The following is a 67,545-nucleotide window of genomic DNA, read 5'->3' as shown; positions in this document are numbered from 1 at the left end:
AGTTTTTACATACTTCCAAGCTACTACTGGACGTTTCCAAATTCTTCTCACATAATGAGAGAGAGAATCCATTACTTCAAGGGACTTCAAATATACCTTTGTAAGACTAGAATAAGTCCAATCATACAAATTTAGATTTTGTGTTGATCTAAAGACCAAAAATCTACACAGAAAATAAAAGAGAAAATGAAAGAGAAGAAAAAAGAGGTAAACAAAAACTTTTATGAAAAACAAAAGGAAGACATACTTAGCAAGCAATGCAACACTTATGTCGTCATCAGTGCCCAAGCATAAGCAGCTATACTGGGTTTATAAGGACCTGCAGAGTCTCTTGGGGAAACGTAGTGCTTACTAAGATACACCAAAGAAACAAAAGAGAAAGAAAACAAGAAATAAAGAAGAAAGGAAGAAGGTGACTAAGCAAAAATAAACAAGCAGGTTAAGAAACAAAATCTTTCAAAAAACTGGAATAATCTCTCTCTCTCTCTCTCTCTCTCTCTCTCTCTCTCTATGTCACACACACACACACACACACACACACACACACATATAGATTCCTAACTTAGAAAGCACATGCATGCTCAATCAAACTCTCTTTTGAAACTAAAAGAAAAACAGGCTATTCAGCTCCCCGCGTTTTGTTTTCAACTTATGTTCAATGATTCTAAACATACCTAAGGCTGATATACCATAAATAAAAGACTTCATATCTAAGATTGTGCGTACTTTTTTCATTATTTTCCTTGGATTATACCTCTTGTGTAATAGTAAAGTGATCAAATTACTATATTGAGTGATTAAAAACTCCTTAGTTGTACAAAGGCGGGAAAATCTATGGAATTGGGAAGAAATGACTCCATATTTTGCCAAATCAGAAATGACTTCAAAATTGAGTTCAAGCCTACCTCGTCAAGAAAAGGACAAGTAAAAATAGAAATCAAGAGTTGTTTATTTAGATAGAGTTTTTTGCATTGAAAGGAAGCTTTTAATTTTAAGAAGCGATCCAACGAAGTTTTGAGTTGTATATAATGGAGCTTATTTAGATTCAAATCCTCAAAAGAGAAGTTTTCCAAGGTGTGTTGAAGTTTGAAAAGAACTCTGACATTATATTTTTCAAAAACTTGTATTGAAAAAAGACCCAGAGACATTAGTCTATCTAGGTAAAGTCGTCTTCTTTTATAGTCTCAAGAAGCAAAAACTCTTGGAGCTGAGGAAGTTAAAGGATATGAAAGAGAAGGAAGAGAAGGAAGAGGAAGTGAGGGACGATCAACATGTGAGATTGCAAGAGAGCTAGGACAATCCCATAAATAACTTTAGGTTTCCATACAAGGGTAGGCGTATGACTATGTTGATAAAGAGGAATGTTAAAGGGCTTGATATGAGTTCTCCACATCATAGGGTTCATTTTAGACGTTCTTATATTCTTATGATGAGTTGATTTTCCTTCCAAATTAAAACCTCTTGGGAAGAAAGTGTGTAAAGTTCTCATCCAAAACAATTCACGAGGTCGGGCAGCCTTGTAAAAATCCCTAGCATTATTAAAATGGCCCTCTATATGCTCAATAGCAAAGTAACGAAAGAATCGAAACCAGATTTTGCCATTGCTACACATAAGAGTTCGAATTCTCAATCAAGGAATTCTTCTTGTGAACTTTTCTAGCTTCCCTAACATGTTCTTGAAAACGAATAAAAGCCGTTCAATAGGTTTGTCCTACATAAAGCATATTACTACTATGTATGTTATAGACAACATAAATTACTTGTGTGGCATGAATAGGACTAACAGGACAAACAACCAGTAATGTCTCACCCACACACAAAATCCCCAGTCTCTTTCTTGAAACCACCATTCCGTTTATTTGAAATCCACGGTTCCATTTACCAAATCATGAGACACAATCCATCACACCTAGCATATACCACACAGACACAACCCACAAAAGCCATCGTCTGTGGCACAGACATCCGTCAAACAACCGGCACTGCCAGTCTAGTCTCCCAACCTTTAGTCAAGATGTCCACAAAGCTCTTAGATGCCCTCATATTTTAAAAGACAAGAATAATCCTACTTCATCTAATAATAACAACCTAATAATGACACCAACCATCCATAAGACTAAGAAGGTCTTTTTATACAAGAGTAAGGGGATTCCTCTCTAGCTTGTGCATCCTCTAGAAGAATGTTCAAAATATCTTCTAATGGTTGCTAGAAACCCTTTCAACTACTTTGATTTCAGTTGATAATTTTCTTTAACCTTTTGTATGAGGTGCGATCCATCTTCAGGAGTTATTCTTGACCTATATACTTAGGAAAATTATATTTCACCCCAAAGAGGCACCAACATGAAACTAGGGTCTTTTATCTTTCACCTCAATGGGGCACAAACATGAAACTATGGTCATATTGAACCCCCTGCCAAAGGGCCTCAACAAGGCATGAAGCTGAGCAAAGGGCACTAGCAAAATGATGCACTGTAATGAAGCACTAGTCTTGGAAAAACAAGAATTGACCCCATTTGCTAAAGTCAACATAATATGGACTGAATTGGAGTAAGACATTGAAGCTAGCCAAGCTAAATGATGGGTCTACCTCATCATAAGGAGAAATCAATACACAAATAAAAGGTGTCATCCTTCTTTTTTTTAAATATTATTGGTGAAGTAAAAAGCCGAGAAACTAGTTTGAATCTACTCCAACTTGAGATACCCTTCTTGTTAACTGTCTTTATAACTTCACCTCTTCTATGAAACTCAACCTATATGATGGCTATTTATAGATTTTACCCTTGGAGTAAGTTCAATCTTGTGTTGAACATTTTCTTTTTGGAGGTAAGCCATTGTGTAATTCATCTCTAAATTAATCAAGAAAATAATTGAAGATTGAATCAACTAATAAGGACATCTCCCCATCCTTGGTAACAAAAGAGTCATCCAATGCATCCTCCTAGGACTCAACTAAGATATTTAAAAGATTCAAAATTTATTCTAATGGTTGCTAGAATTCCTTGTAAATCCTTTGACTTCCCTTAGAGTGTTGTCCAACATTTTGCATGAGGTCATACCCATCTTTCAAAGTTATTCTTGACATGTCTACTTGGGAAAATTATCTTTCACCGCAAAGGGGGCACCAACATGAAGCTAGGGTCTTCTATCTTTCACCCCAAGGGGGCACCAACATGAAACTAGGATATTATGAACCCTCTGGACAAAGGGCCTCAACAAGACATGAAGTTGAGCGAAGGGAACTAGCAAAATGATGCACTGTAATGAAGCACAAGTATGTGTAAAATAAAGTAATCCATTTGTTGAAGTTAGCATAATATGGACCGAATTGGAATAAGCCATTGAAGCTAGAAGAATATGCCAAGATAAATGATGGGGCTGCCTTGTCAGAAGGAGTTTTAACACCGACCTTAAAGGCACCGATCCCCCTACTATAATGGGTAGATGGAACTAAATGTAAATGCTTTGTGGTTGGTACTTGCCAAGCCTTGTCAAAGGGAGATTTAGAAAAGAAAGAAGAGAAGATTAATAAAGGTTCTTCTCATGTTTCTATTGTGATTACTGGGGGTGTTGGGTGTGGTCAAAATATGGTTATAGTGCCTTGATTAGAAATTCAACATAACACAAAGAGGACTTCTCTCTCAATACATTCATCCTCATCAATTTTCTTTCCTTTCCATTTTAGTTGCATTCCTCCATTCATTAAAAATTTCCACCATTCTTCCATTGAATGAATGCTTCATTAGGCTCTCTAAAAAGGGCACTTTGCCTTCACAAGCTATTTGGGCATTTGACTCGACCTACAAGAAAAGTCATATTTTCTTGTGTATCATTCTAGCTTAATCGAAAGCACCTCAACTCTAGGACTCTATTCCACTTTTACATCACATTCTAAGAGAACCATGCTTTTCTTTATGATTGAATGATGTTCCGGTAAGAATATGTTGTGGTGGTTGTCCATATTCCCCCAACCAATTAGCTAAATCCTACTAGCTGAATTTGTTACATGTTCCTAACAGCTAAATCTAAAGCACCTTAAGTCTAGGACTCTATTCTTTTTTTACAATTTGAGATAACCAAGCTTTTCTCTATTATTGAGTGATGTTGTGAATTATGTTTAAAGGACATGTTACGGTGGTTCTACGTAGTCTCCCAACCTTTAGTCAAGATATCCACAAAGCTCTTAGACACCCTTCATATTTTAAAAGGCAAGAATAAGCCTACTTCATCTAATAATGACCACCTATAGTGACACTGACCATCCATGGAACTAAGCATGTCTTTTTATGCAATAGTAAGGGGATTCCTCTCCAACTTGTGCATCCTCTAGAAAAATTTCAACATATCTTTTAATGCTTGCTAGAAACCCTTTCAAGTACTTTGACTTGAATTGATAATTTTGTTCACCCTTTTGCATGAGGTGAGATCCATCTTCTCGAGTTATTCTCAACATGTATACTTGGGAAAATTATCTTTTACCTCAAAGGGGCACCAAGATGAAACTAGGGTCTTCTATCTTTCACACCAAGGGGGCACGAACATGAAACTAGGGTCTTATTGAACCCCTTGACAGAGGGCCTCAACAAGACATGAAGTCGAGTGAGGGCACTAGCGAAATGACGCACCGTAATGATGAAGCACCAGTTAAGGAAAAGCGTAAAGTGACCCATTTTCTAATGTTGACATAATATGGACCAAATTGGAATAATCCATTGAAGTTAGCCAAGTTGAATGATGGGGCGGCTTGTTAGAAGGAGTTTGACACCGACCATAAAGTCACCTACCTTTGATAGTGATAGGTAGATGCAACTAAATGTAAATTCTTGGCGGGTAGTACTCGCCAAGCCTTGTCAAAGGGAGATGTATAAAAAGAAGACAAGAGGAATAAAGGGTATCTTAATGTTGCTATTGTGATTACTGGGTGCATTAGGTGTGGTGAAAAGCTGGTTGTATTGTCTTGAGTAGAAATTGCAAGTAATACAAAGACCAAAACTCTCTCAATAGATTCATCTTGAGCAATTGCCTCTCCTTTCTATTAATTACAAATTTCTACCATTGGCATGCACGTTTCCTCAAAGGAATGCTTCATAAGGCCCTCTAGAATGGGCACTTTGCCTTCACAAGTATTTGGGCATACAACTTGACCTACAATAAAGGTACTCAATATACCCGATATTTTCTTGTGTATCCTACTATGTGAATCTAAAGCACCTCAACTCTAGGACTCTATTCCTTTTTTACATCACATTATGTGATAACCATGCTTTTCCTTATGATCGAGTTATGTTCTATGTATGTTATGGTGGTTATTGATTTTCCCCTAACCTATTGTTGAATCAATATCTTATCCTGTATCCTACTAGCTAAATATGTTATCTTATCGTGTATCCTACTAGCCAAATCAAAAGCACCTCAACTCTAGGACTCTATTCTATTTTTACATTACAACCATGCTTGTCTTTATGATTGAGTGAGGTTCTATGCTACCTTCCAATAGGAATATGTTGTGGTGGTTTCCCATAGTCTCCCAACATTTAATCCAATTGTCACCATGGTACAATAAATCTTTAACGGTAAGCTACACATAAGAGTTAAGCGCACATAAGAGTTAAGCGCCACTATGACAATTCGCAACTCATCCATGACAGCTTTTGATATTTGGATGACCATATCTTCACTAGTTAGTTATAGATTGTTGAATGAGCACTCACTTGCATTTGTACATGTAGAAACTATAGGTAACTACCAAAATATTTGAACTTGGAACCTTGATGTAAAAGAATTTTTCAAACAATCAGCTTATAGGTAGTCCCTACCTATGGGATAGGTTCAATGCACTCACACGATTTCATGTACACACATTAAAATTTGCATAAATAAAACCCCCTGCACCATTCTTTCATTTTCCCATATAAAAGCATGAAATGAGTTTACATATTTCACACCACACACATTATCCTCATGCACTATTGTCACACTTGTATGCAAACTAATCCACGAGTTCCATGGACAAGATACATTGTTTTCAACAATGGATGCTCTGATGAAATTCTCTAGCGGGCACAAAACTTTGGACTTTGCATGCATGGTAATGCATATGAAGTTCTCTTGCTAGCACATGAACATCACAACCATACATTCAACTCTCAATTTACTTATCCATATTATGAACGTCACATCAACATTGGTGAGAAGCATTGTACATTAAGTTCTATTGAATTTCTGTGATAAAATTTATTGTGGGTGCAAAATATTTTGACTTTATAGACATGAGAATGCATACATCTAATTGAATTGCATGGAATTTCAAGAGATGTATATGCCATTTCCTATGGAAATTTATACAGTGCAAAACTAGTCATGAACTCTTGGGCATTACCAAGCAAAACTATTAATGGACTCTTGGGCATTATAATAAGAACAAGAAATGTTAGAACCTATAGCAATACTTATTTGGTATCTCTAGTGGGTTGGACTTTGCATGCATGATAATGCATATTGATGCATATGATGTTCTCTTGCTAGCACATAAACATCACAACCATACATTCAACTCTCAATTTACTTATCCATATTATGAACGTCACATCAGGATTGGTGAGAAGCATTGCACATTAAGTTCTATTGATTTTCTTTGATAAAATTTCTCTAGTGGGTGCAAAATCTTTGGACTTTGTAGATAAGAGAATGCACACAACTAATTGAATTGCATGGATTTTAAGAGATGTATGTCATTTCCTATGGAAATTTCTATAGTGCAAAACTAGTCATGAACTCTTGGGCATTACCAAGTGGAACTATTAATGGACCCTTGGGCATTACAATAAGAACAAGAAATGCTAGAACCTATAGCAATACTTATTTGATATAACACTCCAATTTGTTATGAAATGACAACTACTGTGAGACAAAAAAAACTAGGAGCTTGTAAGAGCTTTAAATTCCTATAGATCATCCATGCATACGCAACTCAACATATATTACTTAAACAATAATCACTTGTGTCCACTGCCTCTCTCAATCACACCTCTAAATTTGTTCTTTACAAACCATCAAATTAGCATTCATGATGAATGCATTCTAAATAGCAAATGGCAAAGGGTATCACATACAAGCAATAGACCACTACAAAGGTAGACTTGCTCCTCTTTAAAACTTTAGAAGGTCCTCAACAATTTACTGTACTCTTAACCACATTATAAAACTACTAAAAAATAGCCCAACACGAGGGCATGAAGTAATAAAGCAAGATCAATCATATACTACAATCATCATTTATCGATTAGCTAGGGGGGTTTTGTGTGGTCCTTGTTGAAAGTGTACTGTATAAAAGAGTATGGTCTCAAAAGTGATTTAGAATCACTGTTATGCCATGCAGCAAAACCGTTGAAACGCCAGTCATCGAGTGCAACTACTCAAACCAACGTGAACTCCCTAACTCATAGCCAAGCCCGTAGTCATAGCCAAGTGAAAAGGAATCCAAAATCGACGTAGTCATTATAGCCACACAATGTCATCTATTGGTCCACTTGGCTTCCTCTCAAGCCCTTGGTGTTTGCCACTGCATAGCGTGTGAGCCATTTGTTCATTTACGGGGACGTCAACTTGAGTTTGTTGCATGGTTTGTCTCTATCTCTATCTCTATTACTTCTCTTCTCTATCTCTTCTCTTATCTATATCTATACCTCTATCTCTTCTATATCTCTATCTCTTCTCATCTCTATCTCTATCTCTATCTCTGTTTTCTGATAGAGAAGGGTGCCATGTGGCGAGCAATGGCACCACTCTTCCTTGCAAGGTGTGGCCCTCCACGTGGAATGACCTCCCTCTGATTACAAAATCACCAACCTCAATTCCCTGGGGCATTTAATGCCTGTGCAAAGAACAGGTACAGAACTAGTCAACACTAAATAAGACCTTTCCTACCCAAAACAAGGTGACAAACCATAGCCACTATGGCCCTCCTTTATACGAAAGCAAGATTTGGTAACAACATGATTGCCATCAAGAAAACTCCTGGCTATCTTGCTCTCTGGCATCTTATGTAGCTTTTTCTAGCTTAATAGACTCTTCTACATTTCTGTCACTATAATCTCCTTCGTGCCCAGCAATCTTTTCTACTTCTTTTGTAGCTTATTTCCTTTCTTCTCATCTGTCATACTAATCCTCACTTGTTTTTCTACCTCAAACTTGCTCACCATTCCATGTCCAATTTGGCTACAATGCTTTGCCTATCTTCCATTCTTGCTCGATGCATTTGCAATTTCGCATGTAGCTTGTGAAGTATGGAAACCCACCCTTGGTTGAACCCTTGCAAGTCGAATTCTAGCCACTATGCATGAAGAATCCTCCCATTGAAGGATGCGCTAGAACATGTAGCTGAGGTGTCCACTTAATGATAAGTATGCATTTCTCTATCCTCTACTAGAAACCATAAGGTGGGATAGAAGAGCTACTGTCACTCACAACCACTCAAAGGAAGATAGTCCAGTCTTTTCAAGGCTGAATGCAAACTCAGCAATCACTTCTATGTTAGGACCATGATGCTTCTAAAAGCTACATATACAATGGATGAAGGTAGATGCTTATCCAGACTATTCAAGCAATCATAGTCCTTTTGCCACAAGGGAGTTCCAATCTTGGCTTTGAGGGAGCTAGTGAAGAAATCAGAAGGGAAAAAGTGTCATTTCTCTCTTAATCTTTTTGCCATTGACTAGGATATCTTGGGACTCTTTAAGCTGTGTATGATGAAGCTGTCCGTCGACACAAGGGACTCGCTAATGTGTGTATCACAAAGCTGTCTGTGCATTGTGTCAACAAACCAACTCTGGGGATCCCATACTTGTTGGCAAAGTCTTGAGTATAGAATATGAACATGTATGAGATAACAAGGGTGACGAGCGTGGGCCCTTTCATGAGATCTCAACTGATTGTGATGGCTTTCCAAATTAAGCCATACAGCCAGTCACATTACAAATACAAATTACACATGACTTCAAGAAAATCATAGGCTATGGTGGTATAACCACTTGTAGTGTCGTCAAAAGACAACTTACAAAGAGCAGCTCAATCAAGCACACGCTAGTATCAAGAGTAGCTCAATCGATGGTTACAAAGATGGTGATGCAATGAGTTTTAGTGAAGGAGAAATGTGGAAGTTGCACCATGCAAAGCCCTAGATTTGAAATTGCAAATCTATGAAACAAACAGTGGATCTTGTGAGAGCACTCCAACGAGAGAGAGAGAGAGAGAGAGAGAGAGAGAGAGAGAGAATAAAGTTGCAAGGGTACAAAACGAAAGGACAATAGGTATGCTCGTCCTTCAAATGTAGACAAGCAAAGCTGAAGAAACTAGATCTGGGCAGGTAGCTATATTGATGGAGAATATGTTTATTTATATTTTGTAGTTTAGCATATAACCACACGTGTTGTTTTTAGGAAATTGTATTTTGCACATAGCAATTTAAATATAGCACATAGCACCTTGCGTTCAATGCATCTTTGCATTTTGCACATAGTCCTTTGCTTTTGGCACATAACCACACATTTGTGTGGGGGGAGAGATGGCACACTTCCTCTCTAAAAACTATAATACCAAGGAAAGTGCCCTTCCTTGAGTTCATTTCAATTTGCATTTAGCATAAAGCAATTTGGAATTTTCCCATAGTAATTTGAATTTAGCACACACCACTTTGCATTTTGTTTATAGTACCTTACATTTAGCACATGGCACACCCATTTCATAGGCCCCTTGCAGGGCCAATAAGCTGACTAAAGCTGAAATATAGCACCAGCACCAGCACCAGCTATGGCGGCTTCGGACAGGTCCGTCCCTCCCCCTCAATCCAGGAAGCACAGACAAACCCCGCACCAAGACCACATCTCCTCTCAAGCATGGGTTTACATGATCTTGCTCACCTTGCAATACGCTGTTCAGCCTCTCCTTTCCAAACGCTTTACCGGGTAGGTACCCGTTTCTTATAACTCGTGCAGCAATTGCGAAGTAGCGCGATGCAAATAATGCTTGGAGAGAGAGAGAGAGAGAGAGAGAGAGAGTAGGAACAATCCCAAAGCAGCAGTCCGTGCAGCAATTGAAAAGTAGCGCGATGGCAAATAATGCTTGGAGAGAGAGAGAGAGAGAGAAGAGAGAGAGGATCGTAGGAACAATCGCAAGCAGCAGTCCTTGTATTGATTGATTTTGGTCGATTTCGGTTGGGCAAATTCACTCCTATCTTGCTGAGAATCGCATTGGCTAAAGGCACATGGGACGTTTCGACTGCAGGCGAAATGAGCTTTGCCATGCCCTTATGCAAACACAGTACATGTTCTCCCTGATGATTGACTTGGGAACAATCCACAGAGAGAGAGAGAGAGAGAGAGAGAGAGAGAGCTAGTCTCGTCATATCTGTGCCCATCTTGCTTTATGCTGCGACGCCTTCTATTGCTGGTAAGGGTATACAGCAGTTTTTAAGTCATCTCCAGATTAGCTCCGTGCGTCATGTCAGGTACAATTCACCACAATGGAAATCTCTCTTTTAAATCCCTTGGCTATGTATATTCTAGAAATCGAGATCATGAAGTTGTTCTCCAGAGAGGCTAGGTCGTCTTATGGTCTGCTGAAACGTATACCTTAGAATTTTCATATTTTGCAAGGCTCTATCCGGCACGAGCAGAGATACATATGGATCATCGACATCACGATACCGCATTTACGTCATGAAACATCACACCTTTGCCTTTCCTGGGCAAAAGTTCGGAGGCTGATTGGTCCAAGCATGCAAACCTCGAGGTCTTTCTATGGAGACCTTTCTTTCTTCTTGAAGTGGTTGCCTTAAGGAGGACTAGTATTTTTATGAAAATGGCAGCCTATTCTTGCTTTCTTAAGCTCAAGGATATCAACAGTGAAAGTTTATTGATGTCTGATCACACACATAACATAATAACAAAGAAAAATCATAAACTTATTTCATTGATTGTTTCACATATTGAATGAGGAAACAGCAAATCTGGAAATACATAGCAAGTAATACAGCTAAAATATCATACTATTGCTTCACCTGTGGACACAACAAATAAATAACAATGAAAGAGGCATGAATAGCCCATACTAGATAATACATGATCTGCAATATACAACCAGCAATGATCTAGGAGAGCGCGCGATTCCATCCATATATCAATGCATCATCTGTGTGGAGTGACTAGAATACTCATCATAGAAGTCCCATGACAGAAATACTGTCAGGGTCCATCCTGACTTCATCTTTGGATATTATGTGTCCCAAAAATTGGATCTCGTGCATGAAGAATTCACTCTTCTTGGCATTGATAAGCAACTTATGCTTCTTGAGCCATGCAAAGACAACTGCCAAGTGTTCTTTATGCTCAGCCTTGTTCTTAGAGAACACTATGATGTTGTGAAAGAATGTACTGACAAAGGCTCTATGCTCTCTAAAGATTCTGTCCATCATCCGATTGAAGGTGGCAGGTGCATTTGTCAACCCAAATGGCATCACAAGGAATTCATACAAGCCAAATGTGCTCTTGAAAGTTGTCTTATGCACATCTTCAGGCCGTATCCTGATCTGGTGGTAGCTACTCTTCAAATCTATCTGGCTGAACATAGCAGACCCCTCTAACCTATCCGAGATATCATCAATCTTGGGTACATGGAATTGTGATCTTATTCAGAGCTCTGTAATCTATGCACATCCTCCAGGATCCATCTTTCTTTTGGACCAACAAAATGGGCGAATGGTAGGAGGAAGTGCTGGGCTGAATCGGCCCCTTTTCCAAGAGTTCTTTGACCTAGTTCATGATCTCCTCCTAGGGCTGCATCAACCCTGTAAGGAGGCTTGTTTGGCGGGCTGCTTCCTGGAATTACATCTATGGCATGGTCCTTAGGGCATTCTGGAGGTAATTTCGGGGAGGGAGTCAGAAAGAAAATCTGTCCGCTCTTTTCCCAGCTTAGAGAAATTAGAACTTTCCTCAGGTGGCTGTTTTCCTGTGTAAAAATTAAATACACTGAAAGATGCTTTTTCATACATTAGAAATGGCCAGGGCTGATACAACTGGGATAGACTCCCCTTTGAGTTTTGTATCCAATTTCCCTCCATCAGTCAAAGTTAGCGTTTTGTTTCTAGCATCCAAAAAAGCTCCCCTCGTGTGGTGCCAAGGTATACCTAGCAAAACATCGCATCCATTGAGTGGCATAATATAGAACTCTTCAGTGTCCATGTAACTCTGAATGTGCATACGTAGCTTCCCAATTATCGGAGTGATTGATGTCACTGTGCCGAGGACAAGCCAAGTGCATCACAAAGTGGCCCCATCTGTTTTGCTTTTATGCCCAATTTTCCAGCCAGCTTTGGAGAAATGAAATTGGCTTGGGCCGCTGAATCAAAGAAGAACAAAGCTGTTTGGTCACGGATTTTGCCCCATGCTTTGCATAGCTCCGTGGCATCCACATCCTATATGGCTCCAATCACATCCGGCATAAGACTAGTAGTAAGCTTGCGCTTCTTACCCTTCTATCCTTCTTTTCTGCCCTTTTCTCACCCTTCTCCAACGAGGAAACGTCCTCTTTCTATTTGGGCAATTAAATGCTATGTGGCCCTCTTCTCTGCATAGGTAACACTTATTGGCATCATAAAGGGCTTGCTTCTCTTCAGCTGTCATCTTTGGCTGATGTTACGCTCAAGTCGAGGTAACATGACCTCGGAAGGGTCAGTGGACATTTTCCTTTAAAGGATCAATGTTTGTATTATATTTGTTTGGGCTTCACATAAATGATAAAAAAGGAATCAAGGTCAAGGTCCTTGGTGAGGGTGACATGGCACAAGACTAGGTGGATCTAAGGCTAAGGGGTCTAAATGCATTAAATGTGCCAAGGGGCAAATGATTTCAATGATATCCCAAGAGAGGGGTAAATGATGCATTTAGGAGATGCCCTCAAATGATGACATTTGGCGGACTAGATCCATCTAGGGATATGTGGGCTCTATGTGTAGCATGCAGGTTTTTCTACTTAGGTATCATTTGGAGCTTGCTACAGTAGGGGTTGCCTGGGTGGAACATAGTCGTGCTTATGCCTGTGATTTGTAGGAAAAGTTTGACGTTAATGGTTTAGTCATATCATTGGGTATCAGAGCGGTCAAGGTGATCGTCGATCCAAGATTGTGGTGAAGCGTTCTTGCTGCTGTTATAGTTATATTGGAGAAGTGCACAGAGCTATTACATATAGGGAAGGGGGGTAAGACCCAGTGAATTTACGTACGTGGTTGATATAGGCCATCTTCTCCCGGTTCTAGTGATGCCCTATGGGCCCTGGTATGTGCCTTGTAGGCATAGTTATAGGCACTCTAGTGTTTTAGTGCCTTTTATGCCACATAGGACATTTAGTCCTATGTGACACCTAGGACAGTTAGTCCTAGGGTCTACCTTCAAGTACCTTGTACTTTCTTTTCTCTAGTACAGTTGATGTGACGGCTTATCACTCTTAAATCTTGTGCTTGCTCCCACGCTCACCGCACCTACAGTGGTATCAGAGCGGGCATTACTCACTCCCCCAGCCTTTTCCAGCCTCCCCGAGCCCCTCCATTGCTCTTTGGGTGCTAGTCACTTGCTGGTCGACTGTTTCAACAGCTCGTTTTTGGGATTGTGAGCAGTTCTAGGGACTTCCAGGAGCTTTTCATCACGGTAACTTGGCTTCACTTGCTGGTCGACTGTTTCAACAGCTCGTTTTTGGGATTGTGAGCAGTTCTAGGGACTTCCAGGAGCTTTTTCATCACGGTAACTTGGCTTCTCCAGCTTTCTCTAGATAGGCGACTGTTTACAGCACTTCGAAGATCTCCATCAGCTGGCTTAGGCCTTGTACGGCTGTCCTTTCACCTCGGGTCACTTCTACAGCAAGCGTATGCAGATCATGACCTGTCTAGTGCACTCTCCAGGGACCTCCAGCGGCTACATCTTCAGTTCGAAGCCTTTTGAGGCAGTTCCAACCACCCTGTAGCTGCTCCTTCACCTCGACTTGCTGCTGCTGCCCTGCTGGAGACTCTATCTCCATCCTAGGTACCTCTACTAGCTAGGCGACCAGCTGGATACACTTTTCCAGCTCGCAATCTGCACAAGGCTCTAATTTGAGGCACCTCCAAGTGGCGAATGCTCATCTACAGCAGGCGCCTACTTCACGCGAGTTATCTAGGAGCCTCTCTCGGGTTGTCCAGCCTGTTCTCAACAGGATCCGCTCAGTTTCAGCCCCCCCTTTGCTGAACCTACTGCATTTTGACAGTATTTGACTGTCAAACCCTAATTTCCAACAAGAAAATTCAGGGCTTTTGACATTTGGACCTTCAACTTGTCAATACAACACTTTGGACAAGGTTGACAACTGAAATCCTTCCAAAAATTGAAGTTTTCAGTCAAATTCAGGTTCAGGACTGTCACATTGTGCCACGTCATCACTCAGGCCTTCGAAATTTGGGGCTTTTGTGTTGGGAGCTCAATTGCAGCTGGTAACTCTGTTCCTATACCTTGCTGCACATATTTTCGGTCTATTTGCTCTCTCTATTTTATCATCTGAGCATTGAGCAAGAAAAGGCACCGTGTTGCCTTGAGGCCTAGTGCAGCCTCCTGGAAATATCTGTTGTTGGCTCACAGGTATTTGGGACAGTAAGACATTTTTTTGCAGTTTAAAGCCTTGAGGCTATTCTTTGGTCACTTCGTCAGTGCATTTCTATTTGTACTATTTACAATGGCTAGGAACAATCACGACTTATTTGGCATTCTTCGTGAAGATGATAAGTTGGATGGGACCAACTATCCGATGTGGTCTTATCTCATGAAATATATTCTTGTTTTAAGGCACTTTTGGAATATTGTTTCTGGGGTTGATCTGAGGCCAGCCAATGCTACAGTGGCTGCCCCTACTGCTGGTCCCTCTGTAGAGGGTACTCCTCCTGATGCCTTATCCTCTAGCACCCCTGTTGCTGCTCCCCCAACTTAGGAACAATCAAGATGGGATGCAAGAGATGCAAATGCACATTCCTGTATTGCTTTATCATGCAAGAGAATCATTATTCCACACCTCCGGTCTTGCAGGACAGCAAAGGATGCTTGGGACAAATTGGCTTCTCTTTATCAGATTCGCAATGGGGCACGTGTTGCAGATTTAAGAAGGCAATTGCAGGAAGTCAGTATGAATGAAGGTGACTCTATGGATGCATACCTGACAAAGGTCAAGGACCTCATGGAACAACTTGCCAATATTGATGAGGTGGTGCCAAATTCTCAGCTGGTCAGTACCACATTGAGTGGACTGCTAGATACATATCAAGGGTTTGCTACAACCCTTGATTAGTGGCCATGGGGAATCCAGACCACTACTCTTTTGATCAGCTAGTCACTTTGCTTTTGCAGGAAGAGCAAAGTCGTTCTAATAGACAAGCTATTATTCTTGATCATGGATTTGCTTCACAGCAGACAGTAAGAGGCAAGGCTTCCAAGCCTATGGGCAAGCCTAAATATGCGCCTAACAGTGGCAATTCCTCCAATGCATCTAAAAATACAGTAGATAAGTCAAAGAAGAAAAGATGCAACTACTGTCGCAAGCCTGGGCATGAAATTTCAGAATGCGGGAAGCGCATTGCTTCGGAGAAAAAGAAAGCAAGATTGACAGTTAATGCCTCACATGCAATTGAATCCCACGAGCCAGCAGATGCCTCACATGCACATGCTCTCCAGGATGATTGGGCATGGGCTGTCCATTGCTCCTTTGATCCCTCCCAAGTTGATGCATTCTTCACTGCTAATGATGCTCAGTCTTGGTATTTTGATAGTGGTGCTTCCAAGCACGTCACATCTTGTAGACAGTTGTTTCATTCCTTAGCTAATGCACCTCGTGGGGGAATTGTCACATGTGCTAATAATGCCTCCTATGCTGTAAAAGGAATTGGAGATGTGCAGCTCACATCCATTTCAAGTAATCTTGTCACTCTGACTAATGTTCTTTTCGTGCCTGGAATTGAAGCAAACTTGATTTCAATTTCACCAATTGCCACTTTAGGTTTCAGAGTGATTTTTGATGGATATAGATGCCTAGTATATGATCTTCGTGATGACAATGCCATAGTTCTCACTGGCACTTTGAAAAAGGGGCTTTACACCTTGATGATCACTCAGCTGCACTCTCTATTGAAGCATTTGCTATTTCAGATTAACAGCTTGCTGAAACTCATCTTTGGCATGAGAGAATGGGTCATCTCAATTATAGAGCTCTTGCCAAGTTACATTCACAGGACATGGCAAATGATGTACCTCAAATTTACACAGTTTCCAAACATGTGTGTGAGGGTTGTCTTTTGGGTAAGATGCATCGGTTTCCTTTTCAAAAGAATTGTCCAAAACTCTCACAAAGGAAATTGCAGCTAGTGCACAGTGATGTCTGTGGCCCAATGAGGACAAATGCCATTGGGGGGTAACAAATATTTCATGACTCTCATTGATGACTTCACAAGATATTGCTGGGTATATGCTTTAAAAGCCAAATCTGAAGTGTTCTCATGCTTTTAGAGGTGGCTGAATATGGTTGAGAATGAATCAGGATGCAAGCTTGTCACCCTCAACATAGATAGGGGGGGAGAGTATATGTCAAAGGAGTTTGATGCATTTTTGTCTTCACGGGGCATTGTTCACTCATGCAATACTCCTTACACTCCTCAGCATAATCCTGTTCCTGAAAGGAAGAACAGGTCCATTATGGAGATTGCCAGATGCATGCTTAAGGCCAAGTCCTTGCCCAATAAATTTTGGCTTGATGCAGTGATGTGTGCCAACTATGTGCTGAATAGATCACCTACAAGGGCATTGAGGACTGTTACACCTTATGAAGCATGGAAAGGCAGGAAGCCTTCACTTTCACACATGAGAGTTTTTGGGTCTCTTGCATATGTTCATGTACCATCTCAGCTGAGACATAAGCTTGATGACAAGGCAATCAAATGCATATTTATTGGTTACAACCAGGAGAGCAGAGGGTATCGGTTATACCAATCAAATATTGGGAAGATTATTGTCAGTAGAGATGTAATCTTTGCTGAACATTCGGCTTCTCCTCTTGTGGACTGCAAAGCTAAGCCAGAAGTTGAAATGTTTGATGCCTTTGACTCTTGGTTACCTTTGCCTTCCTCAGAGGGGGACTTTGACCAGCAACATGAGCCTCTTGTAGGCCCTCCAATCAGCAATGATCAACCAGTACCCCATGCTGATTTGCAGGTTTCTCTTCTAGCACAAACTGATCCCACTATTCAAGATGCAGTGATTGAAGAAAGAGCTGTCAATAGACAGCAAAGGCAAGTTCCTAGATGGCTTCTTGATACATTGAGGGACAGCAAACAAGATCAACCTTTTGCTGCCCGGACAAGATCAGGGAACATACAGATGCATGGTCACTTTCTTGAGTTTGCACTCCTTGCTACAGCTTGCAATGAAGAGCCTTTGTGGCATAAAGATGCTTTTGACAGCAAAGAGTGGATGGATGCAATGAGAGCTGAGTTACAATCCATTGCCAAAAATGACACATGGGAATTAGTAGATCTCCCTCCTGACAAGCATGCCATTGGTACCCTGTGGGTCTACAAATTAAAAAGGAAATCTGATGGCAGCATAGATCGACACAAAGCCCGTGTTGTTGCAAAAGGGTATGCCCAACAACAAGGCATTGACTTTGAGGAGACCTTTGCTCCCACTTCCAGGATTACTACTATTAGATGTGTCATTGCCATTGCAGCTCATCACCATTGGCAAGTGCACCAGCTTGACATCAAGACTGCCTTTCTTCATGGGGATCTGCAGGAAGAAGTTTATGTGACACAACCTCCTGGCTTTGAGGTTGTTGGTTTTGAAAACAAGGTATGCCGGCTTCTAAAAGCCCTTTATGGTTTGAAGCTTGTACCCAGGGCATGGTATGCCAAAATTTATGCACACTTACTATCCCTTGGTTTTCAGAATAGCCCCACAGAGCCCACTCTTTATGTCCGTGGGAGTGGATCTGATTTTTTAGCGCTGATTTTATATGTGGATGATATGCTAATCATGGCCAGATACTCAGCATATTGCAGCTTTCAAGGCTGATTTGCAGCAGGCTTTTGAAATGTCAGACATGGGACAACTACACTATTATTTGGGCATTCAGTTTGCTCATGTTGAGGGGGGTATCATGATGTCACAGTCCAAGTATATTGGACAGCTCCTTGATCGTTTTCAGTTTGAGGATTGCAAGCCAATCTCTACACCAGTGGACACTGGCTTCAAATTTTCAGCTCATGACGGGAGCCCACCATGTGATATCACTCTTTACCAGCAGGCTGTTGGATGTCTCATTTACTTATGTCACACCAGAGCTGACTTACAATATGCAGTATCTTAGCTCAGCAGGTTCATGCACATGCCCAATTCACAGTATTGGCAGGTAGTGAAGAGAGTCTTCAGATATTTGAGAGGCACTCAGGATTTAGTCCTCTTCTATGGTGATAAGGGTTCACTTACCTGTTAGAATTATAGATATAATTCAGCAGTGACCAATGTAATTTAACAAGCTAGTTAGGGGCACTTTTCCCTCTTTAAGAGGTTTTTCCCCCTAACCGCAATTAGTCCACTAACTATGGTTAGTGACTACTAAGGTTTTGTCACTAGGACAAAACCTTATCTCACTCCTTCAGTTGTAACTCTCACACTCATCTATTTGCAACTAAGCTTTCAGCTCTCTCTCTCTCCCTTCTGCTTCTTGCTCTCCCCTTTGCCATCTCTCCCATTCTCACATTTGGTATCAGAGCCTCGTTGAGCTCTCGCCGCAAGCTTCAGCCCAGCCCGCAAGCTCCAGCTCCAACTGTTCAACTTCCGTACAGCTCCATCGACGATGTACCTGCGTTGACTTCCGTACAGCACGTACTACATCTGCTTCGTCGTCGTATAGCATGTAGCCGTACAGCTCTGTACCCAGGCGCTATACGTACCTTCGTTGTACCAGATTTGCTCGTCGTTTGTACCAGTGCTCTGTACGTACCCTTGCCATACCAGATCTGCTCGTCGTCCGTACCAGCGCTCCGTACGCTGTATCGCCGTACCAGATCTGCTCGTTGTCCGTACCTTGTACGGATTTCTTACACTGTAGTGCAACTCCATGCACTAGCTCCGTACTGGTTCCCAGTACAGTCCGTACAGCTCTTGCAGGTCCTTTCGTACCGTACATCGTCGCCAGTTGTACATCATCCGTACTCTGTCGTACAGTCACCATACTAGCAAAGCCTTGCTTCGTGCATCTGTCGTTTTCAATGCAAGACTTTTGAGCAGGGTTCTACTAGCAAGGTTCATTTGCAGGCACATTCTTTGCATATAGCCATTGTTTGGCTCAGTTTTGTGGGAGCACAGTTGGATTTTTTGGGCAAACATTGCAGCAAATCTGCAAGTGTTAAAGAAATTTGGGGCTTTTGCAATTACACTATAATTTTGCAGTAAAAATTGGGGCTTTTGCAGGAGATTAGCTATTTGGGTGAAATTTGGCTCAATTTCAACTCCAAATTTGGGGCTTTTGTTCAGAAATTGCAGATTTGGGGCTTTTAGTAAATTTGCCCCTTTCTGGTTGCAATTTCAAGCCACAAACTGGGGCCTTTGTGTTGGGAGAGCAATTTGACAGATTTCAGTTCACACTGCCTTTCTGTGAGTGCTTTGAAGCGCTTTTGGCAGGTTTTGGGAGAGATTGGATGCTTTGGCAGATTTCTGACAGAGACATTACATAGATTTGAGTTGCATTTTTAGCCAGTGTTTGGCTGTGTTTTTTGGGATTTGTGCACTTCATTCCCAGCAAGGGAATTCAGATTCGCATTTGCTGTATTTTCTTTCTCAGTCATGGCCCAGAAAAATCAGAATGGTTTCGGTTTCAGTGGTCTCTCACAAGAGGACAAGCTGGATGGTACCAACTACTCCCTTTGGAGTTTTATGGTACGCAATATTCTGATTTTTCGTAATTTATGGGACGATTTAAGTGGGGATGAGTTCCGGCCAGCAAATGTGGCACCTAATACCCCTCCCCAACAAGGAGGAGGCAGAGGTTGTGCATAGGGTACAGCTGCAGCACAAGTTATTGGTGCAATTATACCTACCACTCCAGAGCAGAAGAGACGGGATTCACGGGATGCCTCAGCTTTGTCATGCATCTCTCTTTCAGTGAAAAGATTTATCATTCTGCATATCCGGTCGTGTAAGACCTCGAAGGCAGCGTGGGATATCTTAGAAAGCATGTATGCAGCCCGGAATGATGCAAGGGTATCTTTCTTGAAAAGAGAGTTAAGTAATACACATATGGAAGAGGGTGACTCCATGTCAGTCCACCTCACAAAGCTACAGGATCTCAGAGAGCAATTATTGAACATTGATGAGATTATTTCTGATTCAGAGATGATTACCACCACTCTGAATTCTCTTCCTGAGACTTATCTCAGCTTTCATACCTCGCTGAACTTATCATTGAGGGGGGGTGCAAATCCTCTCACTTTTCATGAGTTGATAGGACTTCTGCTTTAGGAAGAGCAGACTAGGAAAAACTTGGCTTCACGTGCATGTGAACAAGCTATGCTCTCAAAGTTCAAGTCAAAAGGAAAGGGACAGGCAAAGACATCAGTAAATCAGCCTTCCAGTGGGTCAGGACAGCCTTCACAAAAGGCTAAGAATGATGCAAGTAAGCCCAAGAAGAAGGGTTTTTGTCATTACTGCAAAAAGCCAGGTCATCACATTGCAGAATGCAGGAAAAGGCTTGCAAAAGAGAAGAAAAACAGCTCGGGTATGGCTGTTTCAGATTCAGCTCCTCATGCATCTGACAGTGGGGATGCTGCAGCCAACTTTGTTGGACAGGATTATGCCTTTTTATCTTGCATTTCAGATTCTAGGCTGGCTGCTCCAGATGCTCGGGATAGTACAGCCACTTGTAATGCATTTTTGACTTGCAGTTATGATCCTTCCACGGATGCATCAGCTTTCAGTGTCAATGAAACACTGAATACTTGGTATTTTGACAGCGGTGCCTCCAAGCATATCACTTCTAAGAAGTGTCTCTTCACTTCCTTGCATCCACCTCCCGTTGGTAAGAAAGTCACTTGTGCCAACAACTCGTCATATTCAGTACGTGGTACAGAAGAAGTTGAGCTTACCGCCATTGATGGCTCAGTTTTCAGACTTTCAGATGTCTTGTATGTGCATGGTATCACCAAGAATCTCCTTTCAGTGTCCACTCTTAACAGGGCTGGATTTCAGGTCATCTTTGAGGATGACAAATGTGCTGTCCGAGACAGAGAAAATGATTATGCCTTGAGATTATCTGGTACTCTGCTGCGCGGGCTTTTTCAGCTTGATCTTTTTGAGAAAAGAGCAGCCCATGCTCTTGCAGTTTCTACTCCTACTACTGCCATGCAGAATGCAGAGTTTTGGCATGCCAGATATGGCCACATGCATTACAACAGCTTGATGACACTTCAGAAGCACTCTATGGTTGATGCATTGCCACCTCTTGAGATACCTCCTCTAGATGCCTGTGAAGAGTGCATTTTAGGCAAGATGCACATATTCCTCTTCAAAAAGGATGGTTCAGTTAAAGCTGTCCGAAAATTACAGCTTATACACAGTGATGTCTGTGGTCCCATGAGGACTCCATCATTGGGTGGTCATCTCTACTTTGTTACTTTTATTGATGATTACTCCAATTTCACTTGGGTCTTTGGGTTGAAGCGCAAATTAAACACTTTTCAGCCATGGTTGAAAATGACTCTGGACTCAAGATACAGACATTGCACACAGATAGAGATGGGGAATACTTGTTTGCAGATTTTGATGCTTTTCTGAAAGGCAAGGGTATTGTGCATCAGCTCACCGTGCGGCTGACCCCTCAGCAAAATGGCAAAGCTGAGAGGAAAAATAGAACTCTTATGGAGATGGACGGATGTATGTTGAAAAGCAAACACATGCCTCACAAATTCTGGGTCGAAGGTCTAATGTGTGCCAACTACATCTTAAATCGGTCTCCCACTAAGGCTTTGAAAACAAAAACTCCCTATGAAGTCTGGAATGGGAGAAAGCCTTCAATGGATCATTTCCGTGTCTTTGGATGCCTTGCATATGCTCATGTGCCAGTTGAATTTCAGCATAAGTTGTCAGATAAGGCAATTAAGTGCATATTTGTTGGGTATAGTGCAGAAAGCAAGGGGTACCGTCTCTACAATCTTGCTACACGCAAGATCATTGTCAGTAGAGATGTGATATTTGCAGAAAATTCAGCTCACACTCAGGCTGAATTTCATATGCCTTCTTCTTCAGAGGATGTTTTTGAGGGGTTACTACCCATTGCCTTGGGTTCCCCTGCTGATATTTCTGATGCAAATCAAAATTTACAGCCACCTCCCGATGCTCCAGTTCAGCCACAGGATGTCTTGCCACCTCCACAGGCAGTGGAACAGGTGGTTCAGCAAGAAATTGCAGACATACATGCAGCAAAAACAGTCCCAAACTGGCTGTTACAGACTCTCAGGGAGAGTAACATTGATGCTCCATTACCTGGCAGGACTCACAGTGCAGTAAGGCACATGGAAGGTGCTAATTCAGTGGAATCAGCATATGCAGGTACTCTTCTCGATGAGGAGGAGCCTGCAACATTCAAAGAAGCAAAGGACAATGTGCATTGGATGAATGCCATGCACGATGAATTGCAGTCCATTCAGAAAAATCAGACTTGGGATGTCGTAGACTTGCCACCAGGTAAACATGCCATTGGTACACGATGGGTTTTCAAGGTGAAACGGAAGCCAGATGGCTCCATTGACAGATACAAGGCAAGGCTGGTTGCCAAAGGCTATGCTCAGAAAAAGGGCATAGATTATGAGGAGACTTTTGCTCCTACATCCCGGATGACCACCATCCGATCAGTTATTGCAATGGCTGCACATTTTGAGTGGAATGTTCATCAGTTGGACATCAAAACAGCCTTCCTAAATGGAGACTTGTTGGAAGAGGTTTATGTCAAACAACCTCCAGGATTTGAAATTTCAGAAAATGCACTTCAAGTATGCAAGCTAAATAAAGCTTTGTATGGGTTGAAACAGGCCCCTCGTGCATGGTATGCCAAGATTCATGCCTTTTTGACCAGCAAGGGGTTGCACAATAGTCCTACTAAGAGCACCCTCTACATCAAGAAGGATGGGGGGGAAATTTTAATCATCATTCTTTATGTCGATGACTTACTGCTCACAGGGTCCAATGAAGATAATATTGCAGATTTCAAAGCTGATTTGCAGACCAACTTTGACATGTCAGATTTGGGGCTGCTTCACTTTTATTTGGGGATCCAGTTCTCTCAAGAGAGACGTGGCACTGTTATGTCTCAATCCAAGTATGTGCTGAAACTCTTGGACAGATTTAACATGCATGATTGTAAGCCCATAGCCACTCCCATGGAGCCGGGGCTGAAACTCACAATGCATGATGCAGGAGAATCAGTTGATGCCACATTTTACAGTCAGGCTGTTGGATGCCTCATTTATCTCTGCAACACTAGACCTGATATTCAATTTGCAGTATCTCAGGTGAGTAGGTATATGCACAGCCCAAAAACTATGCATTGGCAGGCAGTTAAGCGCATCTTCCGTTATTTGCAGGGCACGAAGTCTTTTGGCTTGTTATTTCCCCAGGGGGGTGACTTGCAGATGCATGCCTACAGTGTTTCAGATTGGGCTGGTGATTATGACACTAGGCAGTCCACTAGTGGCAATTGTTTCTTTTTGGGTAAAGCTTGCATTTCCTGGCTGAGCAAGAAACAATCTACAGTGGCTACCTCATCATGTGAAGTTGAGTACAGGGCAGCTTTCACAGCAACAGTTGAATGTGTCTGGCTGCGTCGTCTATTTGTTGATCTTCATCTGTTATTGCAGGGTCCTTCTCTAATTCTCACTGATAGTCAGAGTGCCATTGCAGTGGCAAAGAATCCAGTGTTTCATGCTCGCACGAAGCACATTGAGGTTCACTATCACTACGTCAGAGAGAAGTTGCATGCAGGAGAGATCAATATGATCTTTGTGTCCACACATGACAATGTTGCAGATATTTTCACCAAAGCACTTCCACGTGAAAAGTTTGAGGCATTTCGCAGTGCCCTGAACTTATATCCGTTTGGTGATTAATCATCCTTGTACATGACATTGGCACTACAGGGGGGTGTTAGAATTATAGATATAATTCAGCAGTGACCAATGTAATTTAATAAGCTAGTTAGGGGCACTTTTCCCTCTTTAAGAGGTTTTTCCCCCTAACCGCAGTTAGTCCACTAACTATGGTTAGTGACTACTAAGGTTTTGTCACTAGGACAAAACCTTATCTCACTCCTTAAGTTGTAACTCTCACACTCATCTATTTGCAACTAAGCTTTCAGCTCTCCCTCTCTCCCTTCTGCTTCTTGCTCTGCCCTTTGCTATCTCTCCCATTCTCACATTACCATGCATGCTTACACGGATAGTGATTGGGCAGGTTGTTCCGACACCAGAGTGTCACATACCGGCAATTTTTTTTTGCTTGGCAATTCATGTATCTCTTGGCTCAGCAAGAAGCAACCAACAGTTGCCACATCTAGCTGTGAGGTTGAGTACATGGCAGCCTTCATTGCTACAGTAGAGTGTGTCTGGCTTCGATAGTTACTTACAGATCCTTGTATACGCCAGACATCCTCCACTATGGTCTACACTGACAGCCAGAGTGCTTTGGCCATTGCGCGTAACCCAGTGTTTCATGCGCGTACCAAGCACATTGAAGTTCACTATCATTATGTTCGAGAGCTGTTGTCAGTAGGAGAGATAGAGTTGTCCTACCTTCCCACAGAGAACAACATAGCAGATATGTTTACAAAGGCACTTCCTCGTCCCAAGTTCGAAGTCTTCCGACAGGCTTTACACTTGGTTTCCTTTGTTACATGATCTGACATACCTTGTACATTCATAGGTGGCTATATCCTTTCGGATGAACATGTGCCACCATGACCAAAAAATACCAGGTATTCTGAGACGTTTCGAGAATACTTCAGCTCATACCATGGAGGGGGGTTTGTAGGCCATCTTCTCCCGGTTCTAGTGATGCCCTGTGGGCCGTGGTATGTGCCTTGTAGGCATAGTTGTAGGCACTCTAGTGTTTTAGTGCCTTTTATGCCACATAGGACATTTAGTCCTATGTGACACCTAGGACAGTTAGTCCTAGGGTCTACCTTCAAGTACCTTGTACTTTCTTTTCTCTAGTATAGTTGACGTGACGGCTTATCACTCTTAAATCTTGTGCTTGCTCCCACGCTCACCGCTCCTACAGTTGACGTGTTTGGGTAGTGCACGTGATGAACTGGACGGAAGAGATTATGGAGTCAAAGCGGGACGACAGTGCTCATTTATTTCCTTTCGTCGGTCGTCAAATATCTCCCTCATAAACTCTTTCGTTGTTCATGTCCCTCCCGCCTCTTCTACCGCTAACTGCTGCAGCTTGAAGGAGTTCACGTCGTGAAGACTGTCATAGTGTTAGATTGCGGGTGGTTGGTGAACTCGTTCGTGATCGTCGTGATTGACGGATGCTAAGCCCATTTGGCTGTTCATCGCTTCATTGCATAACTCATTTGTTTAGCAACGCACCAGCCTTAGTCTATTGGGAGCCTCGTGTGCAGTAATAAAAAGAGAGGCTGGAGCTTGGGTATTTGTTTATAACGGCTGATCTTCTCTTGAATCCAGCGTAAAGGCAGGTGGTCGCAGGACAGATTATAAATATAGATTGGGAGTGGCTTACAGGGACTAGTTGATCTCTTCATGTAGCAGAAATATGACCAGGGAGCTTTCTATGCCTTTTAAATTTTGTTGGGGTATATGCTAGTTTATTTGCCCTCCGTATTTGAGTTATTTGAGATTGCATATATTTCCCTAGTATAGGGAAACTATATTCATCTTGGTTCTCAGCTATTTTCAGTTGATGGTTACGTTTGTTTAGGCACCTTTTGTGGTTGTGAGATTGAAAAGCAGTTTGTAAATACAGTTTTAGGCGGTGTTTTATTTATTAAAAAAAAAAAAAAGCCCCAATCGACTTAAATGGAAGTTGAAGAAGAAGCTTCTAGGGTGGATCCCGTAGAGTCGGGAGTTCGGCCGACCCCGCAGGTGTCGTGTCCAGCAGGTCATACACTGTCTGGTAGAATTGCTTTATTGGAGGATGCCTTGCAACAGATTTTAGCTCAACAATTGCAAGCAAATATAGGGCAATTCGAGCTCAGAAAAATGGTTCATAGTATGTTTGCTAGACCATCTCGTGAAGAGAAGGATAAGCTCCGATGGAGCCTGAGACCAGTGTTCATACGGTCGAGCCTAGGAGGGCTAAGGTGCCTAATATTGCCAATTATAGGCCAAAAAAGTATTTTGGTCGGATGTCTGACCGTAGTTCCGATATCATAGAGACTTGGTTACACAAATGGGACGAGGCCTTCGCCATTTGTGAAATCAAAAATGATATGAAAAAAATCCGCGAGGCTAACCATATGTTTAATGAGGCAGCGGATAGGTGGTGGATAAAACAACAGAAAGATGAAGTGGCATCCACTACTTGGGAGGGGTTTTAAAAAGAATTTAGAAAACACTTCTTACCTCCTAACGAAGCATCCCGAGCTTGGGATCAGTATCGAAACCTTTGTTAGAGAAATTTATCAGTGGTTGAATACACTGATAAGTTCAGAGAAAGTGTAATAAAAATTTGTGAATCTCTACCTCAGTCGGTACAGGTAAGAGATTTTATCTTTTGACTGAATGATCGGATCAAGATGGAAGTTCGGGCTAAGTATGCGAACACGCTAGATGAAGCAATTGCCATAGCGTTGAACTATGAGGATGCCAAAGGGAACATACCAAGTGGGTTTGTGTAGGTTGGGATTCCGTATGAGTACCTGAAGAAAACTGGGTTTAAGAAGAAGTGGATTAGCAAAGGGAGTGCCTCACAGCCTAGTGGTCAAGCCAAGCAGGCGAAGCCAGTTACCAAGTACCACCATTGGAGTGAAAAGAAAAGTAACACAAATAGCAGCTCGGGCTTAGTCGAAGTCTTCTTTGAACCCAGAGCAAAGAGAAAAAGTGAGGAGAGAAGGCTTGTGTTTTGGATGCCTTCAGCCTCATCAGTGGAAAGATTGTCCACGAAACAAGGATCATCAGAGGGCTGAGATGGTGATCTCAGAATGCGACGTGGAAATGGAGGAGAGTCCCAGAGCAGAACAGAAGCATATTCAGCTAGCAGAATCTTCTCAAAGGTCAGTACTTGTTTTGTTATGTGTGTCTGTTGCTAAGCTAGTAAACAATGCACTTGATAATATCCTATAAAAGCCCGCAGCAACGGGGTATACAGCCTTTAACGATACGGAGTTAATTAAGATGAAAGGGCAAGTAGCCAATCATGACGTCATTGTGTTGTTTGACTCAGCGTCAACGCACAATGTAATTAGCTTCAAGCTTGCAAAGAGGCTGAAATTAAAAACTAGCCCATCTGACTATGCATATACAGTCAGAATGGTAGACGGAAGTTCAACTGAAGTATAGGACCAAAGGGTTATCCAGTTGGAACTTCGAATTCAGGACTATACAGAGAAGCTTGATTTTGAAATGACAAAGCTTGCTCACGTAGATATAGCCCTAGGTAAGGCTTGGCATTCTAGGAAGAATCCAGCCATAGATTGGAAAAAGCACATTTATCAATTTAAGATGAATGATGTGCTGTATGTCTTACGAGGTGAAAAAGATATACCTCAAGGACCGTTGGTTTCCGTAATGGAAGTTCGAAAAGCTCAAGAAGAGTTTCTGTTTCTTTGTGCAGCATCAGTAGAGCCAATTGATGGTCCTTCGGCTAGCACTGATGTTACCCAAAATGGAGAGATGGCAAGTTGGCTGATCAAATAGCAGAGGAGTTCTCTGATTGTTTTAGGGATGAGTTACCTTATGGGTTACCTCCAAAGCGGAATGTTCAGCATAAGATTGAACTAATCCCGGGGGCAGAACTTGTAAATAGACCTCCCTATAGGTTAAATTTTACTGAAGAAGCGGAGGTGCGAAGACAACTGGAAGAATACCTCAAGCTGGGGCAGATTCAACCCAGTTTCTCACCTTTTGCTTTGCCAGTGATACTAAAAAAAAAGAAAGATGATACTTTTCGCCTTTGTATAGATTACAGAGCATTGAATAATATCACTGCTAAGCACAGGTATCCGATGGCGCGGATCGATGATTTGCTAGATGCGTTACATGGGGCCATAATTTTCAGTAAGATAGATCTTAAATATGGCTACCATCAGATCCGTATTAGAGCCGAGGATGTGCATAAAACCGCTTTTAGAAGCAGGTTTGGACATTATGAGTTTTTGGTAATGCCGTTTGGACTTACCAATGGTCCAGCTTCATTCGTCATGCTTATGAACGATTTACTATGCCCGTATATCGGAAAGTTTGTAGTATATTTTATTGACGACATTCTTGTTTTCAGCAAAAGTATTACTGAGCATCACGAACACTTAAGAATAGTGTTCAATACTTTGAGGAAAGCCAGTCTTTATGTAAATGAAAAAGAAAACTGTATTGTGTATGGCAAGACTTGAATATTTAGGATTCATTATTACTCCTGAGGGGGTAGAAATGGATCCAAAGAAAGTGGCTGCGATATTGACTTGGCCTATCCCTCGGAGTTTGACCGCTTTGCGATCATTCTTGGGATTTGTCCAATTTTATCGAAGGCATATCAAAGGATATTCCGAAATAGTATCGCCATTGACTGATCTAACCTCAGATAAAGTATCTTTTATATGGGGACAGAATCAACAAGAAAGTTTTAACACCATAAAACAAGTTGTGGTCTCAGGACCGGTGTTAAAAATAGTTGATCCCTAAAAATGGTTTTTCCTTGAAACCGATGCAAGTGGCATTGCGGTAGGAGCAGTTCTCCTCCAAGAGGGAAGGCCAGTAGCCTTTGAAAGCAAGAAGCTTTCTCCCTCTCAACGAAATTGGCCAACTCATGAGTTAGAGTTGTATGCTGTTATCCATGCTTTGAAAACATAGAGACATTATTCATATGGATCAGAGTTTTAAGTTGATGTTGATCATGATACTCTGAAACATTTTTGCAAACAACTTAGACTTGAGAGGTCGCCAAGCTAGGTGGGTAGAACTCATGGAGGAGTTTAACTTGACGATTCGGTATCGAAGAGGGAAGGATAATGAAGTAGCTGATGCGTTGTCACGCATTATGCATAATATGAGTTTCACGGTATTAGAAAGTGCTTTAATGACCGAGATTAGAGAAACTCAAAAGGTGGACGAGTTTGTCCAAAGCCTTTGGCCTAAAGCTCATGTATTTAAACCCGGGGAAAAGGGTGACCTGGGATCCAGAAAAGGCGAAACTTATGCAAGATATACCATAAGAGATGGTATGCTGAAAAGAAATGACAAGGTAATAGTACCTAATCAGAATGATCTAAGGCAGAGAGTCATTCAACAATGCCATGATAGCCCATGTGCGGGACATCCAGGAGTCGAGAAAACGTATGATCTCGTGAAGCGAGATTTCTTTTGGTTGAAAATGAAAAAACATATTCATGAATATGTGTCACGTTGTTTTTTGTGTCTGGTAAGTAAGGCAGAGCGGGTGAAGCCACCCGGACTTTTACAGCCTTTGGAAATACCACTAGGTAGGTGGGAGAGCATTTCCATGGACTTTATTGTAGATCTGCCTATGACACAAGGTGGATATGATTCTCTCCTTGTGGTAGTTGATCGTCTTACCAAGATGGCTCACTTCATTCCAACTAGAGAGTCTCTTAGTGCCCCGCAAGTGGTGGATTTGTTTATTAAACATATATTTTGTTTGCATGGATTATCCGAATCCATAGTGTCAGACAGGGATGTCAAATTTACCAGTCATTTTTGGATTGCAGTGTTTGAGACACTAAGGACTGAGTTGGGAATGAGTAGTGGGGATCTTCCAGAAACGGATGGTCAGACGGAAAGAATCAACCAAATTTTAGAGGATATGCTTAGAGCATATGTGTCATTGAGGCAACATACATGGGACAAGTGGTTGCCACTATTAGAATTTGCCTACAATGATAGAAAACATTCCTCTACAGGGTTCAATCCATTTGAGCTGAACTATGGTTATAGAACAGCAAATCCAACTACAGTTGGAGTACCTCAGAAAGTGCTTAGTGCCGCGAACTTTGTGGTTCAGATGTGAGAGATGCTAGCACTTGCGAGAGCTAACATCCGCCAAGCTATGGATAGAGCTAAGGTGTATGCGGATGAAAACAGATCCGTTAGAGAATTTAAGGAAGGAGAAAAAGTTTTTCTTAGAGTTGCTTCGCACTCTAAGTCTTTGACTGTAGGAGAGTGTGCTAAGTTATCACCCCGATATTGTGGGCCGTGGTTAATTCTATAAAGAATAGGCAAGGTGGCCTATAAATTAGAATAACCACAGGGTTGTAAGATGCACCTAGTGTTTCATGTTTCTTGTTTAAAGAAATTTTTGCATATAGGTGACTCACTAATCGAGGGTGTTGTTTTGTTTTAGGAGATAGAGGATAATGTAAGACGCAAACCAACAAGAATCCTGGACCAAGGAACAATGCAAGTACGCAATCGGAAGATACCCACGGTTACCTCTATTAGAAGCTACTTGGAAATCCGTATACCAGTTACGGAGAGTGTTCCTAGACTTTATCATCGAGGATGCTAATGCCTGAAGAGGGAAGGAATGTTACACTCAAGTCGAGGTAACATGACCTCGGAAGGGTCAGTGGACATTTTCCTTTAAAGGATCAATGTTTGTATTATATTTGTTTGGGCTTCACGTAAATGATAAAAAATTAAGGTCCTTGGTGAGGGTGACATGGCACAAGACTAGGTGGATCTAAGGCTAAGGGGTCTAAATGCATTAAATGTGCCAAGGGGCAAATGATTTCAATGATATCCCAAGAGAGGGGTAAATGATGCATTTAGGAGATGCCCTCAAATGATGACATTTGGCGGACTAGATCCATCTAGGGATATGTGGGCTCTATGTATAGCATGCAGGTTTTTCTACTTACGTATTGTTTGGAGCTTGCTACAGTAGGGGTTGCCTGGGTGGAACATAGTCGTGCCTATGCCCGTGATTTGCAGGAAAAGTTTGATGTTAATGGTTTAGTCGTATCAGCCGAGGTGGTACTCGCCTTTGTCCGGCAACAAAGGGAGCCTTAGTGGGCTGTTCTCCTAAACTTTCTAGGGGTTTCCTGCTTGCTGCCCTTAAACTTTTGAGCTTCCTGGTTGCTGCCCTTGAACCCTGAAGTCTTTCCTTGCAAGAGGGCATAAGCTGTAGTGGCATTTTTAATAAGCTGGGACATGTTTGAAACTCGTCTTGGTGTAGTAGACCCGGATTTCCTTCAAGCTGGCACAAGCTAGATGCAGCCAATTGTAAGAACCTAGAAGAGTATAATAAGAAGTTCTGGGAAGCCTTGCTGCCCGGGAGTTCTTACAGGCGTATGGAGCTGTCCCAACAGATTGAGAGGTATTGTTGTGGTTGCCCATAATGTCCATCTCAAAGGTGGCGGTGAGCCAAGCAGCTGAAAACACTTGCTTGAACTCCACCCATGTGGTAGGAGTTCTACCTTGTAAAAGTAAGTTGGTCCACCATTGAAGCACATTGCCTTTGTGAGAAAGGTGACTGCCTTTCTTATTTTTGAAGACTCGGTGAAGTTGCCTGTGGCATATGTTGCATTAAACTGTTGTACGAAGGTCAAGGCCTTCAACCTGTCCTACATTCCATTGAAACTCTCAAATTTGACTGCTGCCCCACCTTCTTTGAAGTATTTCAACTTGCCCTTGGGTGCAATATTGTCATACACAGGTGGCTGCAAAAATGGAGGTGCCATTGTCTGTCCCATGCTCGGTGCATTACCGCCACTTGCCATGTCTGGGTTGACCATTCTAGGTCCCATCCCTTGCATCTGAGGCATATTCATTGGATTCAGACATTCCCATTTGCATTCCGGGCTGCATCCCAATGCTGGCATACATCATGTTTGCATTATCTGCTTGCATACCTCCCATCATAGGTTGCTGAAAATTCTGCATGCCGGGCTGCATGCTTGCGAAGTAAGTTCCAGGCATACCCATCTGCTCTGTAGGCCATCCAACCATGGCCTGAAAGACAGATACTCCTTTAAAATACCCTGGGCGCATCATTATATTCAGAAGACTCTGAGTCCTCCGCCTGATCACTGGCTGTGTCAACCATTGTGGCTGAACTGTGTGGCTGTGATAAAAGTGCAGCAAAGGCTTTCACTACCAGGGCTCACCTCTATGGGAAGACAGTGATTGTCCCGGCAATGGAACCACTGAAACCAGCCTTCAGTAAACTAAAGGGCATTAAACTGTAACTATCTTAGCATTCACACCATTTACAGCCACATTGCATCATATCCAGCCACTTCCATTAGTTAAACACCACTTAGAAATATTTTTGAAAGCATTGAAAGGGAGGCTAGGGTGCCCTTGCTCAGAAACCAAATGCAAGAGACACAGAGTGGCCCCAAATGCTTTGGCACCCCTTTCAGTATTTATTTAATTCTTTTGGCAATGGCAATTGTGCAATTACATCAAGGGCTCACCTTGCACTCTGCTACACTAGCAGTCCACTGCCTAGGCCAATACTTGGCATCAAAATGCATCCAACCCCAGGTCTCACTAGAACCCAACTGCCAAGGCAAAGCTAAGGCATTCCACACGGACTGTGTCCAACTGTGAGTGGCAATGCATTCCACAAGCCCCCGAAATGCTCAAGTAAGGGAGAGAGGAAAGGAGAGAAGGAAGGAGAAGGGGTAGAGAGAGAGGAAGAGGTAGAGAGAGAGAGAGAGAGAGAGAGAGAGAGATTAACATCCACGGGAGGCCTGGCGGGCCTATGGGACAAAATACACAGAAAAGCGAACTCATACAAGCCTCACAGGCCTATGGGACAAAGTGCGGAAAACGCCAAAAGGGAAAATAACTCATACAAGCCACAAAGGGCTGGAGCAAAGGGCACGCGAAAGCCCTTGCTGAGTACTATGCTGAAATAAAGAGCTCAATAGCTCAAGCAAAAACAAATACCAAACATGTCGTATCATATCATATCATGCTCATGTACTATCTGAAAGTAGGAAGAGAGCTGGAGCTGGGACTGGAACTCAGAATCTGAAACTTGGCACTGTGGTGTCGTCTATGAGCGGCGAAAATATCTTGGATCTACGTCTGTTTGGCCATCTCACGCTGTGGTGGCGGAGGGGGACGTGGTCTCCTGGATCTATGAACCCGCTGAGCCATGTTCGAGTGACCCCTTGTCTCGGGCGGTCTCCTCTGAGGAAAGCTGTGATAGGTCGGACCTCAATCGAGTGTGCTTTGGTTGCTCTTCGTGTCACGGGTAGCCTCTGTAGTCCTCTCTCGGCAATCCATGCTGCTCACAGCTCCTCCTCCACCACCTGACTGTGTCGTGGAGCTGACTCAAATGCATAGAAATCTGTGACATGCCACTGTGTCTGGTCAGCCTCTGTATCCAGTGGTCTGGTCCCCTCTTGCTGCTCCTTGATCTGTCATAGCAGGGTCTCCCTATGTCGGCACATCTCAAGTAGATAAAGCCCAATGCAGACCTGGTCATGGAAGTGGATCAGTGGGCCCATCTTGAGAGGGAGAGAGAGAGAGAGTAGGCTGCAAGGGGGAGGGGAGAGTAGATAAGATTCGATGTCATATCAAAAGTACACAATGAGTGTTGGATGGGGACTTACATAGTCCCTCCACATTGCGCACCTAAAAGGCCACTAAATAGCCCTCCCCCCCCCCCCTCATTACAAAATGTTAGCCTCCTTGTGACTTGGAGCAGACCTGTTGATTTGACTTTATGTTAGGAAGAACAACACATTTTCTTTTTCAATCTGATAGATGAAGAAGTGGCATGGTGCCGACGTTGCCTCCATGGATCTATACTAGATCTAGGACAGCTAATGCCGAGTAGCAGAGGTAAATCAAGGTTCCACAGTTTAGGTCAAGTAATACCCCTTGCTCCTTATAGTGGTGCACATAGAAGAATATCTGTAATAAAAAAATTGAGTTCACAATTTAAAATGTCGATAATATCTCAAGTTTAGAGCACCATTCTTTGATTAACTTCAGTTTTGAGACCATATGTTAGCCTTCTTGTGACTTGAGCACAAATGTTGATTTGACTTTTTGTTGCAAAGACTCATAAATGTTTCCTTTTCAATGTGGGAGATGAAGAATAGACATAGATTCTTGTTGTGTAATGTTGTACTAGCTTTCAAAAACAAGCTTTCGGTAGGATTACATTGGATTGCAATTTGGCTTATTAAGTGTTGTGGATTCTTGTATATCTCACTGTTGATAAAGTATTGTCTAGGGATGATATAATAGGGGTTCTTGTGCCTCAAAGGAGTGGCTGCTGAGGCTTGTGCTTCTTATTGGGCAGCCTTCTCAGCGTGGTTGGCTTGAAGTGCGAGCCCTTGGTTGGTTGGCTGTGGTCAGCCAGTGGGCCAAGCATGCTTATTCCCTGATAAAAGATGGTTTGAGTAGTCTGCTACGTTGGTTTGGTCAGCTTGTCTTTGATTCGCTGGTTGGCCTACATTGGTGAGATTGTCAAAGAGGGTTACAAAAGGAAAAGCTTAGGGAGGGCAACTGGCAAGAGAAAGGACTTGGAGCAGTGCTTGATAGAGAACTTCAAAGGCAGTAAAAAACTTTATTTATTTCCTCTCTGTGGCAGAGAGGAAAATACATATGGATAAACCTTGGATCAAGTTTCTTGCATTATGTTATGAAATTAACTAAAATTACAATGTTTTGATTTTTAGTATTGACTACTTGCATTGACATCTCTGAAAATTGCAGGAAACAAGTAATAGTCACCTCCTCAGTCCTTGCATGTGAATGGGCCAAGGTAAAATCATTGTCTGAGGCTCATAAAGGGTGCAAGTGCTTTGACAAACCCTTTTTTTGGGGTATATTAGTCTCTTTGCTCATAATGAGTTAACCTTAGAAAGTTACCTACGTTGACTGGGACCTTGATATAACTTTTGTGCAGGTTGGCTGTGCAATGATTGCCATGGTTTGGAATGGCATGTTATGGAGACTTATGAAAGATTGGACTTTGTTTGGGGCATTGGTAGCATCTGGACTCCCTGCAGCACTCTATGCCTTGCAAAATACTCTTCTTCAGCTTGGTTACCGGTATCTTGACTCATTGACTTTCTCAATGTTGAATCAGACCAAGCTTCTCTTCACGGCATTATTTATGTTCCTACTATTAAGGTACATTGAAATTCCACTTTACAATCCAGTGCAGTAAGGCGTTTCATAAGTATAGCTTTATCATAGATTGGTTGTGAGATGAGGTTTTCTTTTATGAGGCTTAATTTGAATTCATGGGAGGCTTAATTTGAATTCATGTCACTTATCTTTCTTGTGATACTGCTAGTGAAGAATATTCTTTCATATTTCAATCAATTGATCTTTTAACGGATGTTTGAACATCATTAAAAAGTGCTGGAAGTTGCTAGTATGGACACGTTGCGTCCATTTTGTAAGTGAGATTCTTAAAAGTATGCAACTGATATTTGTCAACTTTGGTGTCTTTTGAATGCTACTACAGTGCAATTATAAGTATGTGTCTAACCTTGGCGTGCTCCATTGGAACATGAATCAGTAGGTCCCTTGCAATCACAATTCAACCTTAGTTGTCCCATTTGATCATTCTTAAATCTTTACAATAAGAGTGACTCACAGACTAGTGACCTGCAATTGCTTCTTGCTGAGCAACAAGATGGCCCTTGACTTTAGTGAGACACCAAATTTACTATTTGGAATCCCAGTCCTTAGTTAGCATTATAGTAGCCACCCAATGCTGTATGCGTTAGATGGGTGGTCACATCTTGTGCATATCTATGGGTACACGAACACCTCTTTGCAACTTGTCCAATGACTCCCCTAGGTGTGATAGCCAATGACATCAAGTCATCGATAAACAGAAGGATGACAGTCCTCATGTTCTCCTTTGGAACGAGAATGAGTAGGCATCCCTCAAAACCATGAGTGAGATAGGTCCTCGTGATGTGATTCTTGATCCTCTCACATGAAGCTCTTGGCACTTGTTTTGTCTTGCAAAGTAGGCACACTTCTTTCCCCTATCAGCTAGATTTAGATGCTTGTCTGGGAGTTTAGTCTTCACAAGCAGTATTAGCTTGAATAAAGAGATTTTGGACTACCTTTTGATTAGCCTTCTCCATGAGTGCTAGCCTTCGTCATGGCTGAGTCTGCCCTTTACCTCGGAATTGCGGACAGAAACTTAGTACGAAGACTTTGTATAAATGGATGCTCAAGTATGTGTGGGTATGTGGATTTGTATGTGTGAGAGCATATGTTTATACTATCCTTTGGGAATGAATGCTTGCCGTCAATACAAATAATTCACATAGGTGCCAACCATTGGTGAAAGTCCATCCACCAAACCAATCAATCAACCTGTGGAACATTGATGTATGCAAACCCACCATGGCACTATGTAGAGTAATGTGCTTCATCCGGAACTAGTAATGATGTGAGGCCTCCCTCTTTGATTGCTCGTGCAACAAATTGACTTGAGTCTCTACAACCTCTTGGTGGTTATGCTTGGTCAATAAGCACCCTTAGAAAGCATATTCTTGCAAAGTTTGGAACATAGAGGACATTAGAGAGTGCCTCTTCACCCCTTGACATATATTGACCAAGATATTTTAGATTCCATTGAGTGGACGACTCGAGTTGTCCCCCATTATCATTGTTAAATCCACATGTGTAAACACTTGAACAATTGAAATCTGCTTGCTGTACCACTACGTGAATTTTCTCAATCTCTCTCTCTCTCTCTCTCTCACTTTCATACGATGGCATAACACAAATCATCGGGCTGCACCCCCCCGAAGGTACTTTATTACTGGAAAAGATATTTGTACACAGAGAGTTCAGCGTTACAAAAATCCAAAACGTGCGATCTTACATGAGCTCTTAGGCTCTCTTTCTTGGCAACATGCCACTTGTTTATTTTCCTAACAAAAAACTAGTTACATGCCACTAAACAGCAACTTCTGGAGTCCTCGAAGCACTTGGTCACGCGAACGTCCTCCTAGATGCTTGTCAGGCTCCATAGCACTTGGGTTTTCAGTCCCACTTGATACCTGCAATTAACAACTAAAGCGCACAACCATGGTACCCATTAATGGTTAGCGCTTTTGCATGCAATCAGACCATAGACTAATCCTAGTCGCTTGTGGGCGTCCCCACTGAACAATAACACATGAACAAAACATAGAACACAATTCTTAGTCGACCGAGGTCAATCCTCTTGGTCATAATTAAGAGCATTGACGATAGTCAAAATGCCTTAATTATGGCCAAGTCTCTCCAACCGAAGTTGGCACATCTTGGTTAACAAAGTTAACCCTCTTGGCGTGAGCCAAGTCTCGTTGACCAGAGTCAACACTTTGACCGAAGTCAACACTTTAATTGCTTGGTTAACCGTGGTTAACCATCTTGGCCGAAGCCAGATCTTCCCAACTGAGGTTAGGCTTACCTTTCAGTGTCAGCCTTATGTCATGATGGGAATGTTGTTCTTTTCCCAAAGCAAAAATGCATAATAAAGGATTCATTTGCTAGGGTTGTTGGCTCATGCAACAGATATGATGACCTTTGTATATTTAATGGCATTCAAAGAGCTCAATATTCACCTTCGGCACAAGAGGATGGCTCACATTAATCCAAAAGCCTTTGCACGCTAAAAAGATTTGACATGGTGGATGCCTTAGGTCCGATATAGGCACATCTTTTTTTGTGAGAGTTGTATTTGTGGAACGATGCACAGATTGCCTTTCTAAGATAGAAAAAGGTAGCAAACCCTCTTGATCTATTGTGTACGGATTTAGTTGGGCCTATGAACTTTGGTTCCTGGAAATTTTGGTGGAAAGAAATGTATCCCAACCTTAAAAGATGACTATTCCAAAAGCTTTGGTTGTATTTCTTGAGCAAGAAATTTCAATTTCTTGAATTTAAGGCTTTTGTTGAGAAATAAAGTGGTAGGAAGGTCAGAATTTGGAGAGGTGTGAGCGTAACGAGTTCAAAATATTTTGCAAGAATGTACTCCTCAACAAAATGGAGTGATAGAGAAGAAGAATAGACATGTAGATGAGGCAGCCAGGTCTATGCTCAAAGACATGGGCATGCTGATCATTTTTTGGGCAGAAGCAGCATTTACGGCAGCATATGTTCTTAGTAGGTGTCCCATCTAAGCGGTGACAAAAGTGACACCCTATGACGCTTGGTAAGAAAAGAGGCCAAGTGTCATGCATTTTAGGGTTTTTGGCTGTATTTGTTATGCACGTGTTCGACAAATGCATGCTCATTGGGTATTGTGAGCAAAGCAAAGGGTACAGGCTGTACCACCTTGAATCCCGTGACATAATCAATACCAAGGATGTCATTTTCTCAGAGAGGGAAAGTCAATTGTCTCAAAATTGAAGCCAGACTTTGAGATAGATGAAGAGAAGAAAGTGGAAAAGGATGCTTCCCAATCCTAGATGGAGGATTTGCAGCAGCAAAAACTTGTCCCCACAGGTGGAAAAACAGCAGCTGCAACAGCCCAAAGAAGTCCAGAAAACTTCTGCGAAATTACTCAAATGGTATGTGAAAACAATGGAAGATGCAAAATGTAGAACATTCTTGAATGTAGCAAAAGGAGGCGACTTGCTGAGTTAGACCAGCCAAGGGAGAGTGCAAATGCAGCAGCCCTCATGATGCATGCGTTGGATAATGATGAGCCTGAGAGTTTCACTAATGCAGACAAAAGCATGTGCATTGGAGGAATGCCAGGAGACAAGAAATGGATGCCATAGTCAAGGATGACATGTGGGAACTTATGGATCTTCCACCTATAGGATGTAAGTGGGTGTACAAGAAGAAAGTCAATGGCGTATGGATCCATTCATACGTACGAGGCAAGACTCGTCGCCAAAGGGTACTCCTTAGGAGAGGGGGTGGACTTCATAGAGACTTTTGCAGTAGTTGCAAAGTCTACTACATTGAGAATAGTACTTTCGATTGCAGCACATTTCTCACTGCCTCTATGGCAGGTGGATGCCAAATCAGATTCTTTGAATGACATTTTGGATGATGAGTTTTATATGGATCAGCTACCTGGCTTCGTGTTTGCAAGCTCCAGAAGTCACTTTATGGGATTAAGCTAGCACCTATGTTGTGGTACACGAAGTTAAATGTCTTCTTCAAAAACGTTGATATGGAAAAGGCCACTTTAGATCCCAATCTCTTTACACTATGGGATAATGACAACTTCATACTTGTCGTTCTCTATGTGGATGATCTTATCATTATAGGCAATGATTAGATATTCATGAGCACCTTCAAACAGCACTATGCAATGAGTTTGAATGATAGATTTGTGGTAGTGGAATTACTTCTTGGTAAGTCGAACAAAGTAGGCTGAAGACTTGCTGAAAAAATTTCACACACTTTAGAAATCCAGGACCGAGAATTGGTATGACTCTCAATAACATTTTACCCAAGCACTGTACCAAATGCTTTTCCATAAATAGGTTTATACAAATCCATGGGTCTTTCACACACACACACACACACACACACTTTTTTTTTTGGTGAAGCCAGTAACTATAAAATTAACATGAAATCAATGTACATGACATTAGACTCCAAAAGAGAGCCTAATGGAAGAACTAAAAAACAGTCAGATGGAAAAAGCTCCCACTATACATCTCCAAAAGAAAAGCCTCTGTTTCAATGGCAATTTAGCTTTCCAAATTTTCTTGAGTTGTGATTGCCACCAAGATAAAGGCCTATCCAAATTCCAAAGAGTGTTGGCATGCTTATCAATCCATGGCGGTGGAAGAAGAAATCTGTAGACCATCGAGGAGGCTAAATTATGCATTGAAAGTGAACAGGTAGCAGGAGATAAGGAAGCCAGATTCCAGTCCAGTAATCTGTCCTGTACAAACAGTGGAGGAACAGGAACAAATGGCTGCAACATAGTTGTAAGTATTCTCCAGATGGGCCTATGATGCAGACCCAAGGGGAAAGTCCTGCAAGCTTGTGGAAATGAAAGCACATAACCATGTTGATCCACAACATCTCCGACAAATCTTATGCCCAATTTCATAAGATTATATGCTTTAATAGGTGCCTGTAAAGCAAGATGCGATTCAAACACCTTGCTCCAATGGATGCTTTCCAAGCGAAGAGAATTACCATGATGGGAAGAAGCACCTGACCTTTTAGCATAAGAGAGAATTCTCTTCCAATCATGAATAAAAGCAGTAGAAACAGGACAACGAGGAATTTTCCCCTGAAATGTGGTCATGACTGCTTCCCAGTGATCTGTAATCCAATGCCCATATGCATGGGACGTCATGTTTCCACACATAGTTGCTAACATAATAGCCCATGGCTGTTTTTGCTGAAAAAAATCAGCAATCATAGTGCTCTTTCTTGCCAACATATGAAACTGAAGATTGAGAATATTCAGTCCCCCATGAGTCTTAGGAGAACAAACAGAGTGCATGGGAAGTAGTCGCAAAGCCTTTTTGTGGGATTTGCTTTTCCAAAATATCTCCATAGCCTGGGACATATAGGAAGCCAAATGCTTGAAAGACCAGGGAAGAAGAGGCAAGTAAAATTGCACATATGCCATAATGATAGACTGTACTATCCGAAGTCGAACATGTAGAGGCCAAGTGGATAAGTGCCAGTATTCCAGCTTCTTGTTAATCTTTTGAAGCACCCATTTGAGCTGTTGTTGAGGGGTAATATTCCAGCCAATGGGATACCCTAAATGCCTCACAATAGTATGGGAAGATATAATGTGGCCTGGCTAGAGAAGTGCATGCCAATCAACTTCTTTCAATGCTAGAACATTCGATTTCTGAAAGTTGATATGCAGTCCAACAGCTATGCCAAAATCATCCAAAGTATGCATCAAATGAGAGAGGTCACTTTGAGAATTCCTGGGCATGAAATATGAATCATCAGCATATGCTTGTGCAAGAAACGGCTGTGCCCCTGGAATTTGCAAGCCATGAAGCTGCCCTGTGTCTGCAAGATGGTCCATATGCAACAATACCGGATGAGTAGCAATGGCATACAGTAGCGACCTAAGAGGGCAACCCTGTCTCACTGAACGGGTCATAGTCCATGTCCTTGACAACCCACTACCAAGCAAACACTGCGCAGTGGCATGAGAATAGAGCCAGTAAATAATATGGACCAGCCGAGGGCCAAATCCCAATTTATGCATAGTTTGAGAAATGAAATCCCAATGGACAGTATCAAATGCTTTCGCAATGTCCACTTGTAGAATGAGAACATCTTGTTTAGAATAATTGGCATACTCAATTGCAAGCAAAACATTGGAGATATTGTCAGTAATCTGCCTTCTGGGAACAAACCCATACTGCCTGGGATGAAGTCCTGCTTGCAAGATAAATCGAACCCTGAGGACAATCATTTTGGCAATGAGTTTGTAAATGACTGGCATAAGAGATATGGGCCGCCAATCAGCCATTGTCTCACACAACCTTTTTTTGGGGATCAATTTGACAAGGCCATGTTTCCAAGGAGGAGGAAGAGATTGTTCTGCCCAAGCATGATTGATCATAAGAAGAAGAGTGTGTGAGATAATGTAGAGTGAGAGAGAGCAAGAGAGTGAGAGCTAGAGAGCTGAAAGTTGAGAGCTGAGTTGCAATAGAAGAGTGGAAAGAGTACAACTCAATGAGTGAGAGATAAGGTTTTGTCCTAGTGACAAAACCTTAGTAGTCACTAACCATAGTTAGTGAACTAACTGCGGTTAGGGGGAAAAATCTCTTAAAGAGGGAAAAGTGCCCCCTAACTAGCTTATTAAATTACATTGGTCACTGCTGAATTATATCTATAATTCTAACACCCCCCTGCAGTGCCAATGTCATGTACAAGGCTGATCAATCACCAAATGAATGTAAGTTCAGGGCACTGCGAAATGCCTCAAACTTTTCACGTGGTAGTGCTTTGGTGAAAATATCTGCAACGTTGTCATGTGTGGACACAAAGATCATACTGTTCTCTCCTGCATGCAACTTCTCTCTGACGTAGTGATAGTGAACCTCAATGTGCTTCGTGCGAGCATGAAACACTGGATTCTTTGCCACTGTAATGGCACTCTGACTATCAGTGAGAATTGGAGAAGGACCCTCCAAAGACAGATGAAGATCAGCAAGTAGACGTTGCAGCCAGACACATTCAACTGTTGCTGTGAAAGCTGCCCTGTACTCAGCTTCACATGATGATGTAGCCACTGTAGATTGTTTCTTGCTTAGCCAGGAAATGCAAGGTTTACCCAAAAAGAAACAATTGCCACTAGTGGACTGCCTAGTATCATAATCACCAGCCCAATCTGAATCACTGTAGGCATGCATCTGCAAGTCACCCCCCTGGGAAATAGCAAGCCAAAAGACTTCGTGCCTTGCAAATAACGGAAGATGCGCTTAACTGCCTGCCAATGCATAGTTTTTGGGCTGTGCATGTACCTGCTCACCTGAGATACTGCAAACTGAATATCAGGTCTAGTGTTGCAGAGATATATGAGGCATCCAACAGCCTGACTGTAAAGTGTGGCATCAACTAATTCTCCTGCATCATGCATTGTGAGTTTCAGCCCCGGCTCCATGGGAGTGGCTATGGGCTTACAATCATGCATGTTAAATCTGTCCAAGAGTTTCTGAACATACTTGGACCGAGACATAACAGTGCCACGTCTCTCATGAGAGAACTGGATCCCCAAATAAAAGTGAAGCAGCCCCAATTCTGACATGTCAAAGTTGGTCTGTAAATCAGCTTTGAAATCTGCAATTTTGTCTTCATTGGACCCTGTGAGCAGTAAGTCATCGACATAAAGAAGGATGACTAAAATTTCCCCCCCATCCATCTTGATGTAGAGGGTGCTCTCAGTAGGACTATTGTGCAGCCCCTTGCTGGTCAAAAAGGCATAGATTCTGGCATACCATGCACGAGGGGCCTGTTTCAGCCCATATAAAGCTTTGTTGAGCTTGCATACTTGAAGTGCATTTGCTGTAATTTCAAAGCCCGGAGGTTGTTTGACATACACCTCTTCCAGCAAGTCCCCATTTAAGAAGGTTGTTTTTATGTCCAACTGATGAACATTTCACTCAAAATGTGCAGCCATTGCAATAACTGATCGGATGGTGGTCATCCGGGATGTAGGAGCGAATGTCTCCTCATAATCTATGCCCTTTTTCTGAGCATAGCCTTTAGCAACCAGCCTTGCCTTATATCTGTCAATGGAGCCATCTGGCTTCCGTTTGACCTTGAAAACCCATCGTGTGCCAATGGCATGTTTACCCGGTGGCAAGTCTACAACATCCCAAGTCTGATTTTTTTAATGGACTGCAACTCATCGTGCATGGCATTCATCCAATGCACATTGTCCTTTGCCTCTTCGAATGTGGTAGGTTCCTCCTTATCAAGAAGAGTACCTGCATATGCTGATTCCACTGAATTAGCACCTTCCATGTGCCTTGTGGCACTGTGAGTCCTGCCAAGTAACGGAGCATCAATTTTACTCTCCCTGAGAGTCTGTAACAGCCAGTTTGGGACTGTTTTTGTTGCATGTATGTCTGCAATTTCTTGCTGCACCACCTGTTCCACTGCCTGTGGAGGGGGCAAGACATCCTGTGGCGGAACTAAAGCATCTGGAGGTGGCTGTAAATTTTGATTTGCATCAGAAATATCAGCAGGGGAACTCAAGGCAATGGATAGAAACCCCTCAAAGACATCCTCTGAAGAAGAAGGCATTTGAAATTCAGCCTGAGTGTGAGCTGAATTTTCAGCAAATATCACATCTCTACTGACCATGATCTTGCGTGTAGCAGGATTGTAGAGACGGTACCCCTTGCTTTCTGTACTGTACCCAACAAATATGTACTTAATGGCTTTATCTGACAACTTGTGCCTAAATTCAACTGGCACATGAGCATAAGCAAGGCATCCAAAGACTCGGAAGTGATCCACTAAAGGCTTTCTATCATTCCAGACCTCATAAGGAGTTTTTGTTATTAAAGCCGTAGTGGGAGCCCGATTCAAAATGTAATTGGCACACATCAAGCCTTCAAGCCAGAATTTGTGAGGCATGTGTTTGCTTTTCAGCATACATCTGTCCATTTCCATGAGAGTTCTATTTTTCCTCTTAGCTTTGCCATTTTGCTGAGGGGTCAACCTGACTGTGAGCTGATACACAATACCCTTGCCTTTCAGAAAAGCATCAAATTCTGCAGACAAGTTCCCCACCTCTATCTGTGCGCAATGTCTGTATCTTGAGTCCGGTTTCATTTTCAACCATGGCTGAAAAGTGTTTAAACACCGTGAACACTTCTGATTTGCGTTTCAGCCCAAAAACCCAAGTGAAATTGGTGTAATCATCAATAAATGTAACGAAGTAGAGATGACCACCCAACGATGGAGTCCTCATGGGACCACAGACATCACTGTGTATAAGCTGTAATTTGCGGACAGCTTTAACTGAACCATTCTTCTTGAAGGGGAATCTATGCATCTTGCCTAAAATGCACCCTTCACAGGCATGTGGAGGAGGTATCTCAAGAGGTGGCAATGCATCAACCATGGAATACTTCTGAAGTGTCATCAAGCTGTTGTAATGCATGTGGCCATATCGGGCATGCCATAATTCTGCATTGTGCATGGCAGCTGTAGGGGTAGAAACTGCAAGAGCATGGGCTGCTCTTTTCTCAAAAAGATCAAGCTGAAAAAGCCCACGCAGCAGAGTACCAGATAACCTTAAGGCATAGTCATCTTCCCTATCTCGGACAACACATTTGTCATCCTCAAAGATGACCTGAAATCTAGCTCTGTTAAGAGTGGACACTGAAAGAAGATTTTTGGTTATACGAGGCACATATAAGACATCTGAAAGTTTGAAAATTGAGCCATCAATGGTAGTGAGCTCAACATCTCCTGTGCCACGTACTGAATATGATGAGTTGTTGGCACAAGTGACTTTCTTACCAACGGGAGGTGGATGCAAGGAAGTAAAAAGACACTTCCTAGAAGTGATGTGTTTGGATGCATTGCTGTCAAAATACCAAGTGTTCAGTGTTTCATTGACACTGAAAGCAGATGCATCCGTAGAAGAGTCATAACTGCAAGTGAAAAATGCATAAGTATCATCATTACAAGTGGTTGTACTATCCCGAGCATCTGAAACAGCCAGCCTAGAATTTGAAATGCAAGATAAAAAGGCATAATCCTGTCCAAGAAAGTTGGCTGCAGCATCCCCACTGTTAGATGCATGAGGAGCTGAATCTGAAACAGCCATACCGGAGCTGTTTTTCTTCTCTTTTGCAAGCCTTTTCCTTCATTCTGCAATGTGATGACCTGGCTTTTTGCAGTAGTGACAAAAACCCTTCTTTTTGGGCTTACTTGCATCATTTTTAGCCTTTTCTGAAGGCTGTCCTGACCCACTGGAAGGCTGATTTACTGATGTCTTTGCCTGTCCTTTTGTTTTTGATTTAAATCGAGAGCATGGCTTGTTCGCCTGCACGTGAAACCAAGTTTTTCCTGGTCTGCTCTTCTTGAAGCAGAAGTCCTATCAACTCATGAAAAGTGAGAGGATTTGCACCCCCCCTCAATGATAAGTTCAGCGAGGTATGAAAGCTGAGATAAGACTCAGGAAGAGAATTCAGAGTGGTTGTAATCATCTCTGAATCAGGAATAATTTCATCTATGTTTAACAATTGCTCTCTGAGATCCTGTAGCTTTGTGAGGTGGACTGACATGGAGTCACCCTCTTCCATATGTGTATTACTTAACTCTCTTTTCAAGAAAGATACCCTTGCATCATTCCGGGCTGCATACATGCTTTCTAAAATATCCCATGCTGCCTTGGAGGTCTTACACGACCGGATATGCGGAATGATAAATCTTTTCACTGAAACAGAGATGCATGACAAAGCTAAGGCATCTCGTGAATCCCATCTCTTCTGATCTGGAGTAGTGGCTATAGCTGCACCAACAACTTGTTCTGCAGCTGCCCCCTGTGCACGACCTCTTCCACCTCCTTACTGAGGAGGTGTATTAGGTGCCATACCTGCTGGTCGGATCTCACCCCCATTCACATAATCCCATAAATTGCCATACCTGCCATACATGTAGTTGGTACCATCCAACTTGTCTTCCTGTGAAAGACCACCGAATTGGAAGTCATTCTGATTTTGCTAGGCCATATCTGAGAAAGAGATTTAAGCAGATACAAAATTGAATTCCCTTACTGGGAATGAAATGCACAACTCCCAAAAAACACAGCCAAGCACCAGCTGTAAATGCAACTCAGATTTTTGTACTTGCACTGTCATAAATCTGTCCAAGCATCAAAAACTCTCCAGACAAAAGTGCTGCAAAACACTCCAAGAAAGGCAGTATGAACTGAAAACTCCAGAAATTGCTCTCCCAACACAAAAGCCCCAAAATAGGCCTGAAATTGCAACCGGAAAGGGGCAAATTGATCAAAAGCCCCAAATGTTGCAAGAATTGCGCTTTGTCTGCAAAAGCCCCAAATTTCACTACGAGATTGCAGTGTAATTACAAAATTCCCAAATTTCTTCAAGAAATTGTATTGCAGAATTGAAAGCCCCAAATTTCGAGCTTGAAATTGCAACCAGAAAGGGGCAGTAGTACAGAAAGCCCCAAATTTTGCAATTTCAGCAGAAAGCCCCAAATTTCAGACCAAATCTGCAATGTTTGCTCCAAGTGTAGCTCCGAAACTACAAAATGATTGCAATGTCTGCAATAAACAAAATGCCCCAAATGTACTCCCAAAAAACTGAGCCAAACAATGGCTGTCTGCAAAATGTGCCTGCCAAAGATCACCTGCGAGTTTCTCCTGTACGGAACCAGAGATTGTACGGAGGACTATCTGCTGTACGGAAGCATGACCAGTACGGAAGTACTGTACGGAGAAGGTACGTGCTGGTACGGACGGTGACAGCGAACTGTACGGTTGGTGGCAACGAGGTGTACGGCTGGTGGCAGTGAGCTGTACGTACATGTACGAAACTGTACGGCGAACGGTACAGTCTGACGACGGACTGTACGGATGCGATGTATGACGACCACGGCACTTGTACGGACGCGATGTATGACGACCTGTGCGTTGTAGATCTGTACGGTGGGTACGGTACGGCAGGTAAGGTACCACAGGTAAAGTACGGATTTCGTACAGTCGTACAGACTGTACGGGCGAGGTGTAGCAGCAGGAGCGTGGGTTGTAGTTGGAGCTAAACGGAGAAGAAGTAGGGAGCTGGATCAAATGCTCTGATACCAAATGTGAGATAATGTAGAGTGAGAGAGAGCAAGAGAGTGAGAGCTAGAGAGCTGAAAGCTGAGAGCTGAGTTGCAATAGAAGAGTGTAAAGAGTACAACTCAATGAGTGAGAGATAAGGTTTTGTCCTAGTGACAAAACCTTAGTAGTCACTAACCATAGTTAGTGAACTAACTGCGGTTAGGGGGAGAAACCTCTTAAAGAGGGAAAAGTGTCCCTAACGAGCTTATTAAATTACATTGGTCACTGCTGAATTATATCTATAATTCTAACAGAGTGTTCTTGAGATCACGCCAAAATGCACGGAAAAATTCAACAGTCAATCCATCCTAACCAGGAGAGCTGCCTTTACGTAAATGACTCAAAGCATCATCTAGTTCATTAAGCAGAAAGGGCTGCTCCAATGCATGAGCCTGTTCCCGAGACAATATAGGCTGAACATGCATAAGAAATTGGGACCTAGCTGCATTCACTTGCATCGAATGATCCGGCTGAGGAGAAAAGAGATGCTGGAAATGACGAGAGCATTGCGATTCCAATTCTGATTTGGAGGTGGTCCAGGTGCCATCATCTTGCCTGATCCTGCAAATATCCTCCTTTCACCTATCCGCATGCAGGCTTGTAAAGAAGGCTTTGGAGGAGCAGCCCTTATCCAAAAGAGGTTTCATGCGAGCTCGGATTTGCCACTTCTTTAATTTGCGAAGATCATTTTGATGGATGATATGAACCGCATAGGCGCAAGAATCCTGTTCAGAGGAGGTGAGCTGCCTATAAAAGTTGATTACATCCATTTGTTGCTTGTGAGATTGAGCCCATTTCAGCTTAAGCCTGAGGTTTTCCATGTAACTCCGTCCATAATCTTGAATAACAGCCTGCAAGCGATGGGCAAGAGTGATCCAAGCGAATACACACACTTTTTTTGTGAAACCAGTAACTATATTATTAACTTGAGATCAATGTACATGATATTAGACTCCAAAAGAGAGCCTAATGGAAGAACTCAAAAACAGTCAGAAAACACTTCAAGGCTAGTCGCATCCAAGTCCCTCGCAGCATAGCTATCATGTAAAGATTGCTTGAGGGACATTCTGAAGAAAACATATGCCTGAGGAAACTGTTGTCCCATCCTAGAATGCAATCTCTGTGTCCAAATAGTCCAGAGTATGCAAAAGCGAGTCCAGTGAAAGAAAGGGAGGAATGGAGACATCTGGGATGAGAAGCATCCAAACATCCAAAATAGTTTCCCAAATCTGATAGAGGGAAACCGAAGCTGCAGCAAATGAGAAACATGAGTGATCAATAACCGAGAGTGCGGACAAGACCATAACAAATGGGGAACTGTCTCACGGTGATAAGAACAACGGGGGCAGGAAGAGGAAGCAATGCGACGTGCTGCCAATTTCACCCCAATGGAAAAAGCTCCCACTATACATCTCCAAAAGAAAAGCCTCTGTTTCAATGGCAATTTGGCTTTCCAAATTTTCTTGAGTCGTGATTGCCACCAAGATAGAGGCCTATCCAAATTCCAAAGATTGTTGGCATGCTTATCAATCCATGGTGGTGGAAGAAGAAATCTGTAAACCATCGAGGAGGCCAGATTATGCATTGAAAGCGAACAGGTAGCAGGGGATAAGGAAGTCAGATTCCAGTCCAGCAATCTGTCCTGTACAAACAGTGGAGGCACAGGAACAAATGGTTGCAACATAGTTGTAAGTATTCTCCAAATGGGCCGATGATGCAGACCCAAGGGGAATGTCCTGCAAGCTTGTGGGAATGAAAGCACATAACCATGTTGATCCACAACATCTCCGATAAATCTTATGCCGAGTTTCATAAGATTATATGCTTTGATAGGCGCCTGTAAAGCAAGAGGCGATTCAAACACCTTGCTCCAATGGATACTTTCCAAGCGAAAAGAATTACCATGATTGGAAGAAGCACCTGTCCATTTAGCATAGGAGAGAATTCTCTTCCAATCATGAATAAAAGCAGTAGAGACAGGACAACCAGGAATTTTCCCCTGAAATGTGGTCATGACTGCTTCCCAGTGATTTGTAATCCAATGCCCATATGCATGGGACGTCATGTTTCCACACATAGCTGCTAACATAATAGCCCATGGCTGTTTTTGCTGAAAAAAATCAGCAATCATAGTGCTCTTTCTTGCCAGCATATGAAACTGAAGATTGAGAATATTCAGTCCCCCATGAGTCTTAGGAGAGCAAATGGCCTGCATGGGAAGAAGTCGCAATGCCTTTTTGTGAGATTTGCTTTTCCAAAATATCTCCATAGCCTGGGACATATAGGAAGCCAAATGCTTAAAAGACCAGGGAAGAAGAGGCAAATAAAATTGCACGTATGCCATAATGATAGACTGGACTATCCGAAGTCTAACATGTAGAGGCTAAGTGGACAAATGCCAGTATTCCAACTTCTTGTTGATCTTTTGAAGCACCCATTTGAGCTGTTGTTGAGGGGTAATATTCCAGCCAATGGGATATCGTAGATGCCTCACAAGAGTGTGGGAAGGGAGGATGTGGCCAGGCCAGAGAAGTGCATGCCAATCAGCTTCTTTCAATGCTAAAAGATTGGATTTCTGAAAGTTAATATGCAGTCCAGCAGCTATGCCAAAATCATTCAGAGTATGCATTAAGTGAGAGAGGTCAGTTTGAGAATTCGTGGGCATGAAGTATGAATCATCAGCATATGCCTGTGCCAGAAACGGCTGTGCCCCTGGAATTTGCAAGCCATGAAGCTGCCCTGTAGTTGTAAGATGGTCCATATGCAACAATAATGGATGAGTAGCAATGGCATATAGTAGCGAACTAAGAGGGCAACCTTGTCTCACTGAGCGGGTCATAGTCCATGCTCTTGACAACCCACCACCAAGCAAACACTGCGCAGTGGCATGAGAATAGAGCCAGTAAATAATGTGGACTAGCCGAGGGCCAAATCCCAATTTGTGCATAGTCTGAGAAATAAAATCCCAATGGACAGTATCAAATGCTTTGGCAATGTCGACTTGCAGAATGAGAACATCTTGTTTAGAATATTTGGCATACTCAATTGCAAGCAAAGCATTGGAGATATTATCAGTAATTTGTCTTCTGGGAACAAACCCATACTGCCTAGGATGAAGTCCTGCTTGCAAGATAAATCGAACCCTGAGAACAATCATCTTGGCAATGAGTTTGTAAATGACTGGCAAGCGAATACACACACACACACACCACATACACACACACAGACACACACATGCACGCATGCATGCGTGTATGCGCGAGCGCAGAGAGAGAGGAATGAAATAAAGATAGAAAGATATATTTAACGTCCATGGATGGCCTCGTGGGCCTATGGGAGAAAGTACAAAATGTTAACAAGACTTGCATCATCTGGAAAAACCCAGAGAGAGTTGAGGGAGTGCTAAAAGTAGCTCAGCCCCAGTTTATTATAGCATAACTATGTTCAAATACTATCTTAAAGGTGGCCTGAATAAGACTGAGAGTCTTTAGGTTTGGATTTGAAATCTCTGATTAATGCTTTTCCATCTCTGTAAACAGCCCATGTCCCTTCCTTTCGAGCATTCTTCACTTTAGTCAATTCAGTAGCCTTCATTTTGAGCTGAATCGGAGTGAGCTCCTTAGTACCTCTCAACTTATTAAATCTTGCTTCTTTTCATCTGGTCCTTGAAGCATACTTTGGCTTGTGTCTCCTCCTGGACAACGACAAGTACCTCTTCAGGTTCCCACTCTATTTGTGGGATTCCTTCCATGATATTATCCAGTTTTCCCTCGTGACTTCTTTCAGACCAGCCCTCTGGTAGCCCCCCATATGCATATGATTCTTGCATTTGCCACCCTTTGTTCCTGTTCCTGTACTTCTACATACACATCCGATGTGTGGATTTTAGTGTCCAGCATTGTTGTAATTTCCTGTTTCACTGACTTGAGCTGAGTTGTAATGAATTCCTAGACTATAGCTACCATCGTGGCGTGGGTGCTGCTGTATTGTGTATCTGCAATGCTTTGTGAATGATTTCCTGCTTTCTTTGTCCTTCCCAGGCATTTGTTTTCCTCTCTAGAGCTGCAAGTCTGAGCTTGAGCTCACGGATTTTCTGCCGTGAATAATAGATATGCGCTTGTGGGTCTATCATGCTCACGATTTTCTTATGCTGAAATAGTTCTTTGCATAGGGGGAAGGCGTCTTTGCAAACATGTACCGCGGGGGGGGGGGGGGGGGGCGGGGGCGAAGGGAGGGCCGCGATGGAGGTAAAAGTCTTGACCTTGGGGGAAAGCCATGGGTGCCTTGGCATCCCCGCTCAAGGTGACCTGCGTGTATTTTGGCACCCCCTAGCTGTGACTAAGCCCCAAGGTTGGGTTGGGGGTTCAGCCCAAACCTTGGAGTTAGATATGCTCTGCTAATGAGCTCCTCTTTACAGCGTGGATCCCTCCTGGCAAGCCTATTGTATGGTTGTATGGCTTGCCTGTGTACGGCACCGCTGTACGGCTGGAGCTAGGCGGCTAAACAGGCTGAGCGGAGGAGCAGACGGGCTGAGAGAGAGAGGGAGAAAGAAAGAAAGAAAGAAATATTAACGTCTTCAAAAGCCCTCGTGGGACTATGAGACAGAGCACACACATCAAAAGGGTAAACACCAAACATCAGTTATAGACTGAGAGTCTCTTGGAAGTGCATATACCACTCCGAAAGTTAGCTACATTGTACTCAGTAAGATAATGGGCTTGGATTACATCAGTTTAAGACGGTCCTAGGTGTATTATCCGATAAGTACTTATCGGATGGGTGCGCCTCTTTGCAAACAAGTTAATACCACCTAGGCTGAAGAGTCCTTGGGTTTGGATTTAAAGTCTTTGATAAGTGCTTTTCCATCTCTGTAGACAGTCCATTTTCCTTCTTTGCGACCGTCCTTCACTTTGTTTAGTTCTGTGGACTTCATCTTGAGCTGAGTTCGGGTGAGCTCCTGTGGTATCCATACCTTGGTGCCTCTCAATGTGTTTGCATAAGAATCTTGGTTCTTGCCTTCCTGTCATTGAGCAGCCACAATGGTTATGTCCTTTAAATCCCACTCAATCTGAGGGGTTGCTGCTATGATATTATCATTTTTTCCTGCCAGGCTCCCTTCATGCCAATCTTCAGGTAGTCCTCCAATGCGCAGACATCGAGCATTAGCAGCCCTTTTTTCGTGCTTTTGTACCTCTCCATATACTTAACTTTTGTTGATTTTATTGTCCATTGTTGTTGAGATTTCCTCTTTGATCGACTTGACCTGATTGGTAACCATGTCCTTGACTTTGGTTACCAACTGTGGTGCAAGTGCTGCTTCCCTATGTATCTGCAGTACTTCTTGTATGATTTCTTACTTGCCATTGTTCTCCATCTCCTTTACTTTCTTTCCGAGAGCTGCAACCATAAGTTTGAGATCCCTTACCTCCTACTGTAGAAAGTATATCTACTCCTGTGGGTCTGAGCTTGTAAAGAAATGTGTATGGGCTGGGTTTTGCTGCGATGTTGGAGTAGGAGGGTTTACTGACAGGGGTTGTGACAAAGGTTTTCACCTTTGGGAGCTCCATGGTGGCCTGTGAATAGCTGGGGACCCTTTTGTTGTCTCTAATACCCCAAACTGAGCCCAGTGCTCAGGTCAGCCTGGAGCTGAGGATAGGCTGTTCTTCTGCCTCTCCTAAGGCTGAAAACTGCAAAAAAGACTGACCCCCTCCCCATGCGATCTAAGACTCGAAACAGGCTGCTGCTGTGCTGATGCCGCTGCCATGACCTGGCCCTGGGCACGCCTTTTACTGATGCGCTGGTGTGCTGCTGGTTACTACAAGAGGTGGGAGGAGTAGGAGGAGGATTGGAAGAGATAGGCAGGAGGCGCTAGGTGGGAGGCGTGGGCAGAGAAGGAGCAGGAGGAGCAGGCTGAGCGGGAGCGAGAGGGAGGGAGAGGGAGGGGGCTGAGAGAGAGAGAGAGAGAGAGAGAGAGAGAGAGAGAGAGAGAGTTTTTATTAAAGTCAGCTAAAGACTCATGGGTCTATGAGACTGATAGAAAACCTGATACAATGAGTAAAAGGGTGGGGCTGAGAGAGAGAGAGAGAGAGAGAGAGAGAGAGAGAGGTTGTGTCGTATTGATACGCAGCCATCTTTACATAACAGAAAGACCTCCAAAACTGAGCTTTATATCTCACAGCAAGGTATATAAACAGCAAGGCAGAAAAGCCCCACAGAGAAGGGCACAGAACCAGTAACAAAGAGTAACAGGAAGCCTTGAAAAGGGGGGACCTGAAGGGCTAAAACACGCAGTAAATAGAGAGGGCAAAAGGACAGATAAACACAAAACAACAGGACTGTATGGACAGGGTGATGGAGGCAGTTATAGGGCCTAGGAAGCAATCCCTCCTCTTTCTCCAAATCTCTAAAATGCCATCCTTCTTAAGAAGTTGGAAATAGGAATGAGGATTCAACAACCGACGTTTAAGTGTTACAGCCAAGGGAACATATACTTACTTCCTTACAAGTTGCAAGTTACAAAACTTTGATGTATACCTGCTTTGGTCAAGGATAGGGCAATCCTCTGTTGCCTTTTGGAGCTTCTGTATGAACTCATATAAAAGACCCATTGTACAACCCTCATTATTGAAGAGGCGAAGCACAAAGTACAAGGGCTCATTGTTGAAAATAATTCCCTCAGCATTTGGTCCAGTAGATGACTGTAGGTAATCTTCAGTCATTCCAGTCTAGCCAATGTTAAATAGTCATCATGTGATGAAGGCTCTCTTTGGTCTTAACCAACCCATGAAAATTGAGCCCTTTGTAAATCAACAATAAAACATAGTTTTGACTCTGGATTCTGTAGTAGTCTAGACTTTATTCCAAATTCCAATAGAAAAATGACAAACACTTAATATTTCATGAATCATAGTCTATAAATTATAATTCATGAATCATACTTACCAAGAACAAAGAAGATGTAGCCAAACCCTGTCGTCGCGGGTCTCACAAGCTCCCACGTGCACTTCCTTCTAAATAGAGCTATTGCATGTGGCTTAAGTGTCCACACAATCTTGGGATACTTCTCCTCAAAGAGATTTCCCATCCTCTTGCGATTGGAGCCATTGTCGGTGATGACTTGCACCACATTGTCTTTACCAACCTCCCTAACGGACGTCTCAATATGGTCCCATATCCACTCTCTTGTGATGTGAAGGCTGGTATGTGAAGCATCAACCACCCTCACGGAGATGCTTCCCACACAACAAGTCCCTAAGATGTCAATCATGTGCCTCCTCTTTGTCACTCCATTCATCAGAGCATCCATACCGACCCCAAGCCTCCTTGAGTCCTTCCAGTCTTTCTTGATCAATGCCATCCACTGTCAATGTCTTTGCACAAAACTTGCATACCGTCTTCTTTGTGTCAGATGTGCCGTATCCCTTTATGAAAGCAATATCCTGCCATACATCATGCCTTGTGCTTCCACCGGCACCTCTTCAGGCCATGGTATGGGATGAAGCAGGCTGATTCCTCAAGCAAAGGGAGAGAACTTAGAAAATCAACATATAGGAAGAAGTTAAAGCAGGGAGAGTTTGCAACTTGCATGCAGCCTGCAGCAGGAAGGAGGAAGCAAGTGAGGGATTGTAGGCCTGGGTGGGGAGGCTACTGCAGAGCACTAGCTGGCTGTCAGAACAGCCAGCTGGGCTTCCAAAAGCCCCAATGTGAACAGTGAGATTCAAGAGAGGTAGCTGCAGCTTGCAATGTTGGAAAGGGAAATAGAGGCGAGAGATGGCAAAGGTAGCTGGCAGCTGGCTGGAGGCTGGAGCAGATAACGAGGCGTGGGCGAACAGATGAACAGGGCATGCCAAAAGAGGCCTGGCGAGGGTTCTAAGGTGCAGATGTTTCAGCGAAACTGTGCCGTATTTGGCCATTTCTGAGAAATTTTTCTAATCGAAACATTTCGACCGTTTCGAATGGGCAAAACACACTTGTTGGCAATACTGCATTCGACTACAATTATTCAGCTTTTGGGATGGTGACATTTTTTCCTTTGATTTCCTCTGTTTGGGACCATCCTTTTATTTCTTTCCTAATTGGCAGGTTTATCAAAAGGAAATTAATTCATTTAGCCATGAGGGTATTGCAACTATTGAGCTGAGCACCTTCTATTGCAGGCACAGACAGTCTACTCACCAGGTTGGAGCTCTCATGTTGCTACTAGGCTCAGCATTTCTTTTGTGTGTCGGGGAGAGCTCTTCAAGTGGGCCACATAAAGACGCCCATAGACAGACAATTCTTTTGGGAGTTTTACCTGTTCTTGCTGCATCAATAATTTCGGGTTTGGCTTCCACTCTATGCCAGTGGGCAGCACAGGTATATGGAGACACTCATTAAAGGCACATATTATTTCATAAACTAGCTGCTGCAGTTATGGATGTGTGTTGTATGACAACCATTTATTGTACATCCATCATGTGTTGCAGGTCAAAAGAAGAAGTTCCTACCTGATGACAATAGAAATGTCAGCCATTGGGAGTGTGTGCTTGTTAGTCAGTATGCTATGGTCCCCAGATGGTGAAGCTATCAGAAACCATGGCTTTTTTTCTGGATGGACTCCTTTGACCTTTGTGAGTATTGAACACAATAAATTGATTTTGGACCTTGAAGATTTGTATGTATAATGCATAGTCAAGGAGGTCGACCCTGTGTTCTTGGACCCAAGTAATTGAATCTGGAAATGCATGTGTGCAACCGATGGTTGATGTGTTGAGATACAACTCTGACTAAAAGTGTTAAAGCTATTACAAAATATGGGCTTTGCGTCAACTATGCCAATTTATAGCTGACTCTGGCTAATTGAATCTGGCATTTGCAACCATGGTTGGGGTGTTGAGATACAAGTCTGACTAATTTGTTGAAAAAGCATTATAGGTATTACAAAATGTGGGCTTTGTGTCAACTATGCCAATTCATAGCTGACTTTATTGATTGTGACTATTCTGTTCTTACAAAGGTGCATATGCAGGCACAAAAAATTCATCTCATTAACACAAAAACTCACCTTGTTCTAGTGTCGTATTTTGGAACTCTATTCCTCATGCATCGTTTTATAGTGTTCTTTTGACAACTATACAGGTGTCTAGGGACTGTTTTCCTTCTCAGAAATTACATTCTTCTTGCTATCGTTCAGGCAATATGTGTATCTGCTTAGCACACAGTCCACAGTTTACCCCAATTAGTAAATCACTGCTGTTTAAACAATCTTCATACAAGAAAAAAGGATACATGATGTGACTTGTCTTTTTCTTTCCCATTTTCCCTGAGTATTTGTACAAAAGGAGCTCTAAGTGTCCCTCAATGGCAGATCCCCCCTTTTTTCGAGGACAGTCGAATTTTGTAAGTCGAGTGTTCTGAACTTTATGAGTGAAAGGGTTAGGAAGATGCATGCTGAATTGACCTCCCGAGTGGGATCTTATGTGGCATGTTGTAATGTGGTGTATTCTCAACAACCTTCCAATTGGGTACCTGTGCCGTACTTTCTTCAATGTTTATGATAGGAACTCTCCGTGGCATTACACCCAGATATCTTTGTTTCCTTTTGAACCCCCTGCCCTCCTCCCCCAGCTCTCATCTTCACAGTGAACTTGTTGAATCCTGGTCGAAGCCTGTACCTACATGTGCTTGAACACACTTTCCCTAGCAGCTGCACATGGTTATGTGTGTGACGCTAGTGGACACTCAAAATCTCCAAGGTATGTATCATAGGAAGCCTGGCTTACATGTGAACTGTGTGCTGATTTGCAAGTCTACATGAGCTGGTCCTGCTCTGTGATGACATCTGCAAACAGCTACCTGTCACTGGCTATCACTTGACCACTCGGTGGTTGGCTGAGGGGCAGATAATTCTCTCTCTTCTTTGATGCAGCGCACTGCTACTAATTGTATTGTTTACAGTTTATGGTTTAATCTTGTATTTCTAAAATGCATTGACAGCACAGCTTATTAGGCCTGTAGATTCGGTCTGATTTGCACGTGTTGAAGGTTGCAGATGCCCATGGGCATGGATTCGCTGGTCTTTTATGGAGATCAGTCGATGAATTTCTAATGTCAGGTACGATTTTAGTATCCACAGAGGAGAAACTTCTTTTGCAGACGGTGTGGATGTCACATGCTACATACCGTCAGGAAGCTTGCATGAAACCCTATCACTGCACACATTTTCCCTACTTTATGAAATTTATGACAGGATGTCTCAGTCAACACTATAGATTATGACTTTGCTGCCTGGTGGGAGACATCTTCAACCGGAATTTATTGGTCTTATCTAGTGAACAGAAGGTGTAAAGCATGGTCAATACTGAGCTCTAATAATTTGCTGATGTTGGTCAAACCCTCGCCAATCATACCTCATGAGCTATAGTGAAATTACAAAGTGACAGTGAACGCTTATGACTGTGTAGTATTTGAGTACTTTTGAGCTCTCTGTTGTCGGCCTTGGTTGGCTTATTCTTTGCTAATTAGCTCCACTGATATCAACAATTGTTTTGTGAGGACAGCAGTCTTACTCAGTTTCCACCATGTGGAATCGACACTAAATGTCTAATAACCTGTATTAGCAGATCGTTATACTGGCTGGGATGTATCGGTGAACCCTTATCAACAGTCTACGCGTACAGATTTCTTTCCTATTGCCTATGAGGACTGTTTGCAAGCTGTAGCCAAGATTTCATATTAGATTATGCCCCTGATAAGATAATTCCTTCCTCATGATTGCTGCTCCTCTCACGGGCCTACAGACTTCTTTCTTGCCTATGAGGACTGTTTGCAAGCTGTAGCCAAGATTTCATATTAGATTATGCCCCTGATAAGATAATTCCTTACTCATGATTGCTGCTCCTCTCACGGGCACTCAACAGGTCTAAAACACAAATAAAGTGTACGGCTCGTAAGTCCTTGGACCATTATGTATAATAGGCCTTTGTGGGCCTACGTAAGCAGGCATATTACAAGTGGCTGGCCTTGGTGATTGCTTTAGGCTCCTAAAGTTCTGATGAGCACATGAAAAGCTAAGGGAATAAGGTTGGGATAGAGTTCAAGACTTCTAGGAAAACTGACCTTAAGTCCTTCTATTTCTAGCCATGCGTTGCCGTATTACCTATCTTTTTTTAATACTATTTTTAAAACTTTTTTCTTAGATTCCTTATTTGAGAGTCTAAAATAAAGTATTCTCATATTCACAAGTAGTCATAGCATTTTTGAGGTAGGAAACACGCCGAGCCTGATGGATGGCGAGTATTTAGGCTAGGAAGTGTTTGTATGAGGGAGACACTAGTAGCTCTATGGGAAAGGGTAGTTGTGTGGTGTGCAGTGTTGTTCATAAACAAAGTGTGGATGAGTGTGCGTAGATAGGTGCAGAGTATGAGGTAGTATACATGTGTGCATGGAAGGAAGACAAAGCCATGGGTTGTTGAGTGTGGTATGGCCAGCTTGTACTGCATTACACAAAGGGTAAAGCAATGAATCAAGCTCTCCTGTTTTTTGAATTCAATCGAGGTCTTTTGGCAATGTATGTGTCATCACAAGTTTGTTTACGGCCGTCTACATTAACAAGTGAATTCCCTACCGTCTACATTCTGACTTCTATGAGAACATGCAATCCGACAGGGATGCGAGCACTACGATGCCTTTCCACGATGAGCAAGCACTTTCATTAGGTCTTCTGGTAGTAGGTATATTTCCTTCACAGAGCGTGGAACTTGGGCAACTTGAATGCATGTCTCAGCGAAACGAAGTATGTGGCTGTTCGGCCACAACACATGTTCTGGCCAAGTCTAGAGTAGGAAGCTCTTACAAAGTAACTTCCTTTTTATTTTCTCTAAGACTGGAGCAAACTACTGGATGCAGTAGGATATCTCTCTATCCATGTGAAGCCAAGCTTATTCCCCAACAAGTGTGTTTGCATTCCAATGGATTTTACCAAATGATGTGTATACTGGAAGGCCAAAGTCAAGGCTCAATGGATTGAGGAGGCATTGGATTGTGTTTCAGAGGGAGACTCGCAGATGGCTGCCACAGGCTGACTCTTGAATATTTGAGAGGGGGTATGGTGGAGTAGCTTGTTGATAAGAGGGGGAAATAAAAGTGATGTCATCCCTCCTGAGATATTGGCATGGGAAACATTCATGTTCAAAATCATGGGAAGTGGTAGTGGCTTGAGGACTTCATATTAGTATGCTAGTCTTTGACACCTTTGGTCTAACGGGGGACTTAGGGGAGCTATTCACACTGGGATTGATCGCTATTGCATTGATGATGAGGCTGTGGATAGAGGGGGGGTGCACTTTCATTTCAGCATGTACCACCACATCCAACCATCTCCTTTGTTGTCCTTCTCATGAGAACTTGATACAAACCACCTCAAGTATATCATGGATATTTGGAGGAGTTAGGACTTTAGTGCTGGAAATGGTCCCATAGGCCTCTCTACAACACTTCAGCTTACTAATGACCAATACCATTGGGTAGCGACCAAGAGGAGAAATCCCGTCCTTACATAGAAGACGACTGTCAATGAGACTGGATGCTCTTCATAGGGAAGAGGAGAACACCGTTTAGATCCCATGGATTCATGAGAGATTTACACTTGTGCACCAAGAGCGACATCATCATCTTGATCAGAGGTCAGAGTATCGGAAACATGCACAACATGCTTTTTAGAATCAGATCGTTGGAAGACGTAATAAACAATTCTTCTCCATTATATGACAATTACAATATTCTCACGGAATCTTTAGACAGGTTCCGTGGTAGTTAGATAAATTGCTACTGACTTCTACTCCTCTCTCTCTCTCTACGTGACTTACCCCTCCAGCCCAGCCAGATCATGACTTACCCCTCCAGCCCATCCAGATGAAGAGCTCAGCATAGAGCTTGCCTAGCCTGATCACAACAGAGATGAGGAAACTTGAATGCCCCGTCACGACACATGAGCTTAGGATGGCACTTTTTGCTTTGCTGAAAGGCAAGGGCTCAGGTGATGATGGCATCACTCTTGCTTTTTTCATTACTCACTGGTTATTTCCAGCTAGCCATAGATGGGACAGGCAAAATCATCAGCCCCGTAATCCTGAGTGGTGCTCACGTGCACTGTCCTAATATAAGGGGTTTCCTTTGGACCTGTTGTGATCAAAGGTTTAGTGTGTCTTCTTGTTAATTGACTTATAAGTTGATCATGGGTTTCAGTTTTGAATGGGTTTAAGGGCTAAGTACTTCAGTTCTTTATGAGTCATACTCATTCCCTAGGGGGCGACGGACCAGTTAATTGGAGGACTTTAGAATCTTTCCATTTCAACGAAGGGAGCTTATAAGATAATGATCATTCTTTTGTGCATCACACTTCCATGCTTAACATGAATGCTGTTTTAGAGCTCCTACATTACCTGCGCTGTGAGCTTTTATTGTTTATTCTTTGCATCAATTTGGTGTATAGATTTGAGATGAGTAAAATTTTAGACCTTGCAATCTTGTGATACTTGAGAAATCTCTTCTTCTTTGTTTGGGCTTAGTTGTTGTACTTGAATGTCTCAATGGAGGCATTGACATTTGGCTTTATCATTGGTGCAGATACCCGTTTTCACAAATGCCATTGGTGGTATATTGGTGGGTCTGGTCACTACTGCTGCAGGTGGAGTTAGAAAGGTATAACTACTTGACATCCTCTCCTTTTTCAAGCCCATGTCATGTTTGATTGCTGTGTAAGGGTATTACCCTTTTAGTCATTCATTGCTAGTGCTATTCAGGGAAATCAAACACTGTTTTAGTTTCAGGTGTTGCTTATTTTAGTGCAAGTCTCATTCCACACGATTTTCCATTTATGCTAAAGTCACGTCTAGACAGTCTATTCTAAACACTCGACTTTCTCGGTGGCTTTCCCTGAATAAGCACATGCTTTCCCTGAATAAGCACATGTTTATTCTAAACACTCGACTTTCTTGGTGGCTTTCCCTGAAAAAGCACATGCTTTTGTTGCCTGTGCTAAGGTCTCACCGTATATGAGATATGCTTTGCTGTATCCCTGACTCCATTGATATCTAGATAGGCTGATATGTGAAGAAAACAAGTGGGATCAGTAGAATAAGTTCGTTCCATATTTTGTTTATGATTACCACAGTGCTATCTAACCCAAATGTGTTACTGGCAGGGATTTGTTATTGTTTCAGCTTTGTTGCTTACAGCATTATTACAATTTGTGTTTGATGGAATCCCGCCTTCTGTATATACATTGTCTGCTATGCCAATGGTGGTAAGTAGTATAATGATCTATCAACGCTATCCTTATCAGGCCAAGACGAAGGTGCAATGAAGAGCCTTGATGTTGTACTTGAAATGTTGCTTAGTGAATGGAGTAAGGTTGACGTCTTGTTGACGCGTTGGAGTATCATTTTTGTTGAGGTATCACCCTACGTCACGTTCTCCTATTCTAAGAGGCGTCTCGATAATTGGACAAATATGCTTGAAGGGTGATCATTCCAGATACTGGTTTGAGCATGCTACCGATGATTAATAATAGTTACACTTGGAGGCTCATAGATTCATAGTAAGTAATAGTTACACTAGGAGGCTCATATATTCAGAGGGATTCAAGCCAGGAGAGGGAACAATTTCTACATCATGTATAACAGATGAGACGGAATTTGGGTATGCAGAGACTGGTCAGGGGTAACGATGGAGTTTAAAGTGTTGTGGGAGGTTATGCAAGGATCGGGGGATGTAAAGGATGCAAGGAACATGGATAGCAATATAAACTCTCTATCCATAGCTCCATAGGTTTCCATACGGTAAACACATACAGGTATGGAAGTATGATTGGAGTATGGTTCAGCTCTTGAGGCTGAATCATATGTGACCCTTAACAAAACAAGAAAACATATATCATACACATTTCATTGTCAGAGAGTTACTGAACTTCAAACTTCAAACAATATTAATTTTAAAGTCATGAAAGACAAGTGCTTTTGCAAAAACGTGATTTTAAAGGTCTAGGACCACGATTTTTTAACCAACAAGAAGCCAAGTATGTTTGCCCCTTTCCATACGCGAGGGATTTCATACGTCTGGTTGGGGTAACCATATGCATACGGTTCCAACTGTCTCTATCCACTCTTGTTAACAAAAGGACATACATTCAAGTATACTTAGTGGCATCTCAACGATCATACTACATGTTTTGTTGGATGCTAGTTTTAATTACCCGTTTTCATTGGGCCAGTGGATTCAAGCCTGTTGACCTATGTTTTACTTGTTGGCCTTGCTAGGGGTCTATGGAAAGTGCACGAATTTTTCGCTAATCAGGGCCGATGCCCTCATTCCTTTGCTTTTGGTCAAGTTGACCCACTTAAGAAAGTGGCTAGCAAATAATGCCATGTTAAGAGTTAATCATTCTCAAGCATTAATGTGGCATCTCAACCACTCTTACTTCATTAAAAGCAAGTAGGGTCAAGCTCATCCACTTAAGAAAAGTGTCAGCAATAATGCATTAGTGGGGAGTTGGAGGTCTGCTTTGCTTCTTGTTTGGGTTCGCGATGATGGCAGAGATTTTCTGATATTGGCAGGGATGTCCTGGTCCTCCTGTTGTTGTGTGGTTTGTCCTCTAGTTGTTTCGTGCACAGTGGTCTGGAAAAACGAGTCTGTGCTTGGGTTTCTGTGGAGGTGAGCGCCAAGAGCTTGTCGGGGTTTTTGGCTGGTATGTGGTATGGTGAGTGTAGATGATGATGTTTTCTCCAGGGATGCTGGGCTGATATATTTCAGAGCAAGCCCCTTGCCTATGGATTCTGAAAGGAATTTGGCAGGTCTAGGTTGTGGTTTTGTTGAGGTTGATGCAAATTTGCAGAGAGGTGGAGAATTGCAGTTTCATCAATCCAAGTGCTTTGAAGGATTCTTGGGCCAGAAATCGTTTTGAAGACTGGAGGAAGAAGTGTCTGCTCAGTTGTGCAGTGCTTATTGAGTAGATGGATTTGTGTGAGCTTCACGGTCTACTGGCAAAGTTTTTCCTTGGTTGTTGCAAAGTTGGCTGGGAGCTTGTATCCTTCTGATTCATTAATGGGAATGTATTGTAGCTATGATCGGATGATTAGGCAGGAGCAAGAGCTGAGGATAGCAGCAACTGGAGTAATGGAAGAGCCATTTGACATCTGCAAAAATCCTATTTTGAAAAGCTCTCAGAATGCAGTAATGGAAGCAACGCTTAGGTCTGTGCAGGGTGGATTTTCTAAGGACAAAGTGAAGTCCTCGTGATTGGAATCGCAGAAGAGGACATTTTGAGGGATGTCGATTACAGCTTAAGTCATAGAAGAGGGTGCCAATAGGATGTCTGCCTCGTTCCTTGTTTGGGTCCACGATGATGGCAGATGTTTTCCAATCTTGGCAGGAGCCCTGGTCCTCCCATTGTTGTGTGGTTGGTCCTCTTGTTGTTTCATGCACGATGGTCTGCAAAAGCGACTCTATGGCTGGGTTTCTGTGGAGGTGGAGCGGCAAGGGTTTGTTGAGGTTTGTGGCTGGTATGGCTGTGGTATGGCGAGTTAGATGAAGATTGAGGTTGATGTGCTTTGAAGGATTCTTGTGCTAGAAATCGTTTTGATGACTGGAGGAAGAACTGTCAGCTCACTTCTCCAGTAGCTATTGACAAGATGGACTAATGTGAGCTTAATGGTCTACTGGCAACGTTTTTCCTTGTTGTTGTGAAGTTGGATGGGAGCTTGCATCCTTCTGATTCATTAATGGGAATATATCGTAGCTATGGTCGGATGATGAGGCAGGAGGAGAGTGGAGGATAGCAGCAACTGCAGTAATGGAAGTGCCATTTGACATCTGCAAAAATCCAATTTTCAAAAGCTTTCAGAATGCAGTAATGGCAGCAATGCATAGGTCTGTGCATGGTGGATTTTCTAAGGAGAGAATGAAGTCTTCTGCTCTTGGAATCACGGAAGTGAAGGGTATTTTGACGGACGTTGATTACAGCTTGAGTCATGGAAGAGGGTGCCAAAAGCGGTTCGCATATTAGTGCATGCTAAAGTTCTCATTTAGAGGTGGATTTGAGCTTTATGATATTCAGCGTTCCCAGGTCTCTTGTGGTAAAGATAAGCTAGGGGGGGATTATGTGAGGTATAATGAGAGGGGAAGCAAGAACTACAGGGTTGATCTTTGGCATTTCAGGCTGAGCATTTTCAGCCTCTGGTGTTGGTTAAATCTGAAGTTTATGTTCTTGCAGTCAATTGATCATCCACACAGCGAGGTTTGGTAATACACTCGTTTTGAAAGCAGCTCTCTGCTTGGGTGGCATGTAAACTGTTCAGTGACATGAATTACTATGCAAAGTGGACCAAATGGATGTACTGATGCTTGTTCTACATTTCTAATTTTTAAAGGAAACTTAGAAAAGCAAAGCTATAGAAAGACGAAAGTGGGCCTCTTAGGTACTTGTTGGCTTAGGGTGATGCTAGCATGTAGGTGGTCGTGGTCTCTTTTGCGTCACATTGTTGTAGGTCAACAATCTTTGAATATCTATGTAATGTGCTGCATGCTATTGAACTCTTCCTTACATGAGAAATTGGAATGTGGACGTGAGGTTATTTAAGAGATTTGTGATGTTGCTTTCTTCATTCTTGCAATACACACCTGTGCTATTCGACTATCATGCACGTATAACATTATCAAAGCATCAAGTAGCTCGTTCTTCTGGAGTCATATACTCCCATCATTCCTCCCTTGTGTATTTGGTCCATTCTAAACAATGAGATCTTGTTATCATTTAGGGTATGCATCTCAAAATTTTGCACGGTTGTGGGGGAGCATGACCTTGCAGTATTGTATTTACTTAATGCCAAATTGAAGATTGGCTTGTGAGGGAGAAGAACAAATAATAAAAAAGAGAAGTCTTCGAGTGAGATATCTTTGTGTTAGAGAGAAGTGAGTGGAGTGAAGTAAAAGAGAGGTAAGGAAGAGACCTTGACTTTTGAAAATGAGAGGGTCTCCAAGAGGGAAACAAAGAAAGAAAGAAAAAGAAGAGAGAGAGAGAGAGAGAGAGAGAGAGAGTTGAAGGCGAAATTTCATACGTTGCGAGAGAAAATCAAGGATGAGCAATTATCATGCAACAAGCTATAAGAAAAACACATATGTGCAAGTGTTTCCTATCTCCACGAGACATACAAAGAGGGTAATACACCAAGCTTAGATAACAAAAGCTCATCAAAATCTAGTCTCCTTGACATAGCTTCAACGTTGCCATTTGTGGCAAACAATATGCCCTAGTCAAGTAGCCTTTAAGGCACAAGTCTTAAGGTACCAAAAACCATATACATGTGCAACACGTTGCTCCTAATTGTTGCCAACATCCATTAGACTAAATGCAAACAAGCCTTAAGTGAGTCCAAGTAACTCATAGGATTCACATACACATGTTTAGCATTTGCCATGTGAGAGAGTGTTGATTGTATATGTGGCTAGATACATCCCAATCTCAAGTTGTAAAAACCTTTTCAAATAGGTTTATTAAGAAATAACTATTCCTCTTAGATTTGTATCAAATAGATTGGGATACATCCATCTAACATTTTCCAATATGCACTATGTGTGGCAAGGTCCTCCCAATCTCAAGTTGCTAAAACCTTGTCAAACGGGCTTTTCAAGAAATAAAACTACTCCTAGATAATCAAATATATGAGAGTATGGATTACACATCTTCCTAATCTGAACTTGTAAAAGACCTTGTCAAGTGCGTTTTTCAAGAAATAAATACTCCTCTTAGATAACCAAATCTTATGTTATTGAGTACATAAGGCAACTTGAATTGAATATAATATTGATGATTGGGCTTTGAATTTGCTTGATTCAATGTTTTTCGTGCTCTTTGTTTGCACTGGCCATTTTTGAAAGGTGAAAACACTCACGTCGTCTAGTATTCTACTTAATAACAACCCAAGAGGCTTTTTATAATTTCCTACTTTTGTCTACAAACCAATGAGCTTGAATCTCATACCCCTTGATTTGGTATTTTTACGTGCTAGTAGAAGAGTACCTCTACAAAGTGCTTCATGTCTTAATTTTAGATTTTAAAGCTTTTCCACAATGATTGTGTTCTATTTTATTTTCTAAGGTTTCAAGTTTAGGACTAAATGATAGATATCATGTTTTGGTGAGAGGACCAAATAGTTTTATAGATCCTTTTGTTATTAATAATGTCTATAATGAGCTCAACCACTGGATACCACTAACATTGGGTTTATTTTTGATGGATAATAACAATGCAACCTTCACAACAAAGACTAGAGAGTGTTGAAAAAAAAAAAGGATGACCTTTCTAAATATTGTAAGGGTACGATTAGTGCTTTTAAAATAATGAAAACTCTTTTAACGCACCCAACAGACCTAGAACTTGATGGCAAAAGCTAAAATGACATTTTGTAAGTTTATCTTGCTAGGTGGAAAAATTAAATGCAAAGTTTGAAAAGATCAAGAGAATACATTTGGATGGTATGGCCTTAGAAATTAGTGATGTGTCCCCTTGCCGTGTCAACATCATCACCCATATTTGCTTGAATACATTTCATTTATTCAAATAACTATTTACAAATAAAAGATATTCATACAACTAAAATTTGTTCATACGAAACTACTATGATCTCAATTGTTCTTGTTTAATCTCTTCTTCCTCTCTCAATAGTTTGCCTCAAAACGTCCCTGTGACCATAATATGGACCTTCACAATCATCTTAGCAACAATATCCAATATTGCGAATGAGGGAAATTTCTAGAATTACAGGTCATAAGGGTTATGAATACTAGGAAATGAGAGCAAAGGAATGAAAAAAATTGGTAGAGTGAGGGCATTTTTAACATTGATGCAAAGAAGAAAGACATTACAGAAAAGAGTAGACATCATTTTGTGGTTATAACATGGTTTTGGGAAGATATACATGTTACAAATATGGAATTGGAATTGAAGGATGAACATATTTTA

General features: G+C 42.3%; 1 protein-coding gene across 2 annotated transcripts; it reads left to right on the top strand.

Moving 5' to 3' along the window:
* Positions 1-9,772: 9,772 nt before the first annotated feature.
* Positions 9,773-64,257, top strand: LOC147889281 (Nucleotide-sugar transporter family protein). 2 transcript variants are annotated; one of them, XM_087391525.1, is made up of 8 exons: positions 9,773-9,965; positions 34,982-35,030; positions 35,175-35,255; positions 35,358-35,401; positions 55,706-55,904; positions 56,015-56,158; positions 61,155-61,229; positions 61,732-64,257. In XM_087391525.1, exons 1-8 carry the CDS (start codon positions 9,811-9,813, stop codon positions 61,891-61,893), a joined length of 909 nt encoding a protein of 302 aa, XP_087247651.1. In that variant the 5' UTR covers positions 9,773-9,810; the 3' UTR covers positions 61,894-64,257. The 2 variants fall into 2 exon arrangements, with proteins under 2 accessions (XP_087247651.1, XP_087247650.1); XM_087391524.1 differs by having other exon boundaries at positions 35,175-35,401.
* Positions 64,258-67,545: the final 3,288 nt, after the last annotated feature.

Source organism: Dipteris shenzhenensis, chromosome 20 (genome assembly GCF_047967505.1).
Source record: "Dipteris shenzhenensis isolate YYH24624 ecotype China chromosome 20, Dip_SZ_1.0, whole genome shotgun sequence".
NCBI classification, from domain to species: domain Eukaryota; kingdom Viridiplantae; phylum Streptophyta; class Polypodiopsida; order Gleicheniales; family Dipteridaceae; genus Dipteris; species Dipteris shenzhenensis.
Note: the sequence above shows the minus strand (reverse complement) of the source record. Positions and strands in the feature narration are given on the sequence as shown.

Coding starts and splice junctions, on each gene's coding strand:
- LOC147889281 (XM_087391524.1), top strand. CDS start 9,811: ATGGCGGCTTCGGACAGGTCCGTCCCTCCCCCTCAATCCAGGAAGCAC. Junction 9,966..34,981: donor CTTTCCAAACGCTTTACCGG/GTAGGTACCCGT, acceptor TGAAAATTGCAG/GAAACAAGTAATAGTCACCT. Junction 56,159..61,154: donor GATGGACTCCTTTGACCTTT/GTGAGTATTGAA, acceptor TCATTGGTGCAG/ATACCCGTTTTCACAAATGC.